The sequence below is a fragment of the Thamnophis elegans genome, chromosome 2, assembly GCF_009769535.1.
Source record: "Thamnophis elegans isolate rThaEle1 chromosome 2, rThaEle1.pri, whole genome shotgun sequence".
Taxonomy (NCBI): Eukaryota; Metazoa; Chordata; class Lepidosauria; order Squamata; family Colubridae; genus Thamnophis; species Thamnophis elegans.
In genome coordinates, this window is record NC_045542.1 from 33,903,601 (window position 1) to 33,975,689 (window position 72,089).

Genomic DNA, 72,089 nt, shown 5'->3' on the forward strand with positions numbered 1-72,089 from the left:
GCCCAACTTAATCTAAGGCTGCCATTTAACTGCTTCGTTTTAGTGACATCATGGGCCACAATAACAAAGTCATTCCTTTTTTTATCAACAGTTCTAATATCACATCCTCCTCACGGGATAGAACTGTAGCCTCCTCTTTCATCTTCAATATAGTGCAGAGGTCTGCAACCTTAAACATTCAAAGAGCCATTTGTACCCGTTTCCCACAGAACAGAAAACACCGGGAGCCACAAAACCTGGGTGGGTGTGGCCAGCTTGACTTCACTCACTCCCAGCCAGTCACATGACACCCCCCCCAGCCACACCTACCCAGGTTTTGTGGCTCCCAGTGTTTTCTGTGGGAAACAGGTATCTGTGTGTGTGTGTGTCTTTCTCTTTCTTTCTTTCTCTCTGTCTCGCTCTCGCTCGCTTTCTCCCTGTCTCTCATATCTCTCTCTGCGTGTGTGCGTGTGTCTGTCTGTCTGTCTGTCTGTCTGTCTGTCTATCTATCTATCTATCTATCTATCTATCTATCTATCTCTATCTCAGTCCAGGTGAGGAGTGACTGGAAGGGGAGGGTGAGGAGCGGGGCCAGGCAGTGGTGGGTTCAGCCGACAGGGAGCCACAGCAGAGGGACGAAAGAGCTTCATGCAGCTCCGGAAACCACAGGTTACCGACACCCGCCAGAGGTGGGTAGCAGTTCAAAATGGATGTAAGTTTCACCTCCATGCAGTCCCTCCTGATTGAGGAACTCAAGAAAGATCATTGACACCTGCAGCCCAGAAACACGAAGAAGCCGTCTTCTTAGTTCTAACAGACGTCCTTACAAAATGTTAACACAGGCAAGTCAATGTGACCTTCCAAAACTCACTTAACAAATGTCTCACTTAACAACAGAAATTTGGAGCTCCATCATAGTCGTAAGTCCAGGACTACCTGTATTACTTACTTGCTTTATGTCGTTGAATACATTTTTATGTCATCTTTTAATATTCTAGAGATGTCAGCAAGATGGCTTACAAAAAACGATGAACTCTCTCAATCTTGCAAATTCTCTCAGCTGGATTTTATTTTGTCTTCTGCCTTCCTCTATTCCCTTCCCCACATAGGTTCTACAAAGGTGTTTCAGAAATTCTTTAGTTTTCCAGCTCAGGCCTCATACATGCATAAAGGCATTGTACGGAGAAAAAAACCTAATTTACCAATTCATTTTCCTATTGAATACAGCCCATAAAACCATCAAAATTACAAGCTAAAGCTTCTAAAGGACCAGAAATTAACTAATACGAACAATGGGAAGCATACAGAAATTACAACATTAAGACACTCTAAAATAAATGTTTTCAAAGTCTTCTAAAACTATTGTTAAGTGGATTAACTTTGTCTTCCTAGAAATGGATGTCTATAGTGGCCGTTTATTATTTAAAATGTTATTGTATGTTCCAAAAATACTTTACAGAGTCCTCCTTCCATATATGGCTTCCCATCCTTGAACTTTCATGGCCTATTAGACTGGGCTCTTTCCTGAATTAACTTTTACTGCACTGGCTGTTAAGCTTTAGCTGAATCGCTCATCCAGACATTTCAATCTTTTTAACCGATTTATTAAAATTACTTTATTAGGCAATCTTTATGTTTTGTAATTAGTAGCTTGTAATTTCCAGAAATAATGCACAAAGAAAAACTTTTTTTTCCTTTTTAAATGTGTGTAGAATCAAGTTGTAACGTCTAAAACTGGAGTGGCAAGAAAAGCTGTACTCAGATCTGTGAATCAGCATTCAACAGGTGCCTTTCAAAGCTAGGAAGGGAACAGTCAGAAGTCCATTGACTCAGTAGCAGGAGGATACGGCTTATGATATAAACCCTGACATTCAGTTTGAGTTCTGTGTTCTGCAGTAGGCACAGGTATGACTTTTTTCTTTGCAACAAGGCAAGTTCTCTAAGCCATGCTGACTCAATGTGACTTCTGCCGATAGCTAACTACTGTGTGGGGATTGAAGCTCTGGAAAGCTGAGGTTTTCTACAGCGTTTGACAGCAGGAAAACAAACTTTTTCAAGATAGAATATCAAGGGTAGGACTTAATAGAATACTTATTGGCCAAGTGTCATCGGACACACAAAGAATTTGTGTCCAGGGCATAAGCTCACAGTGTACTGTAAGTAATATGTCACAGATCATAAATAATAGTTTTAATAATTAAGTTACAAACAACAATTGATAAATCATAAGAAATCAATAGAAGATAGTAGGAAAGATGTGATGATGAGGAAAAATGAGGCAGTGATGTGGGAATTAAGTGTTCAGCAAAGTGATGGCACAGGGGGAAACTATCTGGTTGTTTTGGCATGCCATACTCTATAGTGGTGTACTGAAGGGGGAGAAGTTGAAACAGATTATGTCCAGGATGTGAAGGGTCTGTAGACAGGGGTTGGATTCAGTCAGTTCGGACCGGTTCGGGCAAAATAGTTTTTGCGCAGTTTGGAGAACCGGTAAAACTGACCACCAGCTAGCCCCGCCCACCCCTCCCTGCCGTATATATATGATCTTTCCTTCACCACACAGTCCAGACCATCTAGCTAATCTCCATGTCTCGCCTGCTCTGCTCACCAAAGGTAAGCAGGCCGCCTGCTTGTCCTTTGCCTCGGGTCAGGGTCCAGGGACACACCATTCCCCGGCTCTGGCCTTGCCCCAGAGTCGCCGCCTGCTCACCACTCGCCTTGGCTAGGTTGGGGAATGAGCCATTCCCCAGCTTCAGCCTTCCCCGGAACTGTCGCCTGGTCGCCACCCACCTCAGCCAGGTCGGGGAATGGCACATTCCCTGGCTCAGCCTTGCCCCAGAGCTGTTGCCCACTTACTGCTCACCTCAGCTGGGTCGGGGAATATGCCATTCCCAGGCTCCAGGTTTGCCTCGGGCTTCGACCCACATGCCATTGCCCCCCTCTGGCCTCAAACTACCAGTGGTTCTTACCTAACGCACAGCTGGGGATTGGACTTAGACGAAAGTGGCGGCTCACATCTGCTAAATTGCACAAGAAATGCTCTCTCTCCCAGCAAGAGCTGCAACAGAGAGAAGCAGCCGCTGCCCCAGAAAGCAGAGATAGAGCGGAGCAGGCCCTGGAAGGCTGCTCGATCAACCTTCGCTGCATGGCGGAAGCCATGCACGCGTGCATGTGCAGAAGCCATGCGCATGCGCGCACACTCACATTTCTGATGAACCAGTTATTAAGTGGGTTGAATCCCACCACTGTGTGTAGTTAATTTCTAAGAAGTTGAATGGTGATTTATTAAACACCTAACATAATGTATGCTGATAGAGGAGATGGAAAATCATATTGAAGTCCCCAGTCCTAATCTAGGAAAAAGCCCCTTTGAAGTAAACTGCAGACTTGTTCTTCTCTAGTCTGCTTGAGAAGAATGACAGTTGCTTCAGTGTTGGGATAGGTTTATTTATTTTGAAAATGTATTATTGTATTGAAATCCTTGCTATTTCTGAGAGCTCAGTGTGGGAGGATAGGCCTCTTCTCATTTTATCCCCACATCAACAGTCCTATAAAGCAGGCTCAGCTGTGAATGAATTGACAGGCCTGAAATCCTTCAATGATCTCTGTGGTAACACTCTTTTGTATCTAGTTTTGAAACGTTGCTACTGAAATACACATATCAATTATCATAAGTGAATAAATGACTATATATGTGTCTCATTCAGTGAGACAGATAATCTTTTGGATTCCTAACCATGAACATCCAAACCAAATTGTGGTTTGCTTGTTCTCGTCTATCTGAGCATTCATTTTTCTTGCTTCCCTCATGCTAAGACAGATGTTTTGGTTTATCAGTTTTGCATGTGCTCATCCATAGGACTTGTTTTCACATTGATCTGTTGTTGTTTTCCAATATGTGTACGGAAACAGAAATAATATTTTGTATTTTCAGAAACACTTTATAAGACAGGCATTATTAGAAACATGGAATAAAGTCAAGAGGAAAATTTACAGCAAAGTTCCGATTTGGCTAGCAACGTTAGAAGTGATAGTGCACCCAAATTTTATCAACCAGGGAAAACAGATTACCTATAAAGATATAATAGACAAAGAAGGGAGATTACGATCAAGGCAAGAGCTAAAAGAGCAAGGGATAGAATTGGAATGGTGGTCCTACCGTCAAATCCAATCACGTTACTTGAAAGATATGAAGGAGTGGGACGTTAATAGGGAGCTGATGGCAATAGATAAGATCCTATTGGGGACAAATGATGAATTGATAAAGGAGATTAACAAATTTTTATTGGAATATAAGATCAAAGGAGACAATGGTAGCATGGGCGATAAACTTTGACTATAATACACATCTGGAAAAATGGCAAGAACTATGGGAAAGGAATAGGAAAAGAACATTGTCAATACCGTATAAAGAAAACTTATATAAAATGTTTTCTAGATGGCATCTCCCACCCACGAGAATAGCCGAAATGTTTAGAAATGTTTAGCGCCAAATTGTTGGAAATGTGATTTTGAATCAGGCATGTACTACCATAGGTGGTGGTTGTGCCAAAAAACAAACATATATTAGTAGAAAATTTAAAGGTGACTGATAGAGATAACCAAAGAGGAAATAGAATTCAAACCAGAACTATTTCTTTTGGGAATCATAAACAATAAATATAACAAGGGGATAATCTACTTAACAATACATATTATTACGGCAGCAAGAATGGTCTTTGCTCAAAATTGGAAAAACAGGGAAATTCTACAAAAAGAGGAAGTAATTAGGAAAATTCTGATTTGTGCTGAAATGAATAAATTGACGTGGGAATTGAAGAATAAAGATGAATAAGAATATTATAAGATTTGGGATAAATTTTATCGATGGTTGGAACGGAAAAAGAAAGACCCCAAATAAGCAATGACTAAGATTTATAGAATGGAGATTAGAATTATGTATGAAACTATAACAGTGAAAATGTATAAGATAAAAACAAAGCAACATAGTTGGAAATACGATATTTTTATATTTGTAAATACTGAATAGACCAAATGTAAATAAGCATGGTATTATAATGTATGACTTTATATCTTAGTATGTATGGCAAAGACTTTGCCAGGACGGTTACACTGTGTCCAATGTTTTCATTTGTGTTCAATAAAAAACTTTATTTCAAAAAAAGGAATAATATTTTTGAATTTATACACTTGCGAATAGTGAATTTCACTTTCTTGTACACATTTCTAAATTCATTTTAATCTAAAATATGCACCGTGGTGCAGGGAGGGTTGTTAAGAGAAGTGAGGATTCAAAGATGGCTGTGTTCCAATCCATAAATTAGTCTGGAAGAGGCAGATAAGTTCATATTAATATTATAAAAGAATAAAATCTTGTAAACTTTCAATCCTCAGTATGCAGAATTATTGTTCTTCTTGCCATTTCTTTCCATTCCATTGCACAAGTTATAGACAAAAATACAAAACTGTTTTTGACCATCCAAGAGAAAAGAGATTAAGGATCGGTGAATCCCAGTGTTGCTATTATGCAATAGTGAAAATTAAAAAGGTACAATTCCATAAATTAAGTTCTCTGTTTTCCTTATTGTCCTATTTTCAATGTCAGCTCTAAGAGATAATCACTTCCCCAGATTGAATTATTTTGTGGCACTACTTCATATTCTATTACAGATGCAAACACTAGAAGAGAAAACCACATCAAAAACATTGTAGATAAATAAATGAATTGAGAAAAAGAGATTTTGGAGCAAAGCTTGGAGATGTCTGAGCTATGGTCCTTTTTCTAATTATAGGATGGTAAACTGGGAGATTCTAGATGCCCAGGCAAACTGAATAAATAAATCTCAAAAGAAAAAGATAGTTGTCTGCCAAGAAATTTAATACTGAATGTTGGGAGCATAGCTCTGAAACAGATTTAATTGAAGATATAGCCTTAAGAATATGTAAATAGTCTCTCATTTTCTTGACTAAAAGGAGAAACAGATGCCAGCCCTGGGATCTGAGATTAAATATGAAAAACACTGAGGCCTCTAGAATGTTATTTAAAATGTATATAATGAGATACTTATCTCCTTAAAGATGCCTTTTGTGCACTGTATAAAATATTCCTTGAAGGACCCAATGGGGAGATAAGCTTCTACCAGCTAATTTTATAAAATACTGCTGGGCCAGCTAAATCTACAATATGGACAAAGATGTGGCATTGTTCTTGAGGAGAGTTGCAGAGAACATGGTAGTATCTATCACCTATAACAAGACAGAAAGGGTTAAATTTCTCTGGCTGCAGCTCCCTAGAAATTCATCCCCTATCCTGAAGCTGCTTTTTGCTTTTTAAGATATGTGCATTAAATGCAATGATTCTAAGTGTCAAAAGAGATCCTAAGTACCAAAGAGATATATTAAGTGACTGAGGCCACTACATCCACACAACTGCTTTGCTCCTGTCCCTTCTTGTGGCTGGAAAGAAATTCTGCTGCCCTATTTCTTGCTGCATCACAAACTGTCTCCTCACTATACATCCAAAATTGCTTTTCACTAGATATCCAGACCACTAGATAGCAGCAAAGAGTTAGAGTATTTGGTATGGCCTAGTGGTCATCCAGATTTATGCGGCCATTCACTAAATGATGTTGAAGGGCTAGAATTTGAGAAATAGGTTTAACAATTGCAGGCATTAGAACCAGAACTGAAAACTACTTTGATAACATGTGAGAAGTTAAGAAGAAACAACTACAAACATATACGTGGATCTCCAGTTTGACTTAATAAATTAAAATTCAGTTATTTGGGGGCCTCTTAATGCCTTCTGCCTAATCAAGCATCCTTATTTAAAATGTCATTGGGTGGGTGGGGGGTTGTTAAGAAACCCTGCAGATTTATGGTATTGCAGAACTGTATTGTGGAAGTAAAATTCCAAGATGCTGATGGACAAAAAGATGCTGCTTAGATAAGAAAAACTCAGACTTAAAAGATGGTATGGTGTAGGAGTTTGACCCTTTTTCAGGACATAGAACCTGCAGTTTAAATCCCAGGTCAAAGCTCTTGTGATACTGTAAAAACTGGCTGAATCCAAGTGAATGTTTTTTTTTTTCCTTAGTGTTGATGGAACTCCTTAAAGCTTTTGTGGAATCTGAACGATCCATAGAACAGAGTTTGAAGAACACTTGAACAGAGGTCTGTGGAACAAGATGGCGCTGTTGCTTTGTCTTTGCTAAGCAAGCGGTTTCCCCACAGAACAAGATTTATTTTATTTTTTTATTTTATGGTTTCAGAGGGATTTCTACATTTATCCCTCTAGGTCCCCATGAGTTAATGTCAGGTCCAAAATAACAATATTAGAAATAAGTACCGGTAGAAAGTTTAATGGACACGGTGGCTCAGTAGCTAAGACACTGAGCTTGTCGATCAGAATCAGCGGTTCGAATCCCTAGCACCATGTAACGGAGTGAGCTTCCATCACTTGTCCCAGCTTCTGCTAACCTAGCAGTTCAAAAGCATGTAAAAATGTGAGTAGAAAAATAGGGACCACCTTTGGTGGGAAGGTCACAGCGTTCCGTGTGCCTTTGGCGTTTAGTCATGCCGACCACATGACCACGGAGATGTCTTCGGACAGCGCTGACTCTTCGGCTTTGAAACGGAGATGAGCCACGCTCCCTAGAACTGGAAACGATTAGCCCACATGTCCGTGGGAACCTTTTAACTTTACCTTACAAAGTTTAAAACTCTGAGTTTGTAGGCTTCTCTCTTTCCCTGTCCTTCTTCTCATATTTTGCAGTCAAGACAAGAACCTCTCAAGTTGCTGATCAGTTGGATATGCAGAACTTCCTTGCGCATCTTCTTGCTTGCTTGTAGAAGTGACTTTCATTATCATGCCACTATGTCAGTAGAGCTGGCTCCATTTGGATTCTTGTGGCTCTTTTCTCTACTCACATGAATACACACAGCCACTAGGGAAAAACAAGGATGATTTATTGCTCTGAATGTGGAAGCCAAATCCATTTCTCCCTTCCCTTCCAGACCTCACTACTCTCATTTTTGCTGTGGAAGCAGCCATGGAGAAGGAGGGTAGCCAGGTACTAGGTAATGTGGGTATTAGTGTTACTGTTTGTCTTTTGGAAACATTTTTTCATCTGATGGGTTTCTGTTCTTAAATATTCAGCTTTTAACAATCATTATCACTAGCTACTGGGCAGTATTTTTAGTAAAAAGGTAAAATCTGAAAATGCCAATAAAATGTATTAAAATATTTTCACTTTATTAAATGAACACTGAAGATTTTGTCTTAATTCCAATATTCCATATTTCTTTTTCTGTTCAAAATTCTATTTTCTTTTTAAATATGATTTTTTTAATGCTGACCTAATGAAATAAAAATAGACATGTTGAGGACATGATTATTTTTCAAGTTCATACTGATTTATTTAAGGCAGTTTTAAAGAATTCTAGGACACCAAACTCCAAATATCTTTGAATGGCTTCATAAAGTTAAAAGGACAACAATTCCATAAAAAGCTATGGACATCCACAAAACACTAACCACTTAGGCAAGCAAAATCATCATTCTACATTCCCCTCCATTTGTTTCAAGAGGAAAAATAAATGTCAAATTAATATAAAATCTGGGATACTAAATTAAGCTATTTTCAATAGCTTTTTACATTTTAAATATGAAACCCATATTTAAAATAGTGGGATTAAAAACATACTTAAATAAATAGAATTCTGTTTCAATTCTAGGAGATAGTTATTTTTAAGGGACTTAGGCAATCACTCTGAGAGTTCTATTGAAGACAGATATAGAGCAGGGATTACCAACCCCCAGGACACAGTCTCTTCAGAACTTGGCTGCAGAACAGGGGGAGGGGAGGTTGCGCATGCACGCGCACAGCTCCACTTGCCTGCATAGCGGGCAGGTGAGTGGTAGGTTGTAAATACTTTTACTACCAGTTCAGGTGCGCTCCTGCGCACACACAATGCTTCTGCGCATGCACAGTAGCGTCCTGGTGGGTGGGTGGGGCTTCCCACCACCGCTACTACCATTTCAGCTGAACCGGGCAGAACCGGAAGCAACCCACCACTGGGGCAGGTGAATGTGTGCGCACAGCTCCATTTGTGCAAGCAGCAAGTGTGGGTGCCCGCCACTTGCACAAAGGAGCTGTACGTGCATGCTCGGCTGTCACTCATATAGAACCATCCCCGCTCCATTGTCCAGCCAGTATGCAAAGCCAGAAAGATTGAAGACTGCTGATATGGAATATATGATGGGATCTGTAAAAGTAGAATATAATTCCTCATTTCAAGTCTGAAACTGCACAAAATAAGCATTGCAGCCAGGGGTGGGTTTCTCGCCCCGTTCCAACCGGTTCGGTTGGAACGGGGCCGGCAGCGTCCTCGTGCACGCGTGCGGCACACGCATGCGTACTAGCGTCTGTGCGATGCTTCAGCTGCTCCTGGAGGATCGCGCAGGCGCTGTATGCGTCCTGCGCATGTGTGGAAGCGCAGAACTCATCAAAACCGGGTAAGGAGCGCGAGCGGGCGGGTGGGCCCTTCGCCGTTCCCGGAAGTTACTTACTTCCTGGTTTGCCGACCAACCGCCGCGGGGACCGCCGCGAACCGGTTGAAACCCACCCCTGATTGCAGCTATATTGTGTCCTTGCCCCCCCAAAAAGAGAACCCCTTATTTTTAGAGCTGATTCCAAGGGCAGCTGGAATAAATGAAGCCATAAGGCGGCCAAGCCGGTAGGTTTCTGTCCATGAAAAGAGATAGGGCCACTATCTTTATCAATGAAAAGAAGGGCTAGAGATGACATGATAGTTCAAATATCTAAGGCAGTGGTCCCCAACCTTTTTATCGCCGCGGACCAGTCAGCCTTTGATAATTTTACCGTGGCCCGCTGAGCGCGCGCAGGGGTAAGGGGGCGTTGTTCGCGACGACACATTGATTGTTTATATATCAGATTGTTTTGATTAAACAACTTTTATTTTATTGTATTTAAACATGCCTTACAAAATAAAATACAATTACATAAATATAAAGTGCAAGGCTACGCTACTAGCGCTGTCTACGCTAGCCCTACGTAGCTGCGCAGGTGCTCTTAGGTTTTTTTCAGGAATCGGCCAGCGCTGAAGTGCTGAAAAGGAATGAGAAGGGCGGCGCTGGACACAGGGGGGCGGTGGGCCGCTGGTGATGTCAGAGTGCCACCAGCGGTCCAGTAACACCCCTTGTGCCAGTTAGCCCTAATTTGCATACAGAAAGAAACTATGGCCCCCGGCCGCTGCAGCGATCATGGCCCCCGGCCGCTGCAGCGATCATGGCCCCCGGCCGCTGCAGCGATCATGGCCCCCGGCCGCTGCAGCGATCATGGCCCCCGGCCGCTGCGCGGCCCGGTGCCAGGTACTCCACGGCCCGGCACCGGTCCACGGACCGGGGGTTGGGGATCACTGATCTAAGGGACTACCACAAAGAAGAGTGATCAACCTAATCTCCAAAGCATCTGAAGGCAGGACAGGAAGCAATGGATCTAATCAAGGAGAGATCCTATCTAGAACTAAGGAGACAGAGAGAACAATTAATCAGTGGAATGACTTGCCTCCAGAAGTTGTGGGCACTCCAACACTGGAGGTTTGTAAGAAGCCATACCTTCATGGGCAGCATTCTTTAATAATCAGTCAAAGAGGCATTTTAGTCAGCAGAATGGTGGCTGTGGTCAGGGACGGCAAATAAATAACAGAATAACAGAGTTGGAAGGGACATTGGAGGTCGTGTAGTCCAACTCCCTGCTCAAGCAAGAAACCATTTGTCTGAAATGGGTATAGGGTTTCTTGCTTGAGCAGGGACTTGGACTACACAATCTCCAATGTCCCTTCCAACTCTGTTATTCTGTTATTTATTTGCCGTCCCTGACCACAGCCACCATTCTGCTGACTAAAATGCCTCTTTGACTGATTATTAAAGAATGCTGCCCATGAAGGTATTCAGCTATGTAAGCTGTAGCAACAGCAGCCTGTCCTCTGTGCTTGTAATGTTCAAGTAGAAGCTGGGGGTGGGGGGAGAGAGACAGAGAGAGAGACAGAGAGAGGGAGGAGTCATGAAATGTCATGATGTCAGATTGGCTGGAGCCAAAGGTAGTTTGCTCTGAGACGATGCTGCAACCAGTCCAGCCTTCAAGGAGATTATATTCTCAACTGTTCAAGCTGTTTACACATTCCAAACTGCTCTGACTGCCTCTTTGTAGCAAGTTGTTTACATGAATTTATTTTGGGAAAATTCCATTTAACAGGACCAAGATTTCTTCATAAATCATTGAATCTCACTTGTGTACTGATAAAGAAAGAGAAACAGAAAAAGAGATCTGGGTTTATTATTTGTTCTTTTCAGTCATCTTAGAACGTGTTAAGTATGTATGTAGACAACATGCATGTGTGAACAGTTTACATATTAGATTGTCTTTAGCAGTTCATAGAGGGGTTGAGAGAAGATAATGGATTTCTACTTCACCTACTTATATCCAACCCGCAAAACCAAAATCTTATTTAAAAAAATTAAGACCCCAGGACTGCATAGAAATCCATCAGAGGAAAGACATCGTTTAGAATGTAATATTGCAAAAAAAGCATGCAAAATATTGGGGGAACGCCTGTAGCGCACACATGCACACTGGAGGGGTTGCGCATTGGATTGGGTGCGGCACGCCCGCACACGACACCCCCCTGCGCTCCCCCCACTTATGGCACGCGAGCCAAAAAAGGTTCGCTATCGCTGGTATAGAAGAAGCCATTTTAAGGCAAAACAGGCTGTATCTTAACAGAACACACACCCTGAGGGATTTTAGAGGTGTCTTACCCCTACAGTATTTGTGTCCAGAGAGTAAGTCATCTGTGTACAAAGTTTGGTTGAAATTGCTCAAGGCATTCTAGAGTTATGCTGGAACACACACACACACACACACACACACACACACACACACACACTAGTATAATGTCAATAGTATCATACACAGCTAATATATAAATATCTCTCATGTGTTTATATTTTTATATCGTTATATCGGGTATGCTGTGTTGATCAACATACATGTGATGTTATTTCATTATTAAACTTAGCAACTTTACATCAAATGCAGAAAAAGAGTATTAAGTGTAAGGAGAAAAAAAGTACAGGTAGGAGACAAGAGATAAGGGATCTATTTAACAGATTCATGTTGACAATAGCAGCATTCTAGACAGTTGAACACAAATCTAATAAAGTAGCTTTTTATACCTGTCTATGCCCCTTTTTTTGTTGCAAAAAACAGGGTGTTTTTGCAAAAAAAAAAGGGTCATTTTTTGCTCATTTTTGCTCCCATCCCTCCCCAAGCCTCCTAAAGCTCTGCATGCCCCTCCCCTTATTTTGCAAACAACGAGGTCGTGCAGAGGGTTTGGGCAGCCTGCAGAGTGCAAACACTTTTTTTTAAAAAAAATTACCTCTTCAAAATCATGGTGTGTCTTATACTCTGGCACGTCTTATAGTCCGAAAAATACAGTACTTACTCTAATCCGTCACCATAACTGCCTTGGTCTTTGCTACACTAATTTTCAGACTCAAACTCTCATTGCAACATAGTCAATGGTGATATTACCCAAATTGTGTCCAGGTCCATCCAGATTCTCTTTCTGTGCAGAGAAAAAAAAAGTGGAAGAACATGAAGGTGAATCTGGAATGGAAGACATGTTGTTGGGCATTGTCTACATCGCCTGTTGTTTAAGGGATGCTCTAGATAGGTACGGATTGGATCGATTAAAGTTTGTTGTTTTATCATCTGACTTTAAATCAAGTATGATAATTCATGACAGTTTCCTTAAATGATTATATTTTGTATTAATTCTAGCTGTTTTTAAGGATTACCCAACTATTGTACAGCAGAAAAGGAACCAAAATTTACTTTTGCTGTATGATTATTCTGATACACCTTATTCTTAGCTCAAGATATGTGGCACCTTTAGGCCACATTGACATATACCACCTCCAACGGATACAAAGATTTGACTTTTTACTATGACATAGAAGGAGTTGGAATGCCTAAGTTTTTATGTCCTAGGCTAGTGCCTTAGCATAAAGCCAGCCCTGATTGTATCACACTGTTGGAAGGAATGTCCTTCTGGGTTCAGTTCCAAGTGGGGAAAAGACACTGGAAACATGGAAGCTGCTTGGAAAGATGGTTTAATGGTGAACAGGATCACATGGCTTGAGCTCCTGAACAGAAAAGGAGGAATCACATGCTTCCAGATGTTGGGTGAAGAAGAAAAGAGCAAGAAGGGCTGGAATTTCCTGGTTTTATGCCTTCTCTGGCCTTTGATCTTGATCTTGTATTCTGATTGGTTGTCAGACTCCCATAGGGCCATGCAGGGGCAACTCTTGTCGACTGTCCTTTGAGTCCAAGTTTGGTTGTCTTGCTGGCTGATGTAATTTTCCAGGTGCATTGTGGTGAGTTTCTGTAGAAGGCTAATCATACCTTTGTTATGTAGAGTTGACTAGCTCAAGCTTTAATGGCTCATTGACGGGAGAGGGGGGAAGGGAAGAGAGGGCGCAGGGAGCTGCAGGGAGCTACTTTGTCTTCAAAAAACATGTTTCTCCCTTTTCCCATCCAGGAAAATATAATATTCTGCCTTCTTAATGTTATCCAGGATATTTCAGTTTTCTAGCAGAGGGGTCGGTTTTAACTTCCTACAACACCACATCTCATTCTTTTTATTTATTTTTAATTCGTTCTAGCATACTTTCCTGTGGCAATCTTGTCTTTAAAATTAGCATAGCAAAGCAGTATTTTGAATAGGTCTGTGATCAAATAAGTATAAGTATATATATATATATATATATATATATATATATATGTGTGTGTGTGTGTGTGTGTGTGTGTGTGTGTGTGTGTCTGTCTGTGTGTGTGTGTGTGTATGTATAATCTTTATTGTCATTGTACTTAAATACAACGAAATTGGTTATAATTGATAATCTAAAACAAATTTTAAAAAAATAGCATTGTAGCAATTTACTATTGCTACATAATACATCTTAGGTGGCACTAACTTGATTAATATTGGGGAAACTATACAATAGTAATTACACTGATTAAAACAAATATGTGATAATATTGTTTCCTTTGTTATACTTTGCACAATCAAGTTAGCAATATGCCACTATTCTTTTAAAAAGATGGAAAGGTAGGTAGCATTAAGCATAGCTACATCTGCAGATTTCTGTTCTGTAAAAGGCAGGCTCACTTTGTGCTGAGGGGAAAAAAATGGAAGAATGATAGGGAAAATGCAAAATGCTACTGATTGGATCACAGCATGTATGGGTGACCCATATTAATCAAGTTTCAAAAGAGACATTTTCTCACTAATGATTTGGATGTCTTTTTGAGTGACCCAGTCATCATTTTGACAGCATAAAGTCTGTCCTCATTAGTGATTTATTATATCCTGACGGTGAGATGTTGCTCTAAGATGCTATAACTTACTTGTGAATATATTTGGTAACGTACGACATCCCTGGGATCTATAATAATATAACTGAAAATTCACCAGTCTTATCTTTCCAAAGCACATGGATTTTCTCCCATTAGATCTGGGAGCAGGGATGAGCTTCAAAATTTTTAGCAAGGGGTCTCTGCCAGCTGCTGGGTGGGCATGCCATGGTGGGTCGGCCTCCTGCACCATGGCATGGGGCGGGGGACATTTTTGCCCTCCCCGGGGTCTGGAGGCTTTCCTCAAGCCTTATGGAGGACGAAAATGGCATCCTCAGGCTCCGGAGGCTGGAAATGGGCCCATTTCTGGCCTTCCCGAACTTCCGGTAGGCCTGTTTTTTGCCCTCCCTGAGCGTCCCCGAACACCCTGCACTTGCCTGCATCCAAAATGAGCTGCATGGAGATTCCTGGGAGGGGAGGAACAGGGTGGGCGGGGCCAGCCAGGAGTGGGATTTGGGAGTTCTTCAAACAGCACAGAATCTTAACTAGAGGTTCTCCAGAACCCCTGCGCACCCCCAGTAGCCCACCCCCATCTGGGAGACAAGAGTACAAAGGAAGAAAATGCAGAAGAATCTTTCTAATTCCTTTTGCTGGATTTTCAGTACCTCTGTCCCTTGCTGAATCAGGGAACATACTTTAAATTTATATCTCTTGTAGAAGGATTATTTTTAAACCATCATATATTACATTTTGAGCATTCTGCAGTAGTTTTCAAAAACTGAAAGGGGATACAGCAGAAGTCTTTTCCCCGCATCTAAAGATTAAATAAATTTGAGCCATGAGAAAGCAGACTCCAGCAGACAAAAGGTTTAAAGTGTAACCCAAGAAGGCTGGTTTTTCCACATATGTTGCCATGTAATGAAATTAAGAAATTTTGGCAAGAAGCAGTTAGTTTAATCGAGAAAGCCACCGCATAGGAATTGACTTTAGATTGAATCACAGTTTTTCTTGGGAATTTAATGTATGCAGCTTGCAATTCCAATTAAGAAATCAGTTGATGAGGTGAAAATTGGGTGGGCTAAAATTGGAAACCCGATTCTCAGATTGCCTCTGCATAACTTGTGCTTACCTGAAAGTACTAATCCGCAGCTATCTGCTTGCCATCCAGATCCTACGTGCTGACTGGGAAAGACTGTTCTAAAATAATGCTTAACAAAAAATAAATTCCGTTAAGGAACTTTAATTGGATAATTCCTATGAGAATGCTGAGGGTTTCTTTCAATGGATAATTTTAAAATAAAATGCATTTATAAACAAGTGTTAATTTCAGAGGTAAAATATGTATTAGTTTGAAAATTAAAAATATAAACATTTCTAGATTTATCCCCCTTTGTATCTTAGTTATCCATTTTCTTTTGCATTTGTTTTCGTTTTGCTGCTTAGTCTCAAGCAGGTTGAGGAGCAGTTCCTGCTGAGTTCAATGGGAATATCTTATAAGGTTTTGAGGTTTACTAATTTGCTGTGTAGAACATCGAGGATGTACCTTGTTGGCTCAGCATGTCAAAATTTGGAAAATGCCTAACTTGACTTACTGGGTCAATTAAAATGACCCCAGGACACTGAAACCATCATAAATACGAATCTGTTGCCAAACATCAAAATTTTGATCGCGTGACCATGAGGATGCTGCAACAATCGCTAAGTGTGAAAATGGTCGCTAAGTGTGAAAAATGGTCATCAGTCACTTTTTTCAATGCCATTGTAACTTTGGTCACTATACCACCTTTCTTGCCACAGTTCTAAAGTGAATAACTGCAGCTGGTATTTTGTATTTTGGATAGAATCTTTTTTTAAATAGTCTAAGAAAATTTAAAAAAAGAATCCACACAGAATAAATTGAAGTAAAACATTTCAAACTATTCCACATGGAATAAATTTAAGTACAACTATTTTTAAAACTTCTATGCACAATATATTTCAAAGTATTGTGCATAGAATTTTTAAAAATGGTTTCACTTCAATTTATTTTGGATAGAATCTTTTTTTAAATAGTCTAAGACAATTTAAAAAAAGAATCCACACAGAATAAAACTATTTTAAAAAATCCTATGCACAATAAAATATTATTTTAAAAAACATTAAAAAAATAAAAGAAAAAAACACAGCTCACTTACCAGCAGGCAGGCACTCCAAGTCAATCCAGAATGATGTAGATGTTAATACAAAGAACTGAGCAAATTAAAATGGTGAAATTAGTCCCAGGGAAATATTTTTCAAAGAAACGTTGCCACCAATTTTTTCCACACGAGCTGACCTCCAACCTCGTGCCCCTCCCCTCCGGGAAATCCAGGAAGAAACAGTCACTACTTCTCTAGCCAAAGTATTTCCTGGATCTCTATGGTACTGGGTCATCTTTTCTTATAAAAGGAGATAAAAAAGGCAGGGGTGTGTGTCCGTTTTCTTGCTTTAACGTTTTAATATCTTCAATGAAAGTACTGAGACATAGAGAGAGGTTAGACAGAGTGTCTTTTGTCTTGCCCCGGTTAGGATTTCGTAAGCAAATCCACTGGGCTTTCAACATGAAGCCAGAAAATCGGGACTTTTTAAAAACGCTCCAGGACACGGGACAAATTGTTAGAAATCGTGACTGTCCCGCCAAAATTGGGACGTCTGGTCACCTTATCCATGAAGCCACTTCACAGAATGCTCTTCTGCAGTTCCATAAACTGGGAAAATTGTTTCAAAGAATGCCCTGTTCTTGTGCAACTTCTGAAGGGTTCATATGCCCCATGAGAGCAGACCCCATTCTCACATGGCCTTTACTGCTTTTGAAAATAGTTGCTGTTGTACACTGGTGTTCACCCAAAATGTTGTGGGTCACCTCTAACACGTGTCATTGGTTCACCATTACTGAGCTAGACCTATTTTATTTTTATTTATTTTATTTGGTTTGCCAAACATGTACAAGATAACAGGTGTAAGTATAAACATGGACATGAATAAAGGAAATAAGTACAAATAAATGGGGACAGTAGGACAGGGACGGTAGGCATGCTGGTGAGCTTATGCATGCCCCCTTACGGACCTCTTAGGAATGGGGTGGGGGCCACTGTAGACAGTTTGAGGTGAAGCTGTGGGGGTTAGAGGATGTAATAACGGAGTCAGGTAGAGCATTCCAGGCATTGACCACTCTGTTGTTGAAGTCGTATTTTCTGCAATCGAGTTTGGAGTGGTTTACCTTGAGTTTGTATCTACTGTTTGCTCACGTACTATTGAGGTTGAAGCTGAAATAGTCTTCGACAGGTAGGATGTTGTAGCAAACAATCTTGTGTACTATGCTTAGGTCATATCGTAGGCGGCGTAGTGCCAGGTTTTCCAAGCCCAAAATTTCGAGCCTGGTGGCATAAGGAATTTTGTTGTGAGCAGAGGAATGGAGGACTCCTCGTGAAATACCTCTGGACCCATTCAATTATATTAATATCCGATATACAGTGTGGATTCCAGGCAGACGAGCTATATTTCGAGAATTGGTCTGGCAAAGGTTTTGTATGCTCTAGTTTGCAGTACAATGTTACCGGAGAAGCTTCACAAAATTAGGTTAACAACTCTTAATGCCTTTTTGGCAATGCTGTTACAGTGAGCTCTGGGGCTTAGATCGTTTGAATTTTCTTTGAATGAAGATGAAGAAGAGGAGGAGGAGGAGGGCTGTGATTGTTGATAATTATTGCCGTCCAGTATTTTGTAAGGGTCCAATCCAGATGACCAGAAGGACAAGAAAAGAATTTATAGTCATAACGTTTAAAATATGATGACATTTAAGAAAAAAAATTATGTAACAGGGTGTTCTCTACTTTCTCATCATTCAAACTAACATTTATTTCTTAACACTTTCTGCAAAATATTGCTTTAGCATTCCTTCTCTTGACGCATTTCAGCTCACGTCATTGTTTGAATGTGAAAAAGGGTGCTGCTATTATTATTTTTTTGGTTTCACATTTCTTTACCAATTTTATGCTTTCCGGGCTTGGTTGTTTGCTTGCAGACATTTCATTAGCCAACTAGATAACATCATCAGTATCCTACCCTGCCAGTGTGGATGGTTGTGTGGTTTTCCCCTTAGTAGTTCCTTGATGAAGGACTGTATAAGAATATTGAAAAATTAGGGACTGAATAACTACAAAAGAAACTGTCTTTTTTTAATGCAGAAGAAATGGATAGGACCATTCCAACCTTTTAAGTCAAAATAAGAAACCAGTCAGAATCACGATAGCAATTACTGTGATTAAAAAGTCTAACCACCATTCTGGATAGCTCAGAAGGCTGCTAGTTTGCCAGGAGGAAGAATGAATAGAGAGTAAGCAAAGATACAGATTTAGAAGTAAAGAGGATGTTAGTTTTTGCTTCCTAGCATTTTTTTCCCATAAATGCAGGGCCTGCTTCTGAATTAACTGAATGTTGATCCATTGGTTGCAATAGGAATTGACCAACTAGCTTGTTGCCCAAGCCTGATGCCATGGGCTGAGAGATAGTGACAGGCCCAAAGTCAACCAAGAGGGTTTTATGCTTAAGTAGCGACTAGAACGCACAATCTCCTAATTTCTATCTTGGTGCCTTAATTAGCCCAATAGGTTTTGGATTTTTGTAGGGGCACAAGATTTGATCTCATGCAAGGATCTGGAGGACTCCAGATTTATTCCTCAGATGGCAATGCCTATGATTCAGGGAACAAAAAGTTGTTTGAGTCCAAGAGATCCTAGTTCTTGCTTCAGTCACCATAAGCTTTATGGCTAGCTTTAAGATTTTGAGATAGGAAGCCTATGAATCATTTGGATACTCTTATATACAGTATGTGCAAGAATGTGTTCCTATATATTAAGGTTGTCAAACTCGATTTCATTGAGTCCACATCAGGATTGTATTTGACCTCGGGGGGGGGATGGACAGGGTGGGCGGGGGATGGACAGGGTGGGCGTGCCTAGCTCAACATCACTCAACCCACCCGGGCTCCATTTTCAGGTGTGATGGCCTCCTGCAGCCCTCTGTCAGTGAAAATGGAACTCAGGGAAGGGGGGGGGCTCATGCAACCCACCCAAACTCCATTTTTGGCTGCAATAAAACCACAGCAACCCCCCACCCCAAGCTTCATTTTTGCTGGAAAAGGCACCGTGGACCAGTCTTTTGCTGTTTCCAGGGTGCCCCGCAGGTCAGATCTAAGCGCCCCATGGATCAGACGCAGCCTGCAGGCCTTGAGTTTTTACACCCCTGCTATATATTAAATTACAATGAATTAAATTTGATTTGTGTTAAAATAAATTTGATAATTTGCTTTAAGTGCTGTTCTTTTAATCCCGTTTATACATTGCAGAGTTGCAGATTGATTGGAGAAACCTATAATCCTGTAGGTAAGTAATTCAATAAGCACATCAATCTTTAAAAAATGGATAAATCATTATTTCAGAGATTGACAGGGACTCTTCTTCCAAATATTATTTGATTGCTGCTCTCAACAATCCTGCAACTGATTGAGGAGATTTAGAGATCCACAACATAGGAAGGATCATACATTCTGCATTTATACATTCAATAAAAGAGGAAAAATATGCTGTCGATATAATGGAATTAAGCTGATCTTTTTCAAAAGAAAGAGCGAATATTTCACCTCCCAAATTGCAAATAGTAGTCTGAGTTTATTGAAGAAGGGTAATGAAAAGTTGCTCTGTTTTACTACTTCGCCCCTAAACCAATTTAAAAAGAAGAGCAGGTGGAAATGAAACTAGTAAATTATTCCATAGAAGCAGTGCAAGCAAAACATATGCTACTTGCTATATTCCAGCGCTCAGCATTGGATTGGTACTTCAATCAAGTTCCCAAGTAGTATTCTTGGGAGTCCAGGCTTAGATTAAGGTTCCCTTGGTTGATTTGCTTTTATTTAATTGGGTCTGAGAAGATCATGAAGTGGTAATTACAATGAGCCCTTGTTCTAATCTCTACCCAGCATATTGTAGAAAGGTCCTACTAAAAGCCAAACAGGCAGTTATTTTTCTCCAACTTCATACTAGCTTTTTCCCAATTATTTGTTTTTAAAATTACTGGGTATGTCACCATCTTTCAAGAGTCGGAAGAAACTAGACATTGAATGGGCAGGGTTTTTTCCCCTTCTAGTCCTGCCAATGTACCTCTCTGTTGGCCAATGCCATTCTAGCTATTCCAGGTTTTGGTGCCTATAAAGTAGACATCCAACAGAGTTGTGAGGAATCGAGACATATTATTAGGTGGTTTTGTGCTGTGTACAAATGCCTACAGAAGACATTGTACTAATTTTCTCTCTGGGTATAAGGCATAATTTAACACATAGATGGGCTTCAGAAGAAGACGAAATACTGCCCTCTGACAAGGAAAGGCTTTGCTCATCCTAACATAATGTAATGTTCCCAGATTTTTTTTTTTACTAAACTAGTTTACTTTGGTCTGAAATATGAAACCACACATTTCTGTAGTACTACATGAATGACTGCAACCAGAACTACGACAGCCATAGGAGAGAAGTTATTCTAAGACACAACAAAAACATACTGAGTATTATTCTTTAAAAACTCACTCTACAATGTAAATAGGGGTAAATCCAGGGGTGAAATGTTACCGTTTCGGGCCGTTTCGCCCAAACCGATACTAGAAAATGCTACCGTTCACCCAAACTAGTAGTGAAAAAAATGCTTAACAAAGTAAAACAAAGTTCCAACAATCAGCTGTGCTGCATAATGGAACTTTTTTAAAAACTTTTTTTTAGCATTTGAGGTCCATTTTTACTCCCAGGAGGCTTCCCTGAGGCCTGCTAGGCCAAAAACGGGGAGGGGGTGGTGCTGCAAAAGAAAGAAAGATAGTGAGGGTAGGGAGGGAGGGAGGGAGGGAGGGAGGGAAAAAGAAGGAAGGACCACAAACCTGGCACTAGACGCAACTTCAGAGGATACCTTGAAAGAGCACAGCAATCCAGGGCTGAAGGGATCTGAAGGTCATCTAGTCCAACCCCCTGCTCCAGCAGGACATTGTTAAAGTGATTTCTTTCTTTTGACCCCCCAGTCACATGATTGCATAGCCACACCCACCCAGTCACATGACTCTACCACCAAGCCACACCCACAGAACTGGTAGGGGAAAAAAATTAGATTTCACCACTGGGTAAATCATGAGTATTTCCATCAGTGGTGGGTTGCAGGTGGTACGCCCTGGTACGTGCATACTGGTGCCTGTCGGAAGCAGCAGCCATCGTACCGGAATGGTGCTTTGGAGGGCCCGCCGCCCTCCCTCGTTCCTTACCTGTATTTGAAGGAAACAGGCCATCTGCGCACATTGTAAACTTTCTTAGGTGCTTTAAAGGAGATACTATAGAATTTTTCTTGTTATGCCTTTAAGTTGAAAAGTTATATACCAGTGTTTTTTAAACTTTTCAAGACTACAGAAGAGTCACCTTTTAAAAGAAAAATGAGGAATACTTAAGACTGTTTTTAAAAGGGAAAAAGAAGAAACAATGAACTAAAACATGTTTATTTTTTTTTAAAAAATCCTATACTTTTAATACATTACAAACATTAATGGGATATATGATCTTGCATATTTCACCAGTATCTAGAATATGATTAAAGAGCGTCACAGAATCAACATACTATATAGTCTACTTCAGCTTTCAGCCTTAGTTTTAGTGAGTGCTGAAAATTCTCTTTTAGGAGATTGTTGAAGAAAAGAGTGTCCTTATGCAGTGGGCAGGATGGCCTGGCCTCTCTTCCCTCCTCTTATGCATAGCCTGCCCAATACTATTCAGAGTTTTCCTTTCCCTACTTTTCCTATGGGATAATTCTTTTGGCCAGTGGTGGGATTCCAAATCTTTTCCTACTGGTTGTATGAGAGCTCTTCGTGCAGCACTCAAACACCTCCCTTGGTGTCAGTGCTGGTGAGCTGAGCTGTTTTTTAGCTCAGCTGAGGCGCGGCAATCTCCTCTGCGGTGTGAATCAGCAGAGCTAAAAAACAAGGGAATAAAGGACAGGGAACGATGAGGGGCGGGAGGGCAGAGGCAACCAGAGTGGTATTTGCCGGTTCTCCGAACTACTCAAAATTTCCACTACCGGTTCCCCTGAACCGGTCTGAATCGGCTGAATACCACCTCTGCTTTTGGCTTAATCAACACCAATCCTCCACTGATCTTCTCATTATCTCCCTTTCTTTACTTCCCCTTAGCCACTGTCATGGAAGGCCTGGCTCTCTCCTATTCTTCTCCCAAAAAGCATCCATCCAGAACACATGTTTTGAATCCACACCTGGATCAAATATGTATTTCAGATCCCTTGCAGATCCAAACAAGCTACTTTTAACATGGACACATAGTACCTGAAAATAGCTGTTCCATGGAAGGAAGGAATCATGCATGGAGTATGTTAACCAATTCTAGGATACCTATTAAGTAGTGAATGGAACCAAAATCTGGAATAGGTACACATGGTTTGGGAATTCTGGCATTCCAGAATGCAGTACATAGTTTAAGAAACTGCTGCAGAGCATTCTGTATAGAGAAAAATTATAAGTTTCTGTGGTGGGTTTTTTGTCACTCAAAGTAAACTAGCTGACAGCTAGAACAAAAGACAGTATTTTGGTCTGCACAATTTATAGGAATGACAAGATTATGTGTTAGAATACCAAGAGGAAACATTCACATAATGAAATCTTTATTGTAGATGCATGAAAAGGCTTTAAGAAACTCAACATTGCAGTCTTCATCCTTGCTATAGATTCATATATGTATCTGTAGTGGCAGCTCCCATACCAGAACACTGTTCCGCAATAATTTTAACAAAAGGTTAAATGGCTCCCAAATACCTTCCAGGATTTCTTAATTTTGTTCCCCATTTATTATTGATGGATTTATAAAATCCTCAATGTAGAAGCCAAGGGTTGTTTGATATTCCAAGATTTCAGTACATAAGCAAAAGCCACAAAATTGTATGACTGCTTAACTCTTCCACCAATATTTCATTTCTTCTTCCTTGCTCAGGACTGTGACATGTGTTCCAGATACACAGCCAAAATAATTACAAGTACCTTCAACATTCACTGTAAATGGAAAATCAAACATTCAGAGAGCGATAACATTCTTCTGTGGCCTAGAAAAGAGGCAATCATTTTTTTCTGGTTAAGAGGGACAACTCTTTTTTTTTTAATCTCCAAGGATCTCAGGATTTGTAATCAGTAACAGGGAAGTCATGGAGGAGAGCAGGACTACAAACATTTGGGCCCAGGATTATTGGTGTTATTGTCTTTGTAGTTTCTTCTTCCTCCTCCTCATCCATCTTCCAAATGCGAATAATATCAAGCTTTGGAGAAGCTTAACACACTGTTCTGTAACTTCAACAGGCATAGAAAGATTGAAAGTTGACCACCAAAATTAGGTGGCATTGTTGTCATTTAAGACCACAAAATGGGAACTGGGGGCTGCATGCCTTTTTTTTTGGCCACCTTGTGATACATCTGACTGCATGCTGTAAAACAGAGATACACATTGAACCAAATGACTGTTCTTTCCCTTAGAGAGGGAGTAACGTGGCTATTCTCCATGCATTTTTTTCCACTTCTTGTCATATTAACAATTGAAATGCAATGTCAAGTTTTCAAACCTCTGAGGTGCAAATTCTGAGGGTCTCCTGCCAAATAATTACAAGATACCCTATAATTGTGTCAAAAGGTTTGCCAATACTAATTTGTTGAACTCCAGCTGGGAATGGTCAATCAATTGTTCAACAACTTCATTCAACATGGCTTCTGAAGAAGTTTAAACTACAGTGTAGAATGGGCTGCATATAAGCTATCAAAGAAAGTCATTGCAGGGGTGGGGGGACCTCTTGATCTCACCTGAGTCTTGTGTCTCTGACCAGGGGATGATCAGAGTAGACTTCTTGTTTTAAAGATATGCCTGCTGCTCTCATAGTCCAATGGAAAAATAGCTAAGCTATAGTAACAGTAGGGAACGTGGCGGCTCAGTGGCTAAGACGCTGAGCTTGTGGATTAGAAAGGTCGGCAGTTCAAATCCCTAGTGCCGCGTAATGGAGTGAGTTCTAGTTACTTGTCCCAGCTTCTGCCAACCTAGCCGTTCAAAAGCATGTAAAAATGCAAGTAGAAAAATAGGAGCCACCTTTGGTGGGAAGGTAACAGCGCTCACTTTGCCTTCGACATTTAGTCATGCCGGCCACATTGACCACGGAGTCGTCTTTGGATACCGCTGGCTCTTCAGCTTTGAAACGGAGATGAGCACCGCTTCCTAGATTCAGGAACGACTAGCACATATGTGCAAGGGGAACCTTTACCTTATAGTAACAGTAACTACAGCTACAATCTCCAGGACACATGCTTTCAGCTCAGATGCCAGTAGGGAGAAATGTGGCACATAAATAAAACAAATAAATATATAATTATAGTTTACATTCCTTTCTTGCCTATGTGACTCTCCTTGCTTACCTCTAAAAAAATACAAGCCTGGTTTTTACCAGTGTTAACTCTTCAGTGCTAAGAAAAATACTCATGTTTATTTCAGGCTTCTGTAAAAGCTTTCATGGTCATAGAAATCCTTTCTGATTCTGTGAGAAGTCAGTCTTGTGAAAGAACCTATTCAATCAGTCCCATCATTTTGATTTATACTTCTTTGGCTTGTGCCGTAGCTTCACATATCTCGACCCTTCTCTCCGCAGCCAAAGAAAGTATCCCTTCCAGATGCTCTTCACCAAGTGGGGTGGCCCTGTCCAGAAATGCAACTTATGCTAGCTAATAATGCTGTTTACCCAGCACTAGGGACAGTGGCTTTTGAGCCTTTAATAAAATTTCCAAGTATACTAATTAAAAGCTGCAACATATGGGAATGAGTAGGTTGAACAGACATTTGTATTTAACAGGGTGGCTATACTGTACTGTCTTTCCATTAAAATATTCCTATATGAATTGGAGAAGAGCTTGGGGGGAGGGGATTATCTATCTAGTCCAATCTGGCTTGTATGTTTTTTCAGGATGGGACATCTCTTATTTGGTAGGATATGGCAGGAAGACCCGTAAAAGTACAATGGGGCAATGGCACATCCCCACCAAAGATGCTGGCATTGTCAGAAACTCCAGTGCATGGAAAAATAAGCATAATGTAAAGGTTCCCCCTGCACATATGTGCTAATCGTTCCCGACTCTAAGGGTATGTGCTCATCTCCATTTCAAAGCCGAAGAGCCAGCACTGTCCGAAGACGTCTCCGTGGTCATGTGGATGGCATGACTAAACGTCGAAGGCACACAGAACGCTGTTGCCGTCCCACAAAGGTAGTTCCTATTTTTCTACTTGCATTTTTACATACTTTCCAACTGCTTGGTTGGCAGAAGCTGGGAAAAGTACAGGAGCTCACTCCGTTACGCGGCACTAGGGATTCGAACCACTGAACTGCCGACCTTTCTGATCGACAAGCTCACTGAGCCACCATGTAAAATGAGTCAATTTTCTTCACTGCTCAAAAAACTAAGTGGGAGGATGGAAGACTCTCCCCCACCGCGGTAAGACCACACTCTGAATGAAGCCCTCTCTTGATCCTGTTCCCCTGCCTTTTGCTGTTCTCTGCTTAGGAACTGGACATTGCCTAATTTTGACCAAACTGTTAGGATAGCTGTAACTACTGTAGTCTTACTTCCAATGCCTAGAAAAGAATATGTCAAGCCCCAGGGAAATCAGGAGATACAGGCAGGCCAAATGAGTGTAACGATTTATTGCAAGCTTATGTTCTCTACAAGAATCTGAACTACTAGCTGTCAAGGGAAATGAGCAGAAGCTAAGAAAGAAATTCAAGGTGGGCTGGACTTCGATCTCTTGTGTGAGCGCGCAGGGACTCATGGCTAATGACATGTTTGACTCCTCCCTCAGGCTCAGCCTGGTCATCTCCTACAGGATGTTTCAGGTCCATTGAACTGGAAACATCCATAAGTGAACCTGATTAATTTTATGTAGCATATGGCTTCTCACTAATGAATCCCATAGCAATACGTTGTCACTGAGTGCTGGCTCAAAAAAACTCAGCTCTGTGTGTCAGAAGTGTACTCAGCTCTCAGCCCCATTTTTGCACAATATTTTTGTCTCCTTAAAACTATTTAACCTGTTTAACTTCTGGGAAGTTTCACAAACTTATTTTCTGAAACCGCACACCCACTCCCAAAAATGAAAAATGTGCCAACGGTGATATCACCATCTCACTAACCATACTCCTTGCAGTCTCCTGAAGGTAAAATAAATTAATAGATGTTCAACCACTGAAGAAAAAAATGTAGCCCAACTTCTGAGCCCACAAGTCAGGCTTGACTCCTGGCGACTACATGGACACTTCTCTGTAATTAATTTGGCAACAATACATAAATAGTTTACCACTGTCTTCTTCCGGGATGTTTTTTCAACGTCCAGCCATACCCATAATGTTAACCAGATCTGAGCTTTCTTAGCATTTTGGGGATGGAAGATTCAGCCAAGCTCAGCAGTTCCTGCTGTGATATATGGTAAATGGCTTATATCACTATAGTTAGTCCATCTAACTCACTACTGTATTGTTAGGTGGTTTTGCAACTAATAAAGCAGCTTTTCAGAGGAGAATGTGAGCCATTGGATGAAAACCATAGTAGCTTTATTGTCAGTTCTTTCCCATAAAACTATACTTTTTTCTGTATATATTTTCTCATGTGTCTTTTTCTGTAGACTAGAGAGAAGGCTTTTACTTCTAGTCTAAGCCACACAATCCTTCTGGCTTTCTAAAGTTAGCTTTCAAAACTACCCCTTGCTTTCAGGAGCCACTTTTCTTATTAGGGCCTATCACGTTGACTAGTAATGGTGGCTATTTCTTCATTTATTATTGCTACATTGGTAGACCTATATACAGGAGTGTCAAACTGGCGGCATGCGGGCTGGACGCACAGACCACACCCACCCCAGCTCCAAGAAGGCAAAAAATATCACAATACATCACGTGACATCAATGTGACGCGGTGAGTTTGACACCTGTGCTCTAGAACAACAGTTCCCAACCTTTCCAGTTCCATGGACTAGCAGTAGTGGTGGCAGCAGTGAGTGGTGAGCTCATTCTGGTCATTAGAGAATGCAGGAAAGTTTGATGACTTAAAATGTAGATAACTGGTTTTAAAAAAAACAGGTTGTTTCTGTTATGTATTGAATGTATATAGTTGTCTTAAGCCCTGCTGAAGTGAAACTAACCCTAACTCTTAACTGCAACTGTTTTGGAGGGAAACTTAGAACATTCATATCTGGGCAGGCTTTTTCAAGTATTGTGATTGATTAAGGCCCTGTTGTCCTAGAGCCAGGATGGTGAACCTATGGCATGCGTGCCACAGGTGGCACGCGGAGTCATTTGTCAGGGCACGCGAGGCATTGCCCTGTTAGCTGCGCGCACTGGCCAGGTGAATTAAGCCTTTTTTAAAGCCATTTTTCGCCCTCCCCAGGCTCCAAAGGCTTTATAGGAGCCTGGGGAGGGTGAAAACAGCCTCCCCGACCTCCCCTGGGGGCCTACCAGAGGCTTCAGGAGCTTCCCTGAATCCTCCAGAGTGCAAAAAAATGGCCCTATGCACAAACAGGAAGTTCAGGAACGGACTTCCGGTTTGCTTGTGAGACCGGTTTAAGCCCTCTGGAGCCTTCAGGGGCCTTCAGGAGGCTTCCCTGAAGGCTCCAGAGGACTAAAAATGACGTTACAAGCAAACCAGAAGTGACTTGGGGAGGGTGAAAAAAACATGCAAAAATGGGGGGGGTGCCTGTCATGCATGCATTCACACTGGGGGGGGGTCATGCATTGCATTATAGGTGCGGCATGCTCACGCACAACCCCCCTGCGCTCTCCCCTTTTATCGCACACAAGCCAAAAAAAGGTTTGCCATCGCTGTCCTAGAGTATAAATTATAGGGAATTGCCTGTTGTTCCATAGTTCCAATTTTGAGTCAATAAATTATGTTGTTTGCTGGTTTGTTCTTGCCTACTGAAGCTCACTACACAATAGATTCCCAATACAAGGTTTTATTCAGGGTTTTGGGTGGGGGGGAGGCTGCAACTTGACTAGGAAAGGCTAGATTCCTTGAAAAAAATATGCTAAACAAGAAAGGAAGGAAAGAACAGCGAAAGGATTTAGATGCCACTGTTATAGATGCTAAATAAGTATGGGCAACAAACAAACCATGGGCTATATTCTCTTAGGCCCCCAAAACACACTTTGCAGGCTCCAGAATACCACTTAAAACACCACTGAATTTGATTTTTCCTTGTTTGTATATGTTTTTGTAAAAAATAAGGGACAAAGCACCCATTTTGCCACTTAAATCTTTTAACCCTAGTCAGACTAACTTATTTTTTTCCAATTTTCCATCAAAAGAAGGAAGTTGCTTATTTTCAAAATGGTACTCAGTAACATTTTATAGGATACACTGACATAATTAGATGGTAAATAAATGGTAAAAAAATCAGAATGTATTTGCATTTACTATTGATATCTGAAGGTAATTGAGACAATAAAGATCTTGGATGGATAGGGCCTGGGAATTGTTGGCTGCATCATAGAACCACATCAGAAGAGATATAGAACATCTGGGATCCACATCACATTTTAGGGATTTTTTTTCCTGACACTATCCATTTAGCAAAGTGAAAATTAGGCAGGCTTGTTTTTTCCTTGATAAATGGGTTGGAAGGGCTTTTCTGATTAATTTCAAGATTTACAAGAAAGAAAGGGTGGACATAGGTTTTTTTTTTCTCCCTTGTGTTTCCAGTAAAGATCTGCTCCTACTAACAAATCTGTTGGGCACTTACTCTTTCCAAGCACTTTTATGCAATCAAATATTTTCCCACATTTACAGAGTAACAGTAAACACAATGTCACTTTCTCAACTTGCTCAATTTTTCCCCTTGGTAGTTTCTGTATTAATTCTCTCCCTCATTCTCTGCCAAGACCTTTTTTTGCTCAAAACTTGTCCAATTAGTGCTGTCTATCATTCCTTCCATCTCACAATACTTGGGGCACCCTCTAGTTTCCAGAAACAAATCATCCCATGTGGATAATGGAACAAATAATACGTATTTCTTTGGACCTTGACAGTTTTCCACATTGGGTGAAGATGAAAAAAATCTCCATCATGGAGACAATAGCATGGTGTCTCTTCCTTAATTTTACTTTTCCAATTTCCATTTTCAGACGGAATACAAGCCCTGTAGATGAAGAAAACACATACAGCCCATTTTCTAAGAAAAAAGAGCATTTTTTTGTATTCTAAAATTCACAAAACACCATCATAGTTATAAAAATACATAGTCCTCAACTTATGACAGTGGTGGGTTGCAGGCGGTACGCTCTGATACAGGCATACCATATGCCTGCCGGGAGCACCGGGCACCGTTCCAGTATGGTGCTCCGGGGGGCCTACCCACCCGCCCGAGCTACTTACCTGTATTTGAGCTCTTTGGTGCTTCCGAGCACGCACATGGAGCGTACGGCACCTGCGCAACACTCTGCCGAGCAGCTGGAGCATAACGGAGGCATCATGGAGGTAAGGTACATGCAAGAGGTACGTGCTGCATGCGTGCATGTGTGGGACGCCGGGCCCCATTGCACTGTACCGGTTGCAATGGGATCCGGAACCCACTACTGACTTATGAACACAGTTTATTCCAAAATGTTTGTTGCTAAGTGAAACATTTGTTGTGAGTTTTGCCCCATTTTATGACTTTCCTTGCCACAGTTGTAAAGTGAATCACTGCAGGTGCTAAAATAGTAACCAGGTAAGTGAATTTGGCTTCCCCATTGACTTTGCCTGTCAGAAGGTTGCAAAAGGTGACCCTGGGACACTGCAACTCTCATAAATATGAACCAGTTGCCAAGCATCTGAATTTTGATCACATGATCATAGGGATGGTGCAATGGACGTGTGAAAAATGATCATAAATCACATTTTTCAGTGTAATTTTGAACAGTCACTAAATAAACTTTTGTACGTTGAGGGCTACGTGTAGATTTTGGTGCTAGATACAGGTATTTATTCCCCAGGCTTAGTTAAGCATGTGATTCTTCAGGGGTACCCATTTTTGCCTAAGACAGTTTGTACTTTTTTTTCTTTTTTCCTGACTTTAGGAAAGTGAATGAGATTTAACCCGCCTATCTTGTACTTTTAAAAAGCAACAGATGCTTTTGACCCTGATAGGCGCTTCAGTCCTGAAAGATGCTCATTGGCACAAGAGGCCGTCTTCTCTTTCTCTCTCTCCTAAAATCAGACTATTTTTAAACCCGCTTCTGTGCCTCCTGTTTGCCCCAGACTAGCAAATATTTGCAGCCACAAGTTTTCACAAATGTAAATTAAAGAGTGGGGAGGGGAAGAGGGAAGCCACCTCTCCCCTCGATGCCAGCCGACTAAAATTAGTTTGGGGTTTACTAGACGCATTGACTTCACGCTGCGAACGCTGAGTTACTTTCTGTGTTAAAAAAATATTATTGTTTACTTAACTGTTCTCAGTGAGAAATGTGCGTCTGTTTCTTTAAACAGCGAACTCGGCAGGCAGACAGAGCGGCTCCGGGGTTGTTTGCACCTCCAGCCGAGGGCGGGAAAGGAGAGCGATGGCAGAGATCTGAAGAGCGCATCCTCTTGTTGAGAAGGGGAGGAGAAACGGCAGGAAAAGAAAAGGGTCAGGTTAGAAAGAATCCAGGGCAAAGACAGCATTGGAGAGCTAGAAAGAAAAGGCCCGTTTTGCTTCGGAAGTGCGGGCTAAGAGCGATTCCAGGTAATACAGGTAGTCCTGGCTTTACAAGAGGGACAGTTCAAAGGTACAACAGCACTGGGAAAAAGTGATTTGTGGCCAGTTTTCATGTTTATGGTCATAGAAGCGTTCCCATGGTCATGTGATCAAAATTAAAGATGCCTGGCAATTGACTATTTATGACGGTTGCAGTGTCCCAGGCCTTTGAACTCTGGTACTGGAGAAGACTCCTGCAAATCCCTTGGACTGCAAGGCGATCAAACTGGTCACTCCTAGAGGAGATCAACCCTGGCTGCTCTTTAGAAGGCCAGATCCTGAAGATGAAACTCAAATACTTTGGCCACCCAATGAGAAGGAAGGACTCACTGGAGAAGAGCCTAATGCTGGGAAAGATTGAGGGCAAAAGAAGAAGGGGACGACAGAGAACGAGGTAGCTGGATGGAGTGACTGAAGCAGTAGGCGTGAGTTTAAATGGACTCCAGAGGATGGTAGAGGACAGGAAGGCCTGGAGGAACATCGTCCATGGGGTCATGATGGGTCGGACACAACTTTGCGACTAATAACAACAAAGTCTGTACTAGGATATTGGTAGGAATGGTTCTGTGCATGTGAGGATTATGAACTCAGTTCTGGGATAAAATTCCTAGAACAGAGCATGGGATCAGAGCGGCATCCAGTTCATTAATTGTAACTGTGCAATCACAGAAGTTATTCAGAAGTAAAAATGCATACAGGTCCATGCATATGTGTGACCCCGCCTGTTTGTCTTCGGGGTTTCTGCTGCGAATGCGCATGCAACAATCAACTGCCCTTTGTACACGTGGCAGTGCCGAAAACCGGTGTGTGCTGGCCAGCTGATCGTTGCATGTGCATGCGTGCCAGAACCCGGAAGTTCAGCTTTTCCGGAGCGTGATCCCTTTATGCACGTGGCAGTGCCGAAAACCAGTGTGCATGTGCACCAGCCAGCTGATTATCAGGCGCATATGCGCACTAGAACCCAGAGGTTTGGTTTTTTCGGAGCTCGGCCTTGACAAGCGCATAAATACTTATGCAACCTTTTCAGCACTCACTGTTATAGGGTATTTCAAACCAAAACAACTAGATACAAAGACAATTTTTTTTCCTGGTGCCATCGATCTGCTAAACAATTGATTCCTACAACACTGTTTTAGGATATCAAACTATGTATAGGTAGTCCTTGACTTACAACAGTTCATTTAGTGACTGTTCAAAGTTACAGTGGCACTGAAAAAAGTGACATGACCATTTTTAACACTTGTGACCATTGCAGCATTCACATGGTCACATGATTTACATTTGGATGCTTGAAAATTTATTCACGTTTATGACAGTTGCAGTGTCCCTGGGTCATGCCATCCCCTTTTGCGACCTTCTGACAAGGAAAGTCAATAGGGAAACCAGATTCATTTAACAACCATGTTATTAATTCAATAACTGCAATGATTTACTTAACAATTGTGGCAAGAAAAGTCATAAAATGAGGCAAAATTAACATTTCTCACTTAGCAACCTAAATTTTGGGCTCTATTGTGATCATAAGGTGGGGACTACCTGTATTACTATTATCCTTCTCATCTTTCCTATTGCCTATTACTTTAGCATCTTATGACTTTGTTGTTTGTATCTTATGATTTATGTTGATTGCTTTTATTTTGTATATTATGACTACCTTGTGTGTGTCCCATCACACTTGGCCAATGAAGAATTCTATTATGGTCTATTATTATAGAAATCTCTTTTTTTCCCCCTTCAGATTGGTCTTAATTTTTGCCAGGCACAATTAGCACACCTTGGAGACATCCAGGAGGACTCGTTAGGCTGGGTTAACCTCCACGCCCTCTTAAGAGTTTGTATATTTTGACAAGTTTTCATTTATGTGGTACTTTTCATTCGGGGAAGGTTGTCCAGTCGTAATTATAGCTGTCATAACAACCCGTCCATTATAAATAGTGTTATTCCATTTCTATAATTTTGTATTCGACCCAAAGAGCTGGTAGTAAATGCCTGTGGAAAATTAACTTCTGGAGAAGAAATATGTATGTTTCCCGTATACAGATTATTATAAACTTGTGCAGACGTTCTGTGTATCTGTCTTCTGTACCCGACTGCAGACATTATATCTATGAAAGACTAATGGAGGAAGGAGCAATATTTGGTCTAGGACTCAAACACATTCTTACATTTAGACTTTGGCTGATTTTTCTCTTTTAATATACTGAATTTATACTTACTTTTTTTTTTTTTTTGCATACTTCTCTTTAAAAGAATAACTTGTTGTGAGAAGGGTCCACAAAGTTTGAAAGTTACCTGGCTTGTCTGGATTTCTGTTTCAGTGTAATTTTATTTTATTTATATTTATGTATATCTTGCTTTTATTACTATTAGAAATAACTCAAGGTGGCGAACGTACCTAATGTTCCTCCTCCCTCCTGTTTTCTCCACAACACCCAAACAAAGTGGGTTGGCTGAGAGAGAGAGAGAGAGAGAGACTGTCCCGAAATTTAGTTACAGGCTTCATTCCCAGGATATTTACTATTTGTTGCTGATTATAACTTGGTTTCACATATGATGTACCTCAATCATAATGCAAATTGTTTGGATTTATTATAGTGTATGACCCTAGCTGTTATGGATGGTGAATTATGGCCTAGTGCAGTGATGGCTAACGTTTTTGTCATCGCATCCTGAAAGTGCGTGTGTGCCCGCACCAATAAGGCAATGTGCTCTCGCCTCTGCCCATGCACGTATGAAACCCCCATGCCCCGTTTTGGGCCTAGTAGGCCTCCCTGCAGCCTCCTGGGACCAAAAACGGGCCACGTGTGTGTGTGTGCTACAACCCCCCATGCTGCCCGCACTCCCACGCAGGCATGTGCGAACCCCCAGCCTCTGCCACAAATGCTTGTGTGTCTCCCGCATGTGCTCCACCCTTCATGCATGTGCAGCAGAGACCCGAAAATCAGCTGGCCGGCGGGAGGCGCACATGCATGTGCGGTGGAGCTGAGCTGAGGCAATGGCTTGCGTGCCTGCAGAAAGGGCTCTGCGTGCCACCTTTAGCACGTGTGCCATAGGTTCGCCATCACGGGCCTGGTGTCTTAAGTAATTCCGGGAATTCTAACATATTAAATTGTAATTAAAGTATTAGTGCATTGCAGTGAATTATCTTTGGAGATGACCACATGTCTGTCACAACTTCCTTTCTATTATACATACATACCTGTCTTTTCTTGTACACCAATCCCATACAGCCAGACTTGGCCACCCCTTTCTGAGCTGACACAAAATATATTTTGCCTGAGATACTCCATTCTCCAGTGCACTGCTCAGAGAGCCCAAATGCTGGGTTAACACAGCCTATCTGCCCTTGGACTGAGTGATGTTTTTCTTGACCACGCCTCCCTTTGCCTGCACATGCTCAATTCGAAAACTCAGTCCGCCCGAGTTAGGGCTGTTTTGGGAGAGCTCCAGTCTAAGAGCAGAAAGGCTGGAAAAAGTTTCCCAATTTGGACCACGTTTAAATTCTCAGATAGAGGAAATCACGCTTCTACATCAGGTCTGTCTATTTACCTCCAGTGAGGCTTCCGTCGCTTTAAGAGAAGGGCTGCCGGGTTTTCCCTGCTGTTGCTAATTGCAAGCACTGCAGGAGGTTGGAAAGGCTTGCACAGCGGGGGCTGGCTAGCAAGGGAGCAATTAGTGGGATAAACCAAGTTCCCTGTTGGAACAGGGGCGTCCCAGGGGGAGGAAAAGTCCAGCAAGGCTCTGAGAAGGCTCCAAAGCAGGTGAGCCGGATTGCTAGGATTCCCTCGCCTGCTCCATTTTGCCCGGCAACAGCAGCGACGGCTGGAGCCTTCGCACACCTTCAGGGCTGGAAAGAGCGGGAAGCGGCTGCGTGCGCACCCCCCGCCATTTTGGATCGCTCCGACTCACTGGGCAGAGCGGCAGAGCTCAGAGCGTGCTAGGAACAAGGCAGCAAGAAGAGCCCAGCCAGCCAACGGAGCCTCAGCGAGCCCTCAACGACTGCAGAACGCCGCGGGGAGGCTGGGGGCTAGTCTGGGAAGCCAGCTAGTCTCTCCCTCCGGAAAATAAGCTAAGTCTCGGGGAACCGAGGGCGGTGGGAGGAAGGAAATCCGACCCCAAGGCGGCCCTTCCCTCCTGGAGATTCTGCCAGCGCTTTTGGACTGCAAAGGCCAGCGCGTGCCCATCCCAACTCCAGCTATCTTCCAGGCCTCGTGGGGACCTGAAATGGCTGAGGAATGCAGGGAGGCCTTAGGGGATCAGGTGGGGCCCTCCAGCAAGCGCTGCAAGCTGGATCCCTCTGTAAATAAAGGCAAAGGGCACAAAGGCTCACTTGAAAGGTCTTCTCCAAGAGCCACAGTGGATCCCAGGGAGGTTTCAAGGCCCCTTCAGCCAGAACCTAGCCCAGACCGTCGCAGCAGGGAGTCAGCTTCCCCTGATCGTGAGGCCCAATCCCCCGGGGACAGTGAATTCTTGTCTGGGGATAACTATGCATCCAGGGATCCATCTCCTGAAGCATCTTGGGGGTACCCCGACTCCCCTAGCTCCTCCATCGGAGAGGAACGAGATTCTGTCCAGAATTCCCCCTTTGGGAAGGGTGGATCCAGCTCAGGCAGGCCTAGCCAGCGCAGGCCCAGTAAGCAAGAGAAAAAAAGGGGAAAAAGTCCTGCTCTCTCGGATGAAATGAGGGAGATAATTGCCTTAGCCATCTCCCAAGGGATAGCTGAAGGCATTAAGCGCAAGGGCTCTCGCAAGGGCAAGGCCCCAAAGGAGAAACGCAAACCTCGGGCCTCCACCTCTAAGGAGCCTGTATCCTCCTCCCCATCTTCAAGCCCCTCTCACTCTGGGTTATCAAGTTCTGAGCAGGAAGAAGGGGAGATTTTCGCCCTTTCCGAAGACGAAAACCCCACCCCTGACAAACCAAAATTCTCTGGCCTGTTTCAACCGTCATTATTCAAGTCTATCTTGCACAAAGCCATGACGGCCACAGAGTTAGGCCCCACTTCCAGACCTGAGGCCTCTCAGGCTTCCACTTCCAAGGATCTTAAGCATGGGTTGTTCAAAGAGACAAACCCCAGTGGGGGGGATAGAACTCTATATGCAGTAGAAGATAAAATGGAGGAAATCCTCAAATTCCCAGAAGTAGATGCCCCAGTCGTGTCTCTGACTTCCAATTCCAACCTGCCAGCTGAGCTCCTAGAGGGACTTAAGGCAGAAGATAAGAGGTCAGAAAAGGCATGTCAGAAAACACACATGGCGTCTGCCTGGGCCATCAAGGCATCCACCTCTGCCTCCTTTTTTATTAGGGCCACCCTATTCTGGCTGCGCCAACTCAGGTCCAGACCCCCGCCCAGGAAATCTAGGTGGCGCCATGAGCTAACCAAGATTATTACCGCTGTCGAGTATTCGCCACCTTGACAGCAGCAAAATTCTCTTCCAGAGCTCTAGCTTCCAATATCACCTCCCGCCGCCTCCTATGGCTCAGGCACTGGCAGGCCGAAATGAAGGCTAAATGGAAGCTGGCATCGGCCCCATTAAAGGGGGCTTTCTGTTTGGAGAGGCCCTGGACAAGTTTGTCACCGAAACCAAGGACAAACGCAAGATCCTTCCGGCAACCTTTAAAAGGGGTGACCGGAAACGGGCGGGGTCCTTTCGTAAGAGACCCTACAGGAGCCAGGAAACAGGGCAATCTTCTCACCCTTCCCCCTATCAGAGGCCCTTTCAGGCAGGGGGGGATAGGCACCAAGACAGATCCTTCGGGGCTCGTGCCAACCAATCCCAGTCTTCCTTTCGGAGACCATTCCGAGGAGGAGGAAACAACAGTGGTGGATCCCGGCCCTTTCGTAAGGGAAAGTGACGGTCACAGGGATCCCCCCATCGGGGGTCGGCTACGGCTGTATGCCGACAGGTGGGAGGAGATAACATCGGACAAGTGGGTCCTCAACACCATTCGCAAGGGCCTTCTCCTGGACTTCCTATCCTTTCCCCAAAGAAAGGTTATCCGCTGTCCTACCCCCAGGAACCCAGAAAAGAGGGAACGCATGAGGGCAGAAATCTGCCATCTCCTAGAGATAGAGGCGATAGAGCCAGTCCCCAGGGATCAGCAGGGGAGGGGCTTCTATTCGATCCTCTTCCTAGTGCCCAAAAGTTCAGGGGGGTGGAGGGCCATCTTGGACCTCAAGAGCCTAAATCAGCATCTGGCTTACAAGAGGTTCAAGATGCAGTCACTCCACTCCATCCTGGGCTGTGTGAGGGAGGGGGACCTATTGACATCAATAGATCTCAAAGAGGCCTACCTGCATGTCCCCATCCATGTGGCCCACAGGCGGTTCCTGAGGTTCTACGCGGAAGGGAAGCTTTTCCAGTACAGGGCTCTTCCCTTCAGGCTATCATCTGCGCCCAGAACATTCACCAAAATTCTGGCAGTGCTAGCGGCTCATCTCCGCAACCATCCGGTTCGTCTGGAATGTTATTTAGACGACATAATCATTAACTCTCTCACCACCAAGCAGGCACACCGCGATGTTTCTCTAACTGTGCAGACCCTGCAGTACCATGGCTTCTCTGTCAACATGGAGAAGAGCCAGTTCCGACCATCCACCTGTATACAGCACCTGGGTGCGGTCATCAACTCCACCTCCTGCCAGGTATTTCTTTCGCCAGACCGGCTGTCGAACCTGAGACGCAGAGTGAAGCACTGCAGCCTTGCCAGGTCGGTACCCATCATTCAGCTGTCCCAGCTCCTAGGGATAATGATCTCGTGCCTGGGGGTGGTTCCCTGGGCTCGCCTTCACGCCAGGGAGCTGCAGTGGTTTCTGCTGCCAGTGCAGAGGGCCAGGAACAGCAACTCACTCAGGCTGGTTCGGCTCCCACGAAAGGTGATCCGGTCTCTGGCATGGTGGAGGTCCAAGGCAGTCAGGAAGGGCTGCCTGTTCAAGGAGCCGGAGAGACTAGTTGTCACCACGGATGCCAGCCTCCTGGGGTGGGGCGCTCACTGTCAGGGCCACCTAGCCCAAGGCCGATGGACTCAGAGGGAGGCCGCCCACAGCATCAATTGGCTGGAACTGAAGGCAGCTCGCCTAGCGCTGAGAAAGTTCGCATCTCTAGTAAGAGGGGCTCATGTACTGTTGATGACAGACAATGTGGCGACAAAAGCGCACATAAACCGGCAAGGGGGCACTCGATCAAAGGCCCTCATGCTCGAGGCAGAAGCGCTGGGCAGGTGGGCGGAACGTCATCTGGCTTCTCTCAGTGCAGATCACATCTCCGGCGTAAGCAACCGGGAAGCAGACTGGCTGAGCCGCCAACGCATCGACCACTCGGAGTGGCGCCTGCACCCGGACCTGTTCCAGCAGATCGTGAGGAGGTTCGGCAAGCCACAGGTAGACCTGTTTGCCACACACAACAACACACAGCTCCCACGCTTCTTCAGTCGCCACCACTCGCCCCAGGCGGAGGGAACAAATGCTCTGAGGTCAGCGTGGCCTCAGGGACTTCTGTATGCCTTCCCTCCGCTTCCGCTCATCCCTCAAGTGGTGAACAAGCTCCTGACCGAAAAGGCAGACCTCATTCTGGTGGCTCCCTTCTGGCCCAGAAGGCCCTGGTACGCAGACCTGGTCAGCCTCTCAGTTCAAAGACCTTGGAGAATCCCCCGGGACAAGATTGCCCTCAGCCAGGGGGCCATCACCCATCCGGAGCCCCAGTGGCTGCAGCTAGCCGTTTGGCACTTGAAGGGGAGCTCCTGAGAAAGCAAAAATTCTCTGACCAGGTCATTCGAACAATCCAAGCGTCCAGGAAGCCCTCTACGACTAGAATCTACGATGCCACCTGGGCCGCCTTCTCACGGTGGTGCAAGACTAGGAACATAGAGGCCCCCTCAGCCTCGATCCCCCAGACCCTAGACTTTTTGCAAGAGGGTCTGGATAAGGGCCTTGCAGTCAGCACCCTCAGACGCCAGGTTGCAGCGTTGTCTACCATCCTGGCAAAGGGCTCCTCTCGCTCGCTGAGTCAGCTCCCCCAGATCAAGAGCTTTCTCAAGGGAGCAGCGAACATCAGCCCTCCAACTGTTCACCGGTATCCGTCATGGGATCTTCCATTTGTGCTTAAGGCCCTGACCAAAGCCCCATTTGAGCCTTTGAAAAAGACCAGTCTGCGCTACCTCACCATCAAAACCGCTTCCTGGTGGCCATTACATCCGCTCGCAGGGTAGCCGAGCTTGCTGCGCTCTCTGTCAGGGAGGATTTGTGCGTAGTTCACCCGGACAGAGTAATATTGAGACTTGATCCGTTATTTGCTCCGAAAATTAACTCCCTGTTTCACAGGACTCAAGAACTTATTTTGCCCAACTTCTGTCCCCATCCTTCTCACCCTAAGGAGCGTGAGTGGCACAAGCTGGACGTGAGACGGGCCGTGCGCACGTATGTAAAGAGAACAAAGGACTACCGCCGGTCAGAGGTTTTCTTTGTCTCCTTCCTCCCTGCGTCCCTGGGCCGCAAGGTCTCCTCTCACACTGTGGGACGTTGGCTACGTGCTTGCATCAAACTGGCATATGAGCACCAGGGCAAGACGGCTCCGAGACGAATCACCGCTCACTCCACCAGGAGCGCTGCAACGTCTGCAGCCTGGGCAACCCAGGCCTCTATCCTAGACATTTGTAGAGCGGCCACCTGGGCTTCCCCCACGGCCTTTATTAGAAACTATAAGATTGACACCTTTGCCTCAGCCGAAGCCTCCTTTGGCAGAAGAGTATTACAAAGAGTGGCTGAAATGCCAGAGGCTTCGGCGCTTCCCCACCCTGGGACTCAATAGCTTGGGCATGTCCCAGCATTTGGGCTCTCTGAGCAGTGCACTGGAGAAAGACCGTTGGCTTACCTGAACGGTCGTTCTCGGGGCACTGCGAAGAGAGCCCAAACCCACCCGGGTGTTAGTATTGAACGATGTGGCTGTATTGACTGTAATTGATTACAGGACGGTTCCTTCGTTTTCGAATTGAGCATGTGCAGGCAAAGGGAGGCGTGGTCAAGAAAAACATCACTCAGTCCAAGGGCAGATAGGCTGTGTTAACCCAGCATTTGGGCTCTCTTCGCAGTGCCCCGAGAACGACCGTTCAGGTAAGCCAACGGTCTTTCCCGGTATAAGAGCTGGTACTGATAGTTGACTCTTAAAGCATTGACCTTAGACATTATCTTTTCTCCTATCTGAAGCAAAGGCCAAACAGTTCTGATCTGCTTAGGAGAAATCCCAGTTCTGCCATCTCACCAGCATAATGCATCTAAGATAGGTGTGGTCAGTTTGCATATTGGTAGATCTGGTTCCATCTCTTGTGTTTCTCATTTCCAAAACTTCCTAGGGTAGGGTTTCAGGGATTAGAATGTGAGGAAGTATTGGAGGAAAACTTCCTTGTCCATCTCTAGTTTTTCAATAGTTTGACGAATTTGTGCCATTTTCATTATTGTATTCCTGGATTTTAAGCTGCTGCTGTCAATTTAGAATCTGATCACTTGTATATGTTGCTAACTCTAACTCTTAATATATTAATGTACTTACTCATTAGTGAGGTTTCTAAATTTGATGTAGACATACAAGGGAAAATCTTACACAAAACTACCTGTTTGAGAATGTGTCTATTTACATGTTGGTTATATCTATCTCACCATCCATCCCTCTGTCCATCATCTATCCCTGTCTAAAGCAATGGTTAATTCTATCTGATCCAGAAGATAAGCACATTATTTTTATGCCCACTAAAATTCAGAGATGAGAACATAGGAAAATTCAGTATCATTTTTTTTTCTGTATAGACCAATGATGGCTAACCTTTTTGCCATCACATGCCAAAAGCGTGGGGAGCGTTGGGGGGGGGGCAGGTTGCCATGCGTGCATATGCCCACACCCATAATTCTATGCACCCTCCCCCACGCATGCACACACAACATCCTGCACATGTGCGTGCGACTCTCCTGTGTGACCCCCACTTTTGGCACATGATGGCAAGGTGGTCCCATTTTTTGCCCTCCTCAGCTCCAGACTTTCTAGGAGCCTGAGGAGGGCGAAAAAGGCCTTCCCTGCACCCCCTGGAGGCCCTTCGGAGAGCGAAAAACGCCCCAATGTGCAAACCGGAAGTTTGGGAACAGACATGATGAATACACTTACCTTTCCACTGGAACTTCACAACAGCTGGTATTTAATTGGTAACAGTATTGCTTCTAATACAGGTAGTCCTCAACTTACAACAGTTCATTTAGTGACGGTTCAAAGTTACAGCGGTGCTGAAAAAAGGGACTTATGATCATTTTTCATACTTACAACATTCCACATCCCTATAGTCACATGATCAAAATTCAGACGCTTATCAACTGGTTCATATTTTGACCACTGCTCACAGGTGAGATGCTACCCGTTCGGAGTGGTTTGCCCGAACCGGTAGTAAAAATGCTATTGGTCCACCCGAACCAGTAGTAAAAAAAATTTAATCAGGATAGGCAAACTGAACCAGTAGCAAAGGTAAGTGGATTTCCCCCAGGGGTGAAATTCAGCAGGTTCTGACAGGTTCTGGAGAACCGGTAGAGGAAATTTTGAGTAGTGCGGAGAAACAGTAAATACCACCTCTGGCTGGCCCCAGAGTGGGTGGGAATGGAGACTTTGCAATATCCTTCCCCCAGGAGTGGGGAGGGAATTTTGCAGTATTCTTCCCCTGCCACGCTCACCAAGCCACGCCCACAGAACCGGTAGTAAAAAAATTGAATTTCACCCCTGCCACTACTGTGTCCTGGGGTCATATGATTCCCTTTTTGCGACCTTCTGACGAGCAAAGTCAATGGGGAAACATGTTAGTAAATTTATAGCTGCAGTGGTTAACTACTGTGGCAAGAAAAATCATAAAATGCGGCAAAACTCACTTAACAAATGTTTCACTTAACAACATAAATTTTGGGCTCAATTGTGGTCGTAAGTCAAGGACTACCTGTAGTTAATGTTGGCCATCCCAACTACATGTATCTATGTCATGCAGCATTTTGTTGATAGACACAACATCACCATTGAGTTGAAGGATGTAGTGAATTTTCTTATGTAGAACTGAATCAAGAAACTCTCTCTAGCATTGATAATAAATATGGCCATCCACTTCTTTGCTTGGCTCAACAATTAATGCTTGCTGTGTCAACAAAGAATTGAAAGTACCAGCTAAACTTCTAGAGAAGCCCACAATACAGACTGGAAAGACCAAGAGAAGCTAACTGAAATCAAGGTGATTGTTTTCTTTTTGAAACCTACATTTCTAGATGTTTCTGTGGTCTCATAGCTTTTATTTCTGTGATTTTATAAATGTAGAGCGTGTCATAACATTTGCAATTTCTCTTTGTAGCTAAAGCTTTTATCATGAAGAAACTTGCATTTTCTCAAATTTTGTGAATGATAATTCAGCTATCTTTACATAAATAGTGAATAGGTAATTAATCAGGAATATTTTACCTGCTGTTTTATGCATACATACTGTATAGGTGTGTGTATATGCATGAGAGAAGCAGTATAATAAAATGTCAGTTTCTGTCAATTGCAGAGTGGCAAGAGCAGAAAGAAAAGAGAAATATTATTTTCATTTTTCCCCTGCCCAACTTACAAATCAACAGGAAGGAATTAAACTACACCAACTCCAGATTTGACATACCATTAAGTGGGGGGGGGGGAGCAGTAACATACCTAGTGGTTAGAACATTTGCTAAAGCTTTTCCATTTTTTTTTGTAACATTGATGCTTCTTCCTTATTGCTGATTCTGTTAAATGTACTTTTACTGCATTTAGCTATTGTAGGTTTTAGTAAAGTTGCTTTTGCCAGCTTCAAGAGCCTTTCCCTGGTTGCATTTAACAGAAAAACAAACAAGCACAGGTACTTTTTTTTCTGCTGTGTCCCCCATGATGTTTCCTTCATCACACCTTCAGCCCATTCATGAGACAGCCTTCAATCCTCCTATCTGACAAGGTCTTTTCCCCTCAAACTAATGGCAACTAGGAGCAGTCTTAAGAGGTGCCAAATTTGATATGTTTTGCTACCCATCCTGTTGGCAACTCAGTCAGGTTACCCACAGGGGACAGAATCAGCCCATCACTTACTGATCACTAGTAGCCATGTACAGCCTGCAAACTCTTTTTCACCGCTATTCTTTTTCCTTCTGCCCCAATTGCAGAAAGAGTTGCGGTGTTAACCTGGTTTTGAAAGAGCCATAAGAGAAATGAGAGATTGTAAATATGTCACATGCTTGCTGAACAGATGTTCATCGGGCTTTCAAAAGCATCTGGTTCTAAAAGAGCTACACTCCCAAGCAAGAAAGCATGATTCTTCTCTATATATATATATAAACAAACAAACAGGTGAGCAAGCAGAAGAGCTGGAAAACAGACTTATCTTCTCCTCTTTTGCCAGGGTCAGCATCCTCTTGTGCAGGGTCAGATTACCTGTTCAAACTTGCCCCAAACAGAAAAGAGATAACCACAATAACAGAAAAGGAAAGGAAGAGAGAAAGAAGAGGGAAAGAAGAAGATAGAGGAAAGGAGAGAAGTCTGGAAGGGAAAGAGAAGGAGAGAGGGTGGGAGGGGGAAGAGGAAGAGAGGAGTAGCGGAGAGCTAAGTGAAGAAGGAAAGGGAAAGGAGAGGAGGAAGGAAGGAAGTAGAAAAGGGAGGAAGGGAGAAAAGAAAGGAAAAGTTGGGTGATGATAATACAAAATAGGTGTATGGGATGGTAAGCAAAGCAAACCCGGATGTATATTTTAACTTTTTATATGGAAAAATAAATGTGTAAAAGCAATACGTATAAATAAGAATAACTATATGAATGTATACTGTAATTGTATGTAAGAGACTAAAAAATAAAAAACTTTTTTTCAAAAAAACAACAACATAAAAACAGGTGAGCAAGCAGAAGAGCTGGAAAACAGACTTACCTTCTCCTCTTTTGCCAGGATCAGCCCACCTGTTCAAACTTCCCCAAAACGACACCATTGCCCCGTCCTTGCATCAGCGTTGGGATGCGAAGATGATTTTTCCACTAGCTGGTAACCTTCTAAAAAAGGTTGAGCAACACACCCAGAGAGTTTAATGCTTTACTTTGCTTAACCTATCTGGCACACCTAAAAGAAAGACATCACTATTCCACAGTGAGCCAAAACATAGGCAATAGATGCTGCATGGGGATTAGCAAAAGGGACAGTGAATGTTATGCTGGTACAGTTTTTGTTGACTCATATTAATTGGCAGTGGGAAAAGGCCCCTTGTAAAAAAAAATTTGCAGTAAAAAAAAGTACACGCATGTGTTGGTCTGAATCTCAAGCCAACCGGTAGGCTCTGAGACTTCACAAAATTAGGGATGTGCAACATTTTATATCTTGCAGCAGGAAATACGTTGTAGAGGGGATGTCATACTGCCACTGCCTTCTTAAAGAAGTTGCATTTGTGGGGTCATACAGTAGTCAAGCAATCCCAGGAAAATTTGCCTATGTAAATTTCCGCCTTGTTCAAGACTGATGCTTTTGCTTTTATTTTTATTTTTGGTTCTACCATTTAAAGAGATGCTGCATTTATGACTTATTTTCTTTAAACCCCGTTATGTTTTCAAATAAAAGTTGACTAATTCTGCCTTTAGAAGTATTTGCTCCAGTGCTGGGATTCAAGATTTTTTACTACCGGTTCTGTGGGCAAACTTGGTGGGCATGGCAGGGGAAGGATACTGTAAAATCTCCATTCCCTCCCCACTCCAGGGGAAGGTTATTGCAAAATCCCCATTTCCTCCTGATCAGCTGGGACTCGGGAGACAGAGAATAGATGGGGGCAGGGCCAGTCAGAGAGAGTATTTACTGGTTCTCCGAACTACTCAAAATTTCCGCTACCGGTTCTCCAGAACTGGTCAGAACCTGCTGAATACCACCTCTAATTTGCTCCATATTTAATCCCAATGCTACAGAGGCAGGATGCTTCTCTCTCCCACCCTCTTTAGCAGGGCAGACTGTATCTTGTTACAAAATCTGGGGTAGCAACAACACCAGAAAATAACATGGGAGATGTGTGTATGCTACATTTTAAAGTAGACTTGATTGCAGTGTGAAATAGCAATACATAAAATCATCAGCCTTCATGTGAAATCCCATCTAAACATGGACTTAATTAAGGATGGATAAATCAAAACTCAGTGGCACGTGCATCTCAGAATTAGCTTTTGTACCTTTAGGGACCCAGTGAGCCAAATTGGTGACGCTTTGAGACAAACACAGGGAGGGGGGAGAAAGTCATTTAAGTGTATCTTTCATTTACTTGTCTAGGAAAGTGGAGTCACTATTAAGAGAAACTTGGGGTAAAAAGCATTAATGTCCTTCTGTTGGGAAGCTATATAATGATTCCTTGTGTTCATAACCTTGAATTAGGCTTCTGACTTCAAGCTGCAAATCCTAATTTAGTGGAAAGCAGTTGTCACCGTCCTGTGCACACTGTGGAGCCAAAGAAGCATTTGATTGACCATAAACTTGAAACAAAATCTTTGGACAAAATACGATTATTTTTTTGTTTGAATCATGTGTGTTTAATTTCCTGTTTGTTAAAATGTTATATATGTGGTTTTAAAATTCAAATCCTGCAAATTATATTTCAGTCTAACTCCATAGGACCCACATTAGGCATCAGTTACTTAAATCCTGAAATAGTTTTAGGATTAACAAAACAAAGCAAAGCAAACATTTGGAACGCTATTCCCCCAAAAAGCCCTTTTAAAATGTCTACTTTTCTGAGGAGTGAAGAGAATGGAGAGCTGGCTGATAATGCAAAGTTCAGCAGAAGTAATTCAAGAAATTAAGACTTTTAGAGATGGCCCTAGCTTAAGCTAACATTGGTAAGGATTCTCAATATCCCTGCAAGCAATATATGCTGGGGCTGTGCACTTCTGTGTTCTCTTATCTAGCAAACCAATTTGAAAAATTGGACTGGCAAATCGAACATCTGAACTTACTCTGTTCCAGTATAGTAGTTAATCTGAACATGGTCATTTCAATTTCTAAGGTAGCTCAATCACCATGGTAATGCCAGCAGAATACAACCATGTTTTAAAACAAAGAAAAAAATCAGTAATAACAAAACTAAAGCTTCAAGAGCCTTGGTTGTTGAAATTGTAACTACAAACACAAATATATGTATGTTTACTGTATGTGTGAATATATATATATATTGAATATTTTGCTGATAAATAAATGAAGGGAGACTAGTACAGATCTATTTCAAGTTATTTAGCTCTCATCAGCGGGCCATATCCTTACTGGGATTTGAACTTGGGCTATTTTACATGTTAGGCAGTTATAATAACTTCGAAGCCACAAGCTCTCCTTCCTTATCAGGTGAGCCAGGGGAATGATTAAATGTTTTGTCAAGGCAAAACCTGGTATGCCCCAAATATGGGAGGGAGCATCAGCATACTAGTCTCCCTTCATTTATTTATCAGCAAAAAATTCAATACAAAATGGTTTCAGCCTGGAAGGCTCCTAGGGTGGAGCTGAAAGGCAAAAGGGAAGCAGTATGCTCCCTGGAGATTTTTAGTAGTTACCAAATGATATACCTCTTTTTTATTCAAAATCTAAAATATATTAATACCTAGTAGAGTACAATGATGTTAAATGTCTGTGAATGGTAGATTTCCTCATACAAGTTTCACTAAGAAGATAGGGCCAGAAATTCCATTCAAGTTTCTCCAAATGAAACCATTCCTTTTTTATTACATATACAGTATTCAGGCATTTATTTGTATTTCCTCGAAATGCAGAAATTAGATCTCTGAAGGTTCTTACATATCCATTCCTATTATTAGCCTTTATCCATGACCAAAGAAGGCAGAGTTAACCACATCTGTCTGTTTTTGCAGACAGGGAGGACATAATTTAGAGTACAGAGAAAGAAGAGTAATAAATTCTCATTTGCATATTACTGAAAATAAGTCAGATATAAAGATGCCCTGTAATTAGCATTTTGAATTATTTAATTCACATTCTCAAAATAAATATAAATAATAGCCAAGAGGATAGTTTAATCCTTTTGTTGTTCAAAATTTGACTGCTTTGTGTATGAACAATGAAAAACATTCTAAAGTTTCCTCAACATTCTCAACTACTCTTTGTCCCCAAACCACATGTCCTTATTTAACCTTAAATACTTGTCTCCAAGTTTCCAGGAATGTGTTTCTTTGTCAAACATTTGGAAATGTATTTTTTTTTCCTTTTAAAGTCAAGAAAATTTCATATTTAGAAGAGTGAGAGACCAGCACATCCGAACCTCAGTAAGCTCCTTTGATCGGTTGTGACACTGAATGAATGGTAAATACATCCTCAGACACGAAGTAAATATCCAATGGTATGTAACTCAGGTAAAAAGGAGTAAATTTTACACATGTTAGCCACAGACGCCTTGTCATTTCCCAGTAAATTAAAGGGTCTTCCCTTAGACTTGTAAACTTAAATTTATCATGCTAGTATTCTACCATAATTAATAGTAATACGCACGTCCTGTATTAATACTGTGTTTGTTGCCTATAGGATATGAATGGTTTCATGACAGATACACATGCCTAGAAGAAGTGGAAAAAAGATGGAAGGCAGGGCTTTTTGTATTCTGTGTAAAACTTTCAACAATTATTGGATTTCTGTGTTTGCTTTCAGTCCTGGCCGAAAATTACAAGTTCTCATGAGTTCTTGTTTCTTGGTAGAAAAGCCTGTCTCTTACTCTGGCGTCACTTCAATAATTATGCCACTTAGTCGGCCTCCTGCACCATGGGAGGAGTGGGGCAGCTTTTTCCTCCCCGTGCTCCAGAGGCTTTCTTCGAGCCTCCGGGAAGGTGAAAATGACCTCCCTAGGCTCCGGAGGCCCTCTTCCAGGCCCATTTCCAGCCTTCCCAAACTTCTGGTAGACCCATTTTTCGCCCTCCCCGAGCTTCTGTGTGCATCCTACACTTACCTGTATCTGAAATGGGCTGTGTGGGGACTCCGGGGAGGGAATGGGTGGGTGGGGCCAGCCAGGAGTGGGATTTGTGGTTCTCTGAACTGCACAGAATCCGAAAACCCCAGCAGCCCACCCCTGCTATTCCCATCTGGTGTTGTTGTAAATTTGCCTTGGACTATATTTATGAATTTATTAATAGTCACAAGAAATAGATTCTGGGTAATTAAGAATGGTAGAGCAAAGAATGCTTGGGCAAAGTGCTCCACCAGTTTTTAAAGCCCTGCCCTGCTGAGGCATGACAGGGTAGAAATAGTGGGGGGAGAAGATTTCTCCCATTACTTGCATTAGGAGATGGAAGCCTTTAGTATATTTGCGGTTCATAATGAGCATTTCTGTCATTCTCCATCCAACATAAGTAGATGCTGGCCAGAGGAAAGCAGGAAAGACCTCTAAGAGAGCAACTGTACACAGATCCATTCATAAATACAGCCTATTGCATTCATTGGAAGTTTATCCAGGTAAATCCATATGGCGAGGATGAGCAAACATTTGATAGCCGGAGATTGCTCTTGGCACTTTTCATAACCTAAGAACCAGAGTGGGTAGAGCCATCATGCAAAATTGATAGGACCAGATCACATGTCTGGACATAGTAAGAATTTTGTGTATCTTCTGATTTCTTATTTTAAAACCTGAAAGCTGTTGTATTAAGACAATAAACCCACACCTGAGTTTTGTATGTTCCTGGACTGATCCATATATTAACTACTGCATAAAGACACCCTATCCTCGTGATGCAGCCTTTATAGCTACAGTGGCGCAATGGTCAGAATGCAGTATTGCAGCTAACTCTGCCCACTGCCAGGAGTTTGATTCTAATTGGCTCAAGGTTGACTCAAACCTCCCTTCCTTCCAAGGTGGGTAAAATGGGGACCTAGATTGTTAGGAGCAATAGGCGGACTTTGTAAACTGGTCAGAGAGTGTTGTAAAATATCATGAAGTGGTATATAAGTTTAAGTGCTATTGCTGTCACTATTTATCTCACCCTGAGCCCTCTTCAGAGGGAGCCATACATTTTTCCGTAAGTGTTCAAGTGTTAATGTTTTCCATCTTCATAAATATACAAACTAGGATGTCTTATTCACAATCTTGGGATAGATGCAGTTGGACTGGCTTCTGCTGAGAATCTATTGGACTGTTAGGCTGCTGTTCGGACCCCCCTCCATACGGTGAGTCATGCCGACAAAGGTTACTGTTAGCCAGTTTATTCACAGTAATTACTCACAGACAAGATTTTGGCAGCAACCCAGACTCTCACAGATAAGAAATACGCACAAGAGTTTCTCCAGCTTTAGTATAACAGTTGTGTCCTGCAAAAAGTCTCCTCCCAAAGTCTCTTCTTATATACTGTCTTGGGAGGAGCCTAATCACAACCACCTGGGCCCGATTATCTTCTATGTCTCCGTAATTGCTGCCGGTGCTTATCTGCCTTTCTCTGCCAGGCGTCTGGGACCAACTCCCTTTGCTCCTCCCCACTGCTCCAGGGCCTGACGTCTTCACCACTGTTCCAGGGCCTGACGTCCGAGACAAACTCCCTTTGGCTTTCACTGCTGCTCCATGCCTCAGGCGCCTCCTGGTGGCCAACCAGCCTCTCTGGTCCCTGCTTGGAGTCTGAACCCTGCCCAGGGTCCTCCACATTGTCCAGAGCCGACTCATAGGGTCGCTCGCTATTGGAGTCTATCAGCAGCTCCAATGGCTCCTGCTGGGCCACAACAGGCTGCTATGCCCTCCCCCTTTCCTCTGGTCACTATTTTTCATGGTTTGGGCCATTAGAGGGAAGACATCCGTCTTCCTCAGAGGCATGTCCTTGCATAATGCCTGACCTGCTGTTCATATATTCTGTGACCTCTTGGTATATAGGACTTCTGGATGAATACTGCATTTCCCCAAAAATAACTCAGGGTCTTATTTTCTTTTCACCCCCCCCCCAAAATGCTTGGCCTTATTTTTTGGGAGGTCTTATTTTTGAGGTGCTGGAGGTGGCGAGCGTGGTCACCTCGTGGCTCCTGCTGTGTTGCGCTACTGCGGCAGCAAGACGCAAGGTGTGTCGCTGGGCCTGCCACTCTTTTTGCAGTGACCATTAGCGTGATAGAACGGGTGTGGTGGCTAGGATTGCAGGAGCGGCCATTAGGTAAGGGCATGTGGGGCATGTTCCCCCCTCCCTTCCCCCCTCTGCGGCCTTGCCTCCTCACTTCGTATTGTTTGCATGGGAAACAACCAGAGGAAATGGACCGGCTGCACATGCGTTTAAATATTTTGGGGGAGGGCTTATTTTAGTCCATGCGCTCAAAAGCCCAATTGGGCTTATTATCAGGGGAGGTCTTATTTTTGGGAAAACAGGGTGATGGATAGATTATTAAACATGTTCAGTGGTAGATCTGTCTGTTTTAAAAAAAAACTAGGGCTGTTATTTGATTTATACAAAGAAACAGATGCTATTCCTTGTTCTGCCCCAATTGCATGCATTAGGGATTTTGGCAGTTTCTGCCAACAAAGAGTTTTGATGGCTGAGCTTTTTACTGGGGCTTCTTATTACTTTTGGATGACGGAAATGCCATTTTGCACACTCTGTAGGATACTTTGACAGTTGTCAACTGTGGCCACTCAGTCAGCACTGCTGTTTCCTTTCCTTGCAGTACTTAAGAATTTGAGATATTTGGAAGCAAAGTTAAAATTGAGAAAGAGTTCTAACTTGTTTCCCCATCTAGTCAAAGTGAGTGAGAGAAGGGTAAAACTGTTTACTACTTTTCTGGCAGAACTTTATTATTTTTATGTCACTGGAGCTCCCAGACTCATGCTCAGAAATAGCCAGAGTTACAGGGTATAGTTATGGCATAGTTAGCTTCACACTAGCAGCCTCTCAGATGGACTGAGTGAAAGTGACTAAAATCTCTATTCCAGGGACTTCCTGGGAGGAGCCTACTGGTGGAAGCAGCAAAAAATCAGCTGCCTCCGAATTCCTGGCTACGTACCTGTTTAGAGGATCTTCCATCTGACGTCTTATCAGGTTTTCTTATCCTTCAGGCAAGAAGGAAAGAAGAAACTGTTTTGCTGGCAAATGCTCTTCGATTTTTGCAGCTTTTGTGCTTGCAAGGAAAGGGGGGCTAGCCCAAGGCAGAACGGCTGTCCGTGCTGGGAACTTCAAACTGCCTTGTGCAGGACAAAGTAGGTCTCTCCCACTCTGATCAAAGTTTTGTTTGATTTATTCTTATCACGAGCTGGATCCGTTCACTGTGGACATTAATTGCTTATCAACATTTTAGCTTCTTTTCTTTTTCTCCTCCGAAAAATTATTTACTCAGAGGCTTCTAAAATGGCGCCGAGCAGCCTGGTTTCTCCGGTAATAACGAACACTTTTTGCTAGACAATGCAAATCCTCAAAAGAATTCAAAACAAAAGAGATTGCTTATCATTTGTTTTGGTTTCACAATAGAAGAATTTTACTCCTTTATTAACCTTGCTTATTTGGAAGTTAAATGGTGATGAATCTGCTGAATGGTCTTGTTACAATGTTTACTCACTGAAAGTTTTGCCAAGCCTTAAACTTCAAAATAAAAGCCTCTTTTTTTAAAGCTGCCTATTTAGGCAATAGAGTTTTATTAACTGCAGGCAGATAAATTTTGAAATGGCCTCAAAACCAAATATTAACTTGAAGTCGTCACCCTCTACTTCCAGGGGCACATCCGCAGTGCCTGGCACAAAGCTGCAGCCTCCGCTTCCTACGCCCCCTGCTGGGGATGTGTTAACGAAAGAATTTTTTCTGAGTAATCTAAGCGAGGCTCTTAATGCACAGACAATTAAAATGGAAGATAAATTTAGAGATAATAGAGAGGAGAGAAAAGAGGAAATAAAAGAAATGAAAGAAGAAATTAAAAATGAAATTAAAAGTGAAATAAAAGGACTTAAACAGGAGTTGTATGAGAAATTTGAGGCTAAGGTTGATAAAATTAGAGACGACATGCTGAGTCTTGTAACTGTATTAACAGAACATATTTCTGGAGTGGAAGATACTTTAGAGGTTCTTAATGATGCCAATGCTAACTTGACATTGAAAACAGAGGTGGTGGAACAAAAAGTGGAAAATGCTGAAAAAGAAATTATTATGATACAGTACCGACAAATGGAGTTCGCATTAAGAGTAAGGGGGCTGCGTGAGGAGAAACAGGAGAACCTGAAACAGATCCTATCGGAAGCTTTTGACCGCCTGATGGGAAGACCAGGGACCAATCAAGGCTGGCAAATTGACAAAGCTTACCGCGTCAACTCCTGGCTGGCAAAGCAGAAGCAGCTTCCTCGAGACATCGTTATATATTTTACTACAAGAGAGTTTAGAAATATGGTACTGCAAGCATCTTATAACACTAAGCTTCAAATTGGCGGTCAAGACCTGGTTGTTTTGAAAGAGATACCACCTCCAATGTTAAGAGCCAGGAGAGACTACGCTTTTTTGGTCGAAGAACTCAGAAATCGTCAGATACAGTATAGATGGGATGCACCATTTGGCATCATATTTACATTTGATAAGCAAAGGTACCGCCTCAACTCTGTATGGAAAGCCCGAGATTTTTATTATAATATATTGAAGGCCGGACACCCTGCACCATCTGGACCCAGAGAAAGACCACAAGAAAGACAGGATAGACAGCAAACTACACAACCATCAGACAAGATGGAGCATCTTTCTTCTCTAGAAGTGCAAGGTGCTATGGAACCAAGACCTAGCCGCGTGACTACTAGACGTATGGAGAAACAAGCTAAAAAGCAACAGCATCAACAATCATCGGCCATCGATCAAGGATCTACAACAACAAATCTGGAAGCAATGGGAGGAGCTAGACCTAAGGTTAAACAGGCCGTGCAGGAAGCTCTAAAAATGCTTCAACCAACCAAAAATGACAACTAAGATTTTAACATGGAATGTCAATGGACTGAACTCTCCACAGAAGAGGAAGAAAATATTTCATTATCTCAAACAGTTTAAGAACGATGTAATTTGTTTGCAAGAAACTCATATCAAGTCAACTGATCAAAAATATTTGATCAACTCAAAACTTGGTCAATATTTTGCAGCTTCTGCTATGGAAAAGAAGAATGGTATAGTTGTATACTTAAGAAAAGATATGAAAGCTGAATTAATAGAAGCAGATCCCTTCGGAAGATATATTGCTTTAGACTTAATCTTAGAAGGGAAAAAGACATTACTTTTGGGAATTTATGCTCCCAATCAACAGCAAGATAGATTCTATAGAAATCTTCATGCTAAATTAGTACAGTGGGACTATAGTTCCTGTATACTATTGGGTGACTGGAATGGAGTGATAGACACTAAGAGAGATAAGAAGATTTCCCGCCTAAATACCAAGATGCGAGCAAAGTTACCCAAATCTTTCTTTGACATTATGGATGATTTTGAATTGAGAGATATTTGGCGAGAAAGAAATGCAGAGGAATATGACTTCACTTTCTTCTCGGACAGGCATCAATCCCTTTCAAGGATTGATTTTATCCTAACCACTAACGATTTGCTTTCTAGGGTCAAGAAAACAAAGATTGCAGTTAGGGTCCTTTCTGACCATAATCCAGTTTGGATGGAGTTGGGAAAGGTAGTGCAGGCAAGAAGGTCCTGGAGATTGAATGAAAACTTATTTAGATATGAAAAGTATATTAATGATTGTAAAAAATTATTATCTGAATATTTTGTTTTGAATATGAATAAGGGTACATCTATGGAATTTGTATGGGACGCAAGCAAAGCGTATATGAGAGGAGTTTTGATGAATATAAATAAAACACATAGAAATAAGCAAGGGTTAAAACGAACAGAACTGGAAGAGGAAATTAAGAGAAAAGAGCTGGAGTTAACAATGAACCCAGACGATACAAAGGTTAAGGAAGCTATTAACATATTAAAATCTCAATTTGACATGTTGATCTCTGACCAGGTGGCTACTAATCTATTATATGCAAAACACAATACTTTTTGTAATGCAAACAAACCTGGCAGATGGTTAGCTTATCAGATTAGGAAAAAAAGGAAAACTCGAAATATATCTAAACTGTTTTACAGAGGGAAGGAGGTGTTTCAACAGGAAGAGATTCAAAAGGCTTTCTGGGAATTTTTTACAGAACTGTATAAAGGGGATAAAATTAATGGTTTAGACATAGACAAATATTTAGACAAAGAGAAAATACCTTCAGTTAGAGAAGAACACAGGCAAAAATTGAATCAACCAATAACCTCGGGGGAAATCCTGCAGGTAATTAAGCAATTAAAGTTAGGGAAAGCACCAGGTACAGATGGCTTGACAGCGGTTTACTATAAAAACTTACAGTTAGAAATGGTAGAACCTCTTAGAGAATTATTTAATATGATTCAAACGGAAGGTAAAGTCCCTCCATCTTGGAAGACAGCGTTTATATCTTTGATACCCAAAGAAGAACAAGATACTACTCAACCTAAAAATTATAGACCTATTTCATTACTGAATGTAGATTATAAAATTTTTACTAAAATATTAGCAAATAGGTTAATGTTGGTCATCCAACAATTGATACACACGGACCAAACAGGTTTTATACAAGGGAGACAGATGAAAAGTAATGTTAGATTAATTATTAATGCATTAGAATATTTGGGAAAGAACAACCAGATCCCTGCTGCGTTTATATTTTTGGATGCTGAGAAGGCCTTTGATCGAGTTAACTGGCAATTTCTGTTGAAGATACTGCAAAAAATGCAGATAGGAGATAATTTTCTACAGTCAATTAAAGCAATATACCAACAGCAAACAGCACAAATTATAGTCAATGGAAGTCTAACAGACTCTTTTCAAATTGGAAAAGGTACAAGACAGGGCTGTCCTTTGTCCCCATTATTGTTTATTATAACTTTGGAAGTATTGTTGAATAAAATACGGGGCTTGGATGGTTTAAAAGGGATCCAGATTAGGCAGCAAGAATATAGAGTCCGCGCTTTTGCGGATGATTTGGTCATAATATTGGAACAACCGCAGGAATCTAGTATGGTTTTAATGAATATGATTAATCAATATGGTCTAGTGTCGGGCTTTAAAATAAACTTAGGAAAAACCAAAATATTAGCTATAAATATGAATATTAAACAAAAGGAAGAATTAGGAGTGATGCTAGGATGTGAGGTAGTTAAAAAAGTTAAATATCTTGGAGTTAACATTTTAACTTCAAATGGGAAATTATATAAGCATAATTATGAACCACTTTGGCATAGCATACAGACAGAGATGAAAAAATGGGAGAAATTGCACTTATCTTTGCTGGGTAGGATAGCGGCAGTGAAAATGAACATTTTACCAAAATTTTTATTTCTCTTCCAAATGTTACCTATACTTAAAAAAGATGCGAACCTTTTAGAATGGCAGAAGGGTATCAACAAATTTGTGTGGGCAGGAAAGAAGCCGAGGGTAAAGATGAAAATAATGCAAGATGTACGTGAGAGAGGAGGATTGAAACTACCTAATTTAAAAATATATTATGATGCAGTGGTATTATCTGTAATTAGTGACTGGATTCACTTAACCAATGATAGAATATTGAACATTGAGGGACACGATATGGTATTTGGTTGGCATGCTTACCTGTTATTCAACAAAAAATTGGATAAGAACTTTAAAAGTCATATTTTAAGAAATGCTTTATTGCGGGTCTGGAAGAAATATCAATATAAATTAAATGACAAGATACCCATGTGGGCAATTCCTAGACACGCAATTGAAAATATGAATACAGCACAAAAACAGGACAGAATTACCTACAGACAGCTTCTTACCTCGGAAAGGGGGGTATTACAATTAAAATCTTTAGAGGTATTAAAAGAGGAGAAGGTAGTTCAAACATGGTTCCAGTATGGGCAACTACAGGCTAGGTGGAAAATAGATCAAAAAATTGGTTTTATTCAAGTTGAGGATAATTTGTTTAAACAAATAAGAGATCAAAGCTTAATGCATATAAAGAGGATATATAATGTATTGATACAGATGGATTCGGAAACAGAATTAGTTAAAGATTGTATGATAAAATGGGCTCAAAATATTGAGGAACCAATAATGTTGGATACATGGGAAAGAATCTGGGTAAGAAATGTGAAATTTACACAAGCTCAAAATCTGAGAGAAAATTTTTACAAGATGTTCTATAGATGGCATTTAGATCCTAAAAAGTTGGCTTCTATGTATCCGAATGTACAGCCTAAATGTTGGAGATGTGGTTCTCTCGATGCTACATATTATCATATATGGTGGACCTGCCAAAAGGTTAAAGCATTTTGGATAAAAATATGGTGGGTCATGCAAAATGTTTTTAAAAGAAGGATAAAGTTTAGTCCTCAGTTATTTTTACTAGGTATATGTACTGACTTTACAGTGGTAGAGACCAATTTGACTCTGCACCTGATAACTGCAGCAAGACTGTTGGTGGCGCAATATTGGAAGAAGGAAGACTTGCCTACAATTCAAGAATGGACATTGAAAGTAACAAACTTAGCTGAAATGGCTAAAATATCGGCATATCTCAAAGATCATTCAAATGAGAGATATAAACGAGACTGGAAAAAATGGATTGACTATATACAAAATAAATACGGGACTAAGAAATTCCAGTTAGCCTATGCTTAAGATCAGAAATGATTTAAATTGTTTAAAGTTAGTTCAGTAAGAAGAAGCTAAGGTCAATCTAGAATGTCATTAATTTCTTTATTTCTTTTTTCTCAATAGATTTTAGACTGTGTTAGTTAAAATTCTATACCGTGTACGGGTTCTGGGAAGTCGGGGGGGGGAAGGAGGAGGGGGGGGGCGGGGGGGGTGGAGGGAGGGAGGGGTACACACAAAAAAAAAATTGTACTTCAATGTTTTAATGATTGACAAATGATGACATATTTGTGTTTTTTTTTTAAAGAAAAAATAAAAAAAGTTCTGTTACAAAAAAATCTCTATTCCAGGCAGTTAAGCACACTCACTCACGCCTGCTACACCACACCTTAAAGGGGAGTCACTGATGGTGTGTTTTCCATGCCAACAGCTAACATTAGGATAGGGTTAGGGTTATTGTTAGGAAAGAAAAATGGGAATCTTTCAGCTGTTGCCATTAAATTCTCCCAAAGCAGCTTATTCTGATAGGACCACTCAAAAGAGGCATTACTGGAATACGTTAAGCTTGGTCATCAGGGCAGCACGAATTGTGCCAGCATTTTTTTTCCTTTTTGCCAGCTCAAAGATGAGAGGAATGCACCATAATATGGATAGGAAGAAGAGTCCTCTGACTTGAAAATAGGAAGAAATGACATGGATTATATTTAGCAATCCTAGCTGAGGGATTTCCAAAGGCTGCCAAGAAAAGGTTCAAGAATTGCCACTCCTAGTAAATAAAATTGCATTCTAAATTTACAAACACTCTTGCTTCAGTTTGTTTTTATTTATTTTTATTTTATTTATTGGATTTCAAGGCCGCCTGACTCCAAAAAGACCTGAGTGGCTTTCAATATTTAAAAGAATATATAGTTTAAAAAGGAACATGATTGCCTGGGCAAAAACCACATAAATAACATCCAGGGGAAAAAAATCACCAGGGGCACCACAAGCATCCTAACCCCAGGCCTGGGAACAGCGCCAGGTCTTAAGAGGCTCCCAAAACATTTGAAGTTGTATTAACTAATTTCCACATGAGCGTTATGCAAATTTGTTATAACTGTAGACTATAACTATTTGTGAATTGTTCGTTTTTGTTTGCTATATATATGATTTGGATATATTGTTCATTATATGCAGCATATATAATTTTTATTGAGGAAAAAATGTTTGACAGGTAACCTGCAAAATGTAAGGCTTTTAATTTCTGACTCGGACATTACAGCATGAAGGAGATGAAATCAGAATCATCATTCCTGCCTAATTGATTCTATATGCTTTTAATCCAAGGGTTACTTTTAGTAAAAGATTAAGAATCCCGAGTCAGATGAAGCGGCCTGAATTATTGTAGATGTGGGTAAAACTGTCTTGTAGTAGTGCTGTTCATACATGATGAATTGCCTCCAGAAAGTATAGCTGGGCAGAAATCAATCCTGTGGCATTTACATTGGGGGGGGGTGTCTATTTTTATCTACCATTTATGTGTTACTTCTAATTGAGATCATTCAGAGGTTTAAAATGACACGCCTTGAGCATGTGGATGGAATGCACCTCTTCTTTGTTTTTAATTAGAACAAAGCAAGGCAATAAAAAAACTTCTTTAGAAGTAGAGGAACAATAAATTGAGGCTTCATTCAGAGAAGAGATGGGTGTTGTTAGTGAGTGAGTGAGTGGAATCAGTGGTTTCCTTGAGCTCTGGTTTCTTTCAGCCTCTCTGTTTTAATCTTGTAAGTAGCATAGGGTCATTGTGTGGGGTACGCAGCTTACATAAATTATATAAATCAATTAGTCGATAACCCGGCATTGCCTGGGTATTTATTTATAGGGGGGAAATGTCCAGACCAAACGTAATTTCTAATATTGGATTTTCCCTCTTACCAGAGGGAGCCCCCTTGTGGAGTACTGTGAAGCTGTTACCATGGCAACTCCACTGTGGTGTACAGTAGAAGCCAGTATGGCAGTACAGCACAGCAGGTTGTATCTTAACACCCCCAAGGGGTGTTAGGGTGCCTTACCCCTACAGTATTTTTCTCCAGAGAATAAGTCATCTGCGTACCAAGTTTGGTTGAAATTGCTCGAGGTGTTCCAGAGTCATGCTGGAACACACACACATACACACACACACCACAACACAAAATAAAGGAATGAATAAAGATTGTGATGGGTTAGCTGCTTAACCAAGTGATTTCCCCCCCCCAAGTTTTTTATTTTTATTGTTTACAAAAACATCAAATCAATGTGTCAACGGTGCAGCACTTGAGTGTCATACATTGAGCTGAGCAAGCTCATCCCAATCCTTACATTCCATCTACTTATGTATTAAATAAACACTTGCATTCCATTATAATCCATTATTTTGAGTATCCTCAGTATTTATAGAGGACCATGGAGATGACCTGGGACAAAACAGCCAAAAGGTGCTAGAGAAACAGCAGTTGAAGAAGAAGCATGCATTAAGCCAAGAGAAAATACATACCGATTTGCATGATCCAGTTACTGCTGCAGCCTGGTCCATCCACCCACCCACCCACCAAGAGCAAAGCAGCCCAGAGCACCTGAGGGCAGGACAAGAAGCAATGGATGGAAACTAATCAAGGACAGATTCAACTTAGAACTAAGGAGGAATTTTCCGACAGTGAGAACTGTAACCCATCTCATTAAAGAAAGTATAGTTCTAGTCTTCCTGTGAAGTTAGTTTCCTAATTTGATCTACTCATAGGGCTGACATCACTTAACTATCTAAGGGGGGGATTAAATTAACAATAAAAAAGTTAAAAACAATTAAACAAAATTACAAACTCTAAAAACACAATGAATGTATGTGTATAAAAGAACATTTATTTATTAAAATGATAACTTTCTTCAAATTTATCACCATTGTTCTGTTTTCAAATCAATTTAAGACTACAAAAATCACATTACTTGGTCTTGCTTCTGCTTCGATGCAAAATTAATTTAAGGCTGAGGATATTAGTTTTAAACATAAATGAGTAAGGTTTGAAGCTAGAATCAAGACCAACATTATATAATTGTACATATAACATATTTTGGACTTTTTAAACCTACAGAATTAAAAGACAATTGTATTCAGGGCAGTCCAATTCAGCATTATTCAACCAGCTTTTTCCCCTCCAGCTAGAAATATTGTACAGGTGGGAATGCTGGCTGGGATTTCTAGGAATTATAGCCCTAACCAATCTAGAGGACAGCAAGTTGGATAATGATGATTAAAATAGACTACCAGTAACTTTACTTCTGTGAGGAAAATGATACATTGCTTCAATTATCAAGAACAGATACTGTAGATGGGAGATGAAGAAAGAGCAGTATACTGACAATACAGATAGTTACTGATGTAATGGAAAAGAGCTGTATGTTTAAAATATGGCTTTGAAACAATTTGATTCTGGCTTGTTTAAGTGAACAAGTTTAAACAAACTATATCTCTCTTGAGTTCAGATACCATAAACAGTTGTGGTTAGTTTAAAAACAATATTAGCTGAGGTTTCCGGTGCACTGAAGAAGAGAAAGACAGAGATATCTGAACCAAACTTCCATAGCTGTGTGCTTCCATTGATATTTAAGTAAAATGCATTTGAAGTGTTAACTTATGGAAATCCAAAACCAGGGATCTCCAACCCCAGGGCTGCGGCCCACTACTGAATCATGGTGTATTCACAAGCGGGCTGCACAAATAGTAGGCCGGTGCGCATGCACACAAGGCCCAACTTGCAGTCAAGCTGCATGTGCATGCTGGCCTGCCTGCCAGTCATGTAGCCCAGTTCCCCTTGGCGGCCTGGTCTCTTCCCTCCTCCCCCAGCCGGCTGCCAAGCCATAAAGGTTGGGGATGACTGACCTAAACAAGTGCTGAAATAGAAGAATGTTCCTGTGTAGATCTGCAGACTGCCAAAAAAGTTGAAATAAAACAGGACAGAATGATAAAGGTAGTCTGAAAAACAAGAACTACCAGGGCCTGAAGTGGTCTGTACCCATGTTTGTGCTCAAGCCATTACTTTGTGTGATAAATAGCTAAATATGAAAATGAAGCAACATGTTTATGTTAGAAATTCTAAAGATTTGGATGCCAGGGCTGTCATCCAAGAAACACAAGCAAATATCTAGAAGTAATTTTATACAGAGCAAGAGCTTATATTTTCCTGTGCTACTTAGACCCTGCTAACCAAAATTTATTTTTGATATATACTCTGGATGGTACAGAATAAAATTACAAGGGAAGGTGAAAACTGAAAACAGCTCAATGGTATATATAATATCTTAGGATCACTTAGACAAAATATTTGGGTATTATTAAACAAGGTTAAGTTGCTCTTCCATCACCAAAAACATTAAAATGCATAAACAATATTTTCCATAAGTAAAGTCTATATTTATGATTTATTGACATTTGATGGTTGGCTTAGTTACTTTGCATGAAGGAACAGTGACATCTAGTGGAAAGCTGTTAGAAGACTTTTATTCAAATATTGGTTTATAAACCTGCTAGAGTGAGCAAAATGTTTGACTTTTCTGTGGCTTATCTCTGGCACATGTGTCACACTTTCTCTATTAAGATTAGCATGAATGGGTCTATGTTTTCATTTGTTCCCGAGTGACTGGACTGGCCAGTCCAAATTACTAATAGTATATTGTAACACTCTGAAAAAGGGAGCTTCAGGATATGTGGTGGTACACAGGAAGTCTCTGTTGGCAACCCATAAACTAAAGGAATCTTTTTTGAGTCTTATACAGCAGCTAAATAGGGACACATCTAGAGCCATCCTGGATTGCATTAAAATGATGATACATTCATGACATCTTGACATCATCTCCATCCTTCATATTTACATCCTGACATCTGAGGCAAGTCATGGGTTTTGCATCAGAGGTGGTATTCAGCTGGTTTGGACCGCTTTGCCCAAACCGGTAGTGGAAATCGCACCCCAGCTCTATGCCGTCCTATTTAGGCACATTCTCAAGCCACGTGCATGCATGCAAGCCACGTATGCAATCAAAACGCCTGCGTGGAAGGCCGAGCGCATGTGTGGACGGGGTGCATGCGAGGTAATGTGTGCGCGCTCACATTTGCGAACCTAGGGAAAGTAAATGAGTACCACCCCTGTTTTGCATCATTATGTCTCCCCAAAATAAGATATAGCAATCACGGACCATATATAAGAACCCATTGCAGCCATGCAATTTTTTTAAAAAAAAAACAGTACAACTAGGACTTGCAATTAAAATAAACAGGTATTACCACATTAAAGAAAGTACAGTTGAACTGAGAGAAAAATCCAGTCGCAGAAACATGAACCAAAATGCTTCTTGCAGCTTTTTAGATTATAGTACTACATTTTTCCTACTCTGCCCATTACAAAAATGGAATGCATTACACTATTTCCTACATCTTATTTACTCAAAGGGCAACTTTTCTTTGCAAACTGTCCATGGGAGGTAAGCTCAGATTTAGGGCAATAGCTGCTATGCTTTTGGTCCATGATGGAGAGAGAGGAGTGTACAAGAAAAAGAATAGGAGAGCTAAAGAGAGTCCAAAGGCAAACAAGGTATACTAGAGAGTGATTGGCCATCTCCATCCAGTTTGGACTCTTCAACTCCATGCATCATGTAGTAGTCTTTAACAGATTAAAAGCTTGCCCAACCCTTCTTTTCTAGATATTGAGGTATCTAGAATTGAAGGGAATCAATTCTAAACATCCAGCAAAGACGTCACAAGTATAATACAGTGATGGTGAACCTTTGGAGCTGATTATGTCAAAAATTTGATAAATGCCTAATTTGTCTTCTTACTATAAGAGCAAGTTACCCTAAAATGTCCTCTTAAGACAACCTATTTAATTCTTTTGAAGTTTTTTTTATTCATAAACATTTTGAGTACAGTGTATTGTCAGGGAATGTCATTTACAAAAGGAGAACAAAGAATAAAACAAAATATAACACATATACTGGTAAAAATAGTAATAATATAACAGGATAATGTTAGCTCAATTTTTCTTTATATTAGCTTATTCATAATTCTGTTAATTATATTGGCATATTTATAATTATAAACCGTCTTTATATTTAATTCATACATAGCAATAGTCTTTCTTCATCTAATTTCTACCTCTTATCTCTAACCACATAAAATCTATTCCATGTCAAGTAATATTCTGTGTCTTTTATTTTTAAAGTCAATCTATCCATCTCTGCAGCCTAATATTTTCCAACTTACATCCTCATCTGATGGAGTGTTCTCATTTTTCCAATATTGTGCAAATACAATCCTTGCTGCTGTCAGGACATGCAAAACTAAATATATAGTCCCTTTATCATAGCCCTCTGGCATTATACCCAACAAAATATTTCTGGTTTCAGATCTATATGTTGCTTAATCGTCTTTTGAAGTTCTATAATAAAAATTTGCTTTTTTTTAGATTACAAAAATAACTATTTTATGCACTTTCCCCTGTTATTGTTGTTGCTGCTGCTGCTTCTACAGTGGTAAATAACATGGAAGATTAGCCACTGTTTGGGAAGGAGGTTGCTTATATGTTGAATTTAACCTTTTTGTAATGTCTAAGCAGAACTTCTCTCTTTTCTTTCCTTCCTGGCCTTGTTCCTTTCACCCCAATCACTTTTCTTTGGCCCTTTCTTTCTTTTTTAATCCTTCAGCACAGCTTTTCCCATCTCCATCATGTGGCTGTTTTGATTGCAAAGCGTTTTAAAATTGCAGAGAAAATACTCCCAAAGATTGGTGCTGTGCAGTCATTATTTCATTTTACCAAAAGGAAAGCTGATTCAGAAAATTACAGATCAGTGAGTCTACTAAGTGCAACAAATAAGCTTTATGCCCAGCATCTTTATTTGAAATTCTGCAGTTTGATAAAATAAATGCCACTAAGTGAATATTGACTTTGAAACTACATCAATAGATTCTCTCCAGAATAATCATTTCCAGAAAACTATAATAAAGGTAATACATATTTAATTCTACATAGCTTAACAGCAGCCAGGATTTTATACACACAATACTGGAAAAATGATAACATTCCTACTGATGGCAATATAATTCAAAAAAATACTGGAATGCGCAGAAATGGATAGGTTAGCCCTAAAAATCAAAGAAAAAGAAGACTCAGAATATTTTATGACATGGGATTTTTTTTTTTTTTACAAATGGCTAGTTGATAGATGCAGTGGTTAGATGAGTGGACCTATGTGAAAATATGGACTACATGGGAAAGAATAACTAATTAGTAAATACTTTGATGGTTATATAATTGATGTCAATATGGAAGATAGCATACTTTTTAATAATGATCAATATATCTAATATATGTTTGTATGTTAATATGATTATAACAATTATGATGATGTTTATATTTTAACACTTTGGATACCTAGAAATCACACTGTTCAATATAGAAATGGAATTTGCGATACAAAAACAATAAACAACATTAAATTTTAAAAAAAGAATAATCATCTTCACCTTAGTCATTTACAGTGGTGCTTGAAATGTTCTAAACCCTTTTGAAACTTTTGCATAAATATGATTTAAAACATGATCTGTTTGCCACATTTGCCCTAAAATAAAAGAACCCAATTAAGCAAATGAGTCAAAAACTCTATCAGAGATGTACTCATTGCTTTTGTAATCTGATCTATCCACCTTGCCACTGGCTATCCTCTTCTTCTTCCTTGAACTTTTCAAAATATGACTAACAGAGTCTGGTCATTAGTGCTTCAAATTGGAATTTTGATTTGATATGTTCTGTTCAATGGCTCCCTTAAAAGTGTTTTCCAGCACCAAAATGGAAATCCATCAGTACTCTTTCTGTCCTGCTACTTGAAAGCCCAGCTAATGTCACAACAAAAACCATTACCTGGACAGTTATACATCTTTGTTGTATAAAATCACCATGACATTCAAACATCCTTTCTCTCATGGAAACCCTACCAGATGTTAGCCTGCAGCATATTTCTTGACTGCTCAATTTTTGTAGCCTTCAAAAAAGTTTTGAAGAGCTTTTTTTCCACAGGGCATTCATTATTGATCACGAAAAGCTTACCGTATTGTAGTTGGGAATGAATAGTTCTGTTTTAATTTATTCTGTTGCTTTCATTACAAACCACTTTGGGTCTTAAAAAGCAGGAAATGTTCATATGAATAAGTTTCAGGACTATGTTTTTTACATTGAACTGCTATAGTTTAATCACAAATTATTGTCTTATAATACACAGTATACACATCAATGATGCCTTCTTTCTTTTTTAGTTTGAATTTAGAATTTGACATAATAATTACATAATGTAAAAATATTAAAGGAAATACAGAGGAGGGAAAACACAGCATAGTAATCTACTACATGAAGTTGCTGTGTTTTATAGAGAAAGCCAATATGGTGCAATGGTTTAAGATAGCAGGCAGAAACTAAGAGATTATGAGTTCTGGTCCAACCTTGGGCACAAAGCCAGCTGAATGTCCTTGGGCTGAATGTTCCATCTCAATCCTGGGAAACAGGCAAGAGCTGACAATGTTGCCAAGAAAACTGCAAGGACATGTCCAGACACTCAACAGGAGTCAAACTTGACTCCAACAACCACAACAGTTTTATAGATAACCCAGCAATATCCTTAATCATATTAATGCATGAATATAATATCCTCTATGGTTTCTCTATTATATGGAGTAAATCAGGGGATTACATTGTGTCAGCACTATGAACAGTTCTGATAAAGTAAGGATTTCTTTATCTTGATATGAAGATTCTGGGGAACCTTTCTCAGATAACAATTTAAATTTATTCACAGATGTGATAGAAATGAAAGAAAACTTCAATGGAATTCCTTTGAGTACAGTATTTAGAGTACGATAATTGTGATAAAGATAAATTTCACTCCAAGGTTGAATTACATTTTGAGAGGTCTTCCTATTTCTATTTCATTTCATTACTTTAATTTATAGGAAATTGAATACATTTCCTTGATAAGAACATAGGAAGACTTTCAATGTGCAGATTAAAATCACCTCTTAGGAAAAGGTGAAATTAATGTTCCACACTTTCAGATTTATCTATGGGCTGTCAGTCTAGCTGAAAATAAGGAACTTTATAGTTTAGCTCAGTGGTGGGATTCATTTTTTTTTACTACCAGTTCTGTGGATGTGGCTTGATGGGCATGGCAGGGGAAGGATGCTGTAAAATCCCCATTCACACCCCACTCCAGGGAAAGAATACCGTAAAATAATGATTTTCAGATAGAACTCAAAGAGAAGCTAAACCAGAGGTGGTATTCAGCAAGTTCTGACCAGTTCTGGAAAACCAGTAGTGGAAATTTTGAGTAGTTCAGAGAACCGGTAAATACCACTTCTGACTGGCCCTGGCCCCATCTATTCTCTGCCTCCTGAGTCCCAGCTGATCAGGAGGGAGTGGGGATTTTGCAGTAACCTTCCCCTGGAGTGGGGAGGGAATGGAGATTTTATCCCATGTTGAGGTTATATTTATCAATACTGTTATATATATATTTACTGTTAAATGGGTTGTCAGAATTAAGCACATGAAAGACAGAAAAAATAACATATTATTTTGACATGTTTCAAGTGGAAATTATGTTATGTGAGGTTAGAATATTTGCCACCAAAATAGTGTTTATTTATGCTAATTAACTGTGGCCTTATGGATTTGCCAGCAAATTACCTTACCATTAATATCTATTGCTTTAAGTTGTGTTATCAGGGATTAGAACTCCAGTCTGCCTGCAAAATCAGTGTTTTACCACTATATTGTGAGCCTTTGTTCATTTGTTAAAATGTGGTAGGGGGGAGACCTGGTCAAGTAGCATTTCTGATGAATCAAAGAAAAGGGATAATTTTGTTTTTTCACCACAAACCTGCTGCAAATCATGATTCTTTCTTCCCTTGTTTACTGGAGTACTATCCTCATTTGGCAGATTCACACATTGTATTAAACCTAGGGCTGCCTGTGTGTATGAGTTGCAAAAATCCAGATGATCACAAGATGTCAGCAAAGAGTAAGAAATTAAGTTGTCAAATTTGTTGCAGCTCAGATTTTGTAGCCATAGGTAAGACCCAATGTGATTTTGTTGTTTTGAGCAGAGTGTTAATATGTAAACCAGAGTACTATAACTTATGGAACAAACTATACTTTAAAAAGTCTTGCAGAATTCCAGACTTAAATTGTTAAAGGAGGAAAAAATGCTAAGAATCGTTCTGAAATTATTTAATGAAATTAATTTTAACTTAAAGTAAAATCACCAGAAGAGGTATTCAGCAGATTCTGACCAGTTTTGGAAAACCAGTAGGAGAAATTTTGAGTAGTTCAGAGAACCGGTAAATGCCACCTCTGACTGGCCCCGCCCCCATCTATTCTCCACCTCCTAAGTCCCAGCTGATCAGGAGGGAATGGGGATTTTACAGTAACCTTCTCCTGGAATGGGGACGGAATGGAGATTCTTACAATATCCTTCCCCTGCCACGCCCACCAAGCCATGCCCACAGAACCGGTAGTAAAAAAATTTGAATCCCACCACTGTTCATCACATAAAATTATAATCAACATTTGTTATCTAATTCAATGAGCAAAACAAGACAAATAAAAAACAGGGTTTGTCCTAAGCATATATGAGGTGAAGCAATAAACATAAAGCTAATAATAAATAGTTGTACAATAGTGGCAGATAACTGTAGCTCAGGTGTAGGATGAGGGTGAATGTTGGTTCTCCAAGCTTGTGGGTTGGTTTCCAAATGTTTCGCTACCAGGCTAGGTAATATGTTCAGCAGAGTTTAGGCTAAACTCTGCTGAAAATGTTGCCTAGCCTGGTAACAGAATGTTGAGAAACCAACCCACAAGCTAGAAGGATGAACCTTCACCCTCAATAAACAATTGTATTATATTAGAAATTACATAAATAATTTTGTATACTGTTATCTTCCAAAGCACCTTTCTTATTTGCCTCTGTGTTGCCTTCCCTGAAAACATTCCAATTTCTTTTCCTTTCTTTTCCGTAAGTTACAATTTAACAGCAAGTGCAATTTTATTCCAAATTATTCCTATAAACCAATACACATACTGTAATTTGAACAATGCTATCCTATGTTCTTTCAGAGATTCAATCAAAGGAAGGAGGAGAGAAGGTTTAACTTTCCTACACTATGGCTCAGTGGTAGCAATCTAGGCTTTCGAACTTATTTAATTCTGGGATTCAGGAGAATTTGATGGGGTTCCATGAGGGACTAAAGACAATAACAAAACAAAAAAAAGCAAAATCATTTGAATGCTACCAATTTTTGAATCATTAGAGCTTTGCTTATTCAGGGCTTCTAGAAATTTTAAACTTTTATTATTATTATTATTATTGTTGTTGTTGTTGTTGTTGTTGTTATGGTTTGTCGCATAGTCAGCCAGATGTTCAGACTGGATTTGGCATTTTTGTCTACCTATCAGATCTTTTCCAAGGACTTGGAATAGGCAGATCTGAATACAATACAATACAATAGCAGAGTTGGAAGGGACCTTGGAGGTCTTCTAGTCCAACCCCCTGCCTAGGCAGAAAACCCTATACTGTTTCAGACAAATGGCTATCCAACATCTTCTTAAAGACTTCCAGTATTGGGGCATTCACAACTTCTGGAGGCAAACTGCTCCACTGATTAATTGTTCTAACTGTCAGGAAATTTCTCCTCGGTTTTAAGTTGCTTATCTCCTTCATTAGTTTCCACCCATTGCTTCTTGTTCTTGAATGTTTGATGGTGTTACAGATATCGTCGTAGGATGTAATCTGTTCCAAGAAAAGCCGTCTTTTGCAGCTGACTGATGGTGAATTTGTCAATGCTGATGATGTCCATGTGATGTTGTGGGATTGCATCCAAGGTGCCTATTGGTACCACCTTTGCTTGCTTTTTGCTACAGTCATTCTATTTCTATTTGTAGGTCTTTGTATTTTGTTTCTTCTCCAATTCTTTCTCTTCTGCTGTCTCCAGGTTCTATCACATCCACTATCCAGACTTTTTTTTTTATCTTCCTTATGGACAATTGTTAAGTCTGGGATGTTATGTAGCAGGAGCCTGTCTGTTTGAATTCTAAAGTCCCAGACCAATTTAGCGTCTTCATTTTCTATGGCGCTTTCTTTATTTTCTGGTCCCACCAGTTCTTGCTTGCAGGGAAATGATATTTCTTGCAGATCTTCCAATGTACCATTGTTTCCACTTTGTTGTTGTTGTTACTACTATTATTTTCCATATCCTGAAAATGTTTGAAAATCCCTAATCTAGGTTACAATGGCAGACAATGGTCCATTGAGAAATGTAGAGTTTGCCCCTAATCAGTATAGGCCATTTTCAGTACTGGATCTATTGAAATCAATTGGGTTAATTAGTCACAACACATGCAAATACATGTGCAAAAAGTTCAGCAATTATATGATGTTATTGATCAAATGTCTCCTATATAGTGCTAAGTGAGGCACGGAATGTGTCCTAGCCCATCTAAAACATAGATTGACCACTGTTCCTGCTCTGGGGATAATTTCTGAAAAGATGTACATGGAATTGTTGACTTTTATTTTTTTTAACCTTGTTCTGATTGAAGAAATAATTATTCAATAAGAAATTTTGAATGCTTAATAGGTATTAATACTGGGGACAGGTAGATGAGAATTGCGATATCGTGCATGCATGAGACTAAAAACAATATTTGTGCAGTCTCTGAATTCCATGTTTCTATCTTACAGAGCACCCTTCTGATTATAGTTGTAGAAGCTGAATCTCACTTTTCTACTCTTTGACATTAGGAATATGAGAAAGTGCTAACATGCCTGACTTGCTATTTATATCATTTCACCATGATTCAAAATATTAAATGTGGCCTTAGATGCTCCACCTAAAGTTTCCGCCACTGAATTATGGCATTTCTACTTTAATAATATCAAATATACTTGGTGGTGATAAATCAAGTGAGACTATAGTCATACAGTCTTAACAAAAATCAACTATTTTCAATTTTTTCATGTAGGTTTATTTTGGCAGGATATGTGTGTGTATAGTATATGTCTGTGTGTGTGTATGTACACACACACACACACACACACGAATCGTTCCATACACAAAGTATTCTTTCATTACAGCATTCACTCAGGAGGCATGAATGAAATCTGAGAACTTTTTAATAATAAACTAGAGCTTGCTTATATATTGGAAAAGTTAAAGAAAATAAAACAGAACTCACAAACCTCTTAGCTAAATGAGGACAGCATAGCAGCACTGACAACCTGTGATAAGATTACTGTCTGTTAAATCATATTCATTCTACCATACCAAGCTGAAAGCCAGAGATCCTTCATAGATCTCCCAAAGGGCCAAGAGGAAAGGCAGGGCAGTGTTCCACTGTTGTGCTGTTCCAACGCCACCCCACAAGTAAAGAACAGAGGAGATGACAGGTAAGACCACAGACACTTTATCTCCTGCATAAAAATATGGCTGCCTTCTGATTTTTAATTGGGTAATCAAGGCACAGAATGTTCAACTCAATTATCTTTAATTACGGTCCAAGATCAGTAGGAGGACAGCCAGCTGTCCAACAAACCAAGTATGATCCAAAAATATAACAACACTGTAACAGTTTAATATACGGTGTACTTCTGTTAACACTGAGGGGGGTGGCTGGGCAATCTTTTCATTACACATTGGGAATGGGGTTCCATATAGAATTTGCACCTTAGAAACACATGTTCTAAGGTTTCAGATCAGGGATGGGTTGCTGCCGGTTTTACTACCAGTTCACAACACATACGCAACGTGCGCTACGCACGCATGCGCTGTTCAATGTAAATTTTTTATGTGCATGCACAGAACAATTTACCATGAACTGCGCATGCGCAGTCACTAAAACCCAAAGTGGCGGCAGCCCAGTGGCAGAGAGGGAACAGGTTCTGGGGTGTGGCAGGCCTGGGTCGTTGCCTCTTCTGCGACTCAGGCCTGAATTCCCCTACCGGTTCGGCCGAACTGGGAGCAACCCCCCTGTTTCAGATCCACCAGAGACAGAAGAGTGCATATAGTCCTCAACCTACAACAGTTTGTTTAGTGACCATTCAAAGTTACTGAAAAAGTGATTTATAACCATTTCTCACACTTATGACCACTGTACATCCCCATGGTCTTGTGATCAAAATTCAGACACTTGACAACTGACTCATATTTATGATAGTTGCAGTGTTCCAAAGTCACCTTTTGTGACCTTTTGACAAGCAAAGTCAATGGAGAGAAGCCAGATTCACTTACCTGTGTTACTAACTTAACAACTGCAGTGATTCACTAAACAAGCGTGGCAAGAAAGGTTGTCAAATGGGGCAAAACTCAACAACTGACTCGATTAGGAACAGGAATTTCAGGATCAATTGTGGTTGTAAGTTGAGGATTGTCTGTATAGCCTAAACACTACAGGGATTTCTTTATTCCTGCAACCATAATTGCAGAAGGGAGGGCATTAGAATACAGTCTGGAAAAAGCCCATTGATGATAGAAGAATAAGATCTTGAAGTACAAGGTTAAAGGTTAAAACAAGATTATGTTACTTCTGGAAATCCTTTACGGATGTTCTGCTGACAAGGACTGAAAAGTTGATATATTATAGATTTGTCTACAGATATGGATAATTATTAGCTTAGAGGGAGTGAGGAGTCACTAAATTTGTTTATACTTGTGATGAAAGATGGAAGTCACTTCTTTATATACTTTTTTCTTTTTTATTATATGTTTTCTATTCTTTTTTTCTTGCACTTCTAAGTCATTTCTATTATTTTTTGTTTGAGTTTAGTTTGTGTTAGATTTTACTCTAAAAATTCTCTATGTAAAAGGAGTCCAATTGAAAAGCCATTTCTGGTTACTAGATGCATGGTGTACATCTTACTGATGACTAATGGGCCTATAATTAATGGGCTCATCTTTATTTTATAAAAGAATAAAAATCCTTCCACCATATATTGATAAAAGATAAAATTATAGGTACAGGGAAACTTGGACTGGCATCTGTGAAGAGAGATTTGATCTAAATAAATCAGGGGTACTTTGGCCCAGTCTCAGTACCTTACCTGTGGTTAAACATATCTGTCTAGTGGTTATTGCTGCAAATAATCAATTGCTACAGGTAGGGA